Source organism: Mytilus trossulus, chromosome 13, assembly GCF_036588685.1.
Source record: "Mytilus trossulus isolate FHL-02 chromosome 13, PNRI_Mtr1.1.1.hap1, whole genome shotgun sequence".
NCBI classification, from domain to species: domain Eukaryota; kingdom Metazoa; phylum Mollusca; class Bivalvia; order Mytilida; family Mytilidae; genus Mytilus; species Mytilus trossulus.
In genome coordinates this window covers 43,583,476-43,655,564 of record NC_086385.1, presented here as the reverse complement: position 1 = coordinate 43,655,564, position 72,089 = coordinate 43,583,476, and the positions used below count along the sequence as shown (strand labels likewise).

The 72,089-nt window shown below is 31.1% G+C and overlaps 2 protein-coding genes across 2 annotated transcripts; one reads left to right on the top strand and one right to left on the bottom strand.

Annotated features, from left to right (window-relative positions):
- Positions 1–20,779: 20,779 nt before the first annotated feature.
- Positions 20,780–64,198, bottom strand: LOC134694395 (mesotocin receptor-like). Its single transcript, XM_063555403.1, has 7 exons — positions 64,131–64,198; positions 52,047–52,150; positions 50,571–50,712; positions 49,554–49,894; positions 42,124–42,259; positions 21,295–21,363; positions 20,780–21,033 (listed from the first exon to the last, which is right to left on the bottom strand). Exons 2-7 carry the CDS (start codon positions 52,131–52,133, stop codon positions 20,780–20,782), a joined length of 1,029 nt encoding a protein of 342 aa, XP_063411473.1. The 5' UTR covers positions 52,134–52,150; positions 64,131–64,198.
- On the top strand, positions 36,057–39,857 carry LOC134694715 (uncharacterized). The gene is made up of 4 exons (XM_063555757.1): positions 36,057–36,243; positions 37,373–37,464; positions 37,778–37,887; positions 39,001–39,857. The coding sequence occupies exons 1-4, from the start codon at positions 36,188–36,190 to the stop codon at positions 39,166–39,168; spliced, it is 426 nt and encodes a 141-aa protein (XP_063411827.1). The 5' UTR covers positions 36,057–36,187; the 3' UTR covers positions 39,169–39,857.
- Positions 64,199–72,089: the final 7,891 nt, after the last annotated feature.

The window sequence follows — 72,089 nt, the reverse complement described above, 5'->3', positions numbered from 1 at the left end:
AAGGAAGAATAAGAGCAACACCAGAGGTCAATTCTGATTACCTAAAGACGGCCGAGGATAAATCTTTTGAACTCTTTTGAAAAAAGAAATTCATTAAGGCAACAAAAACAAGACTTACAACAAGCATGCTTAAGTTATTGAATTAGTGCTAAAGGAGAAAACCCAAAAACATGAGAAAAATGTCTGTGATATAAGTGATGGTAGTGTTACAATTCAATTTAAAAGTGATTTGTTTCCTCAAGAAACCGTTTTGATGAAAAAAGTGTTGAATTGGAAGGTGACTTTAAAACAATGTTTTTTTTAATTGTCATTTGTTCTTTGGTTGTATTTAAGTTTGTAAACATGATGAAAACAATCGGAGTAATTAATACTTTTTTTTTTATTTCAGTGATTGAACTATCACCTGTAAGAATCAGCTATGCTACCTTTAGCCGTCCAATATTTTTAGGAAAGAAGAGGGCTATTCTTAAAAATATTGGACAGCTAAAGGTAACATAATGGATTCTTACAGGTAAATGATAGTCCAATCACTGAAATAAATAACAGGTAAAACAATAGAATGACGTCACAACAATGTTTTAACATTGAGGATTCAAAATTCTAAATATTGTGATTAATACGCCTAAGGTATTCCCTGGGATAAGAAAATCCCTTGTTATTCGTAAAAGTCACCGGCATAACAAAATGTGAAACAATTGAAACGAGAAACACATCTAATTGATTTATTAGGAATACAACAGACAAAATAAAATATGTGGATCCATATGGACAACCCATGTTTTACATTGATCTATTTATCATTAATTATATGTATGTAATATTTTGCATCTAATGTTATTTTGAAAGTTAGTGCTGATCCTTTTGTATTGCAATCTATTAAAGAATTACACTAGTTCGCAACAGTTTTATTTTTGCCATTTCAACATAAACATTACATCATGTTTTCTTGAGCTATAAACTTACAAAGTGTTAAGAACGGATTGGAATTAACATATATTAATACATACAGCATGTACATTTTCCACATTTCAAATATTTGTACAAAATCAGACAGTTTTCAACTTAATGTAAGAATATGCCATTGATATATTAAAGCGTTTGAAATAGCACTTAGGAATTTTCCGCTTTTAATTTTCCTCCGAATTTAGTATTTTTGGTTATTTTACTTTAAATTTTCATTCAATATTCTACATGCATATGGTATTTCTTATTGGATTATTTAGAATCGCACACACAGAAAATATTGCGGTCACCATCCTGAACACTTATATATATTATTTCTCATAGCAACATACTATATGATATAACTACGTTTTATTTTCTTTCATTAACATTTCAGTATTTGATTTTGTTTATTCCTGACAGAAATGAAAAACACACTTTGGATTGTATGCTGTTTCAAGTAATTAAATAAACTCAAGGTCACTGATTGTCTATTTCACAAATTGGGTTGAACTGAAACAATTCATTCTGAATAACTTCCTATTATTGATTTTCAGGATTTACCAATTCCAGTAGTTTTGTATCAATAACACGCGTACGGTTGTAATGCTTTTAGTGTGTGTTGATTCCTATACTTAATTCAAATAAAACTCCCTTGCGATTCGTTACTTTTATACCAGACTTTTTTTTTTATTAATGTCAACAGTACAATGGATGATAGCTTTTAAGATGATCCAATTTGGAATTAATTGTTCACTTAAAAGTTAAAGTAGTGCTGAATTAATTTTTTAAGATTGATGTTAACTTTAATTTCATATACAAAATGTGTTTTTTTTCTAATCAACTGATTTACAATTTAATCAAAACTTGTATTATTTTAAAAACGAAGACATACATAATTTGTTAAAGCAACATATATTTTAAAACTACTCATACTATTCTGTTTAAAACAATTTCAGTAATTTTAATTGATAAAGTTTAATTAGATATAGGATAAATGGTGGTATGAGTGCCAATACGACAACTCTCCACCAAATGACAATTTATAAATGTAAACCATTATAGGTCAAGGTACTACATTCAACACGGAGCCTTGGCTAACACGAACAGCAAGCTATACAGGTCCCCAAAAATTAGTAATGTAAAACCATTTCAACGGGAAAACCAACTGTCTAATCTATATAAAAACGAGAAACGAGAAACACGTAACTACATAAACAAACGACAACTACTGTACCTCAGATTGCCCACTTTGGATTTCTCATTATAGCGTAATGTTGTTATATGTTAAGTATCAAATGAATGCAAGTAACGTAACTTTTTTTTTATAATGCAGAACTGGAAGAAAGTAGTCCTGAATTACTTCCTAAATTTAGTTTGAGGATTTCAGAATTTTAATAACACTTTTACAATAATCTTTGTGTGTGTTGGTCTTATATGAAATTCAAATACAGCGCCCCTGTGAGTCCTTGATTTATATCAAACAGTTTTAAAAAAGATTACTATTAAATGTCAACAGTGCAATGAATGTAAGCTATAATTACACCTTATGTAAGAATCTTGGATTTTGATTGGTTGATTGCCAGTGAATTTGTCACCAATTTACTGTTATTTAATGAATATCGTTATTTTTTTACGCCGGCGGGGTATTTGCCAAAAGGATATGACTTTTTCCCCCTCTCTGCCGTGATATTTGCCAAATAGATACTCTATCCGACTGGACGCTTGTAACCTTACGATCAGCAACGTGTTTTTGAACATTAAATTCGGTGTAATTAAACAGATATAGCATGTTCTTAAGGGGTACTATTAAAAAATACCAGTCTCGAGAATGAATTTCCCTCGACTTATGGCTCCCGAAATTTAACATTCTTTTGACTGATATTTTTCACAAATACCCCTCCTTAACATGATATATCCGTTTAAAAGTGTGCTGAAGGTATTCATCACGACTTTTTCCGTTTATTTCTAAGCTAGTTATATGTATTCAAGTTGCAACGAATTCCTAATTCAAGTTAATGTGGAATTATTGAATTTAACCTTTTTTTGTGTTACTTAAGAATTATTTGACGATCCTGTTGAAACTCCCATGGAATGGTTTTGTTGCACAGAATAGTTTTATTAGTTGCTATAGAATAGTTGGCACACCATTAACAGTTGAAATGCTTCAGATGCGCATATCGACAATTACAGTCTATTCGGTAATGGTCGAGTCGTGAATATTTTGAAAGGAATCAGATCTTTGCAGAAAGGAAATTTATCTACCATTTTTGATGATTTCGAACTTTTATATAACTAGCTTAGAAATAAACGGGATCGACAAATAAAAGACAAATCCACAAAATGATAAACTCCAAGAAAATTTAAACGGGGGAGTCCGACATCAAATAAATTAGATAACAATATCCAAATTTCGAAAGACAGGTAATTCATTGGCACATGCCTTGTAACATATCCATTTAGTTAGTTTGAGTTTGATGTTATATCACTATAGATAAAACATTTTTTTTATGTATTACACCATTTGGTTAAATTATGTAATTATGTTCTATCCATGGATATTGCAGACATTTTGAAAATTTAAAAAACAATATTGTATCTTAAATACAATTTCTACTATGTTTGACAAATTTGGAAACATCTTTTTTTAATTATTGCCGTTTCCATGGAAATAATTGCTACCCACCAGATTCCAACTCTGGTCCTCAGTTTCTCATAGTGTTCAATATTATTATTTAGTTCTACCAATATTGTACATTCGAATCCAAACAACTATTGTTGCCAAAAAATATTGAAGAATCAATATAATACTCAACATAAAAAAGAAACGTATAATGACAATATGTCACCCAATCGTGGAAGATATTAGCAACCACAATCGCGGAAATTGTTCAAATGATGAAACAAGCATGAAAATTAGCACAAAGTCTCTTGGATTTTTAATTATATTATGAATTGGTTTGATAACATTTTCAAGGTTATGATGCACATGCGTTAATCAATTTTGTGCATGCGCAAATTATTTATAGACATTAAGCACGATTTACCTGCACTAACAGGGCACACTTGTATGAATCGTTGCTCATCTGATTACTCTAAAATAGGGACTCTTCTAGAGCTGTACACGTAAGTGTAACTTCTATGACGCCACTTTTTGAAAACACGCCCATACAGTTGCAATGATCAGGGATTCGACAGGCTTAGGCAATAAATGTGGTTTATCCTGGAAATGGCTAATGCATGATAGTGAATCAGGTGCCCTCACTCTAGCTGATATTGCGACACATAGAATAGTAGATTTTTTTTTATGTATGTTCAAATATGACTAAGACTAGACATGTGCATCAAATAACTGCATGTGTTTTGCGTGAATTGTTATTGTTCGCTTATGAAATCTAAACGTAGAAAATATATTCATTTCTCTAAAATAAAAAGAATTACTTTAAAAAGCTCCAAAGCCTTTGTAAAATTGATGAACTAGTTGAGAGTTTCATAATTAAGAATATGGAAATTTGGGGTGGAGTAAATGTTTGCTTAGGTTTATCATATAACAATTTAATTTTGGATGTAACACGTCTTCTGAATGGCTGACGTTATTTTGTAATGAGCCCCTAGCCATAATTTAGTCATGTGACCGTAACGTCATCAACGTTTTTGCATAGTTTTCTACAAAACAAAACTGACTTTAGAATTAAATTATAAGAAATGACTATTATATTTTCTGTCTATTCGAAAAAACAATGTGAAGCACACTATTAAATAACCCGATACGCGCGTTTTTCAGTGTGCACCAAATTTTTTATGTCATTTCTTCATAGAGAGAAAAAAATATTACAGTCATTCCTTAATCAGAAAGGTAACCTCCCGGTGATTGTTTTTCCATCAAATAAATGATTTTCTTTCAAATATAAGATCATTATAAAACTATGTATGTATTACTAATAAACAATTTTGTTGTGCATTATTTCAAATTTAACATTCATTCTTGGATACGAACATTTTCTGTTTTCCTATTTGCTAGATGTTATGTTGCATTATCTAACAAACAAGAGATATATTTTAGTCGTTTAACAATAACGGTAATAGTATTCAATAAACGAAAGAGATAATGTAAATGGCATAACAAGATTTATCATGTTTTGCATTACAATAAAGATAGATTTGTTTTTTTGTTGATTGTTTACTATAAAGGTGACAATTAGTAAACTACGCCTTTAAAACACGACAATGAATTAGCTGCCATTTTTCCAATCATAAAAAACCGAGACATTTTTTGTGACGAATTTATAATATGGATACGTAAAAAAAATATAAAATCGTACACAAAAGACTAAGTTTATGATAGATGCATGCATTGGTTCAAGAATTGGATAAACATGATTGTTTACTCGTTTCATATAACGTTCATAAGTTTTGTACATTTCTTATGAATAATATAGATCTTTAGTATTTTAAATGATATTTACATTATACAGTGGAATCTTATCAGATATACCTAAAGTTGTACTCACCGTTTGATTATTTAAAGTTCCTGTTATCCACGAAATAGCTTCAAATTAATATCTTTATATTTCTCAAATGAATTCCTTTCACATTATGTCTCAATTCCACAAGAAAGCAATACTAGTCATTTTTCAATGCAATTATTTCGTGACATCTTTAAGAAGTGATTAAACTTTCCTTTAATTAGAAAACAACACTTTATAAAAACAAACACTTTCTTCGATAAGATTAAATCCGCATCTCCTGACAAGAGGTTATTATGCCAGATATAAATCAATATTTTCGTTCTGCTTCTGGCATATTAAGTCATAATCCTGGTACCTTTGATAACTATTGACATATATTTGAGGGTAGCATCATGTGCAAATAAAATATATGGACAGTTGATAGTATGGTTCATTCTTACTAAGTTCATGTCAGAAATCATCAGCTGCAAACAAGTGCACATCTGTCAAGAGATGGATAATATAGTTAGTTAATCTTGAACCATACTATCTTATATTATGTTTTTAAAAGCAGTTAATTATCAACGTGTGAACGAAAAACACGGAGGTACCAGGGTTAAATTGTTTGTGTGTAGTTGTGTTCGTTTGTTATTTTCATTCATAATCCTTGTTTCACAAGAGCCGTGGTTTTTCTATTTGAATGACTTTGATCCTTATCTTTTTCTGGTCCTGATAGATTTCTGTTTATTGTGAACATAGAGTCTGTGTTTAAAATCGTATAGACTTTGACCTATTAATGTTGTTTTTTTAACTTGATTTTTATATTGAGTTTTATCATCGGGGATCTTTTTTTATTTATATTGGCAATTTGAAAAAAACAAAACAAATTTGATTTATTAATTTGAGACTTAAAGTGTATTTTTTCTATCAAAGTCGTTTCCCTGCGAACTATAGAAACCAAATACAAATTAATACCGACCTGTTATTATTCGTTTGATACCAATTTTCTTGGGTCTCGAAAGTAAAGGTGAATCACGAATTCAAAAGAGGGACGAAATATACCAAAGGGACAGTCAAACTCATAAATATAAAACAAACTGACAACGCAATGGCTAAAATGAAAAAGACAAACAGAAAAACAATAGTACACATGACACAACATAGAAAACTCAAGAATAAACAACATGAACCCCACCAAAACCAAGGGGTAATGTCAGGTGCTCTGGAATGGTAAGCAGATCCTGCTCCACATGTGGCACCCGTCGTGTTGGTTATGTGATAACAAATCCGGTAAATAGTCTAATTCGGTAGGTCACATTCTTTAAAGGGAAGGGGATTGTAGTTACGACGTAAGGAACATATCCGATATCATTTGTGAAACGGTTATTTAAATTTACGTAGGGATGATTTCAACTTCACCATTTGGAGCTCAATGTTCAACTTACAACAATCTAAACATTGTATACAGAGATATACAAAACTACGAAATCAAAACTCCACGAATATGCAAGGAAATAAGCTTAATAAGTGAGCTGTTGGATCATTAGTGTGCAACAACTTATAAGGGAAGATCGACTAAACATCCTGCACATTGAAATAATTGACCATCAATATGTTCAATGAAATGAAATGAATATTATTGTTCATATTTTAGATAGCGGTTCCTTTGTGGTCTCCTCTGTCGTCAATGGTGTTACATATTTACTTTTGCTTTTGCATTCACATTATAGTAATGCTCATACATTATTTATCCACCATTTATTTCGTTAGAAAGTGTAAAGTTACCATTACATTTAAATAATGTTGACTCCCTACAAAGTACATGACATTATTAACAATAACAATGATTTAATTTTGTTTATGTATTCTGGTAATAATCTTTGCAAGCTATGATGAAGCTTTAAAATTAAGGAATAACAGTACTGTAGTTGAAGAGTTGCCACCGTCAATTGTAGATTTGACGGTCGCAAATGCAGTTTTACTGGCGACGCGTAGCGGAGACAGTAAAACGGAGATTTGCGACCGTCATATCAAAATTGACGGTGGCAACTCTTCAACTACAGTACTGTTATTCCGATTCTAATGCATTACAAAAAGAAAAAATACGATAAAACTTGAAAACATGTCTAAATATGTCAAATAAAAAAAAATCCGCGAAATTTCATGAATGATTTTGGCACAAAGACGTCATGGCTAAACGTGACGTCATACAAATAAAAACTTACAAACTGGACGTTATTACGTTACCTGTACGCTTCAAATTCGGATAAAATTACATTAAAACGGCGAATTCAAAGTAGGTGTTGTTTTATTTTTGATTATATAGTAGTAATCGAACATTTGTTGATTCATGAATTCAAAATGGCTGGTCCCTCCTTAGTTACGCCTGGTCAACTGTGGATTTGACGGCAACTTTAAGCCAATGCAAAAAGTTTTCACATCCAAATTGCATTAGAATTTGGCTTTGATTATTAAATTCTGGATTGTATTTTGTACAAAATATGTTAAATGATAAATGGTTCCCGTTCATCAAATTATGAAGATAAAAATCAACACGACGTTGATACAAGCAGTAGTAGGCTAATTGTACTACCTTCAACAGTGACTTAGACAAAAATGTATGACAAAAAAATGATATATATACATTCATGACCTTGCAATAGATGAGAAAGATCAAAACCCAACTCTTCCGAGAAATGTTGAGTTTATGTCTCCAATCTATTGATTCAAGATGACGGTTTCCTTACCTTGTAGTCAGTATTTCGGTAGATATAAAACAGAAGATGTGGTATGATTGTCAATAAGACAAATCTCCACAAGAGACCAACATGACACAGAAATTAACAACGATATGTTACCATACGGCCTTCAACTATGAGCAAAGCCCATACCGCATAGGCAGCTATAATAGGCACCGACATGACAATATTAAACAAAATGTCAATTTCAAAAGACGAGGACATCAATTTAACGTTAAATTAGGTTATCCTTCCACATACTACTGGTCATGGCGCTTGTGTACATTAAAGATCGGGTCTGAGGTAAAATAACATTTAGTTTTATTCTTTTAATTAATTATTTTTGCGGTGAAGGGGTTTGCTTTATTCTGTCCTTCGTGTGTTTTATTTTACATGGCATTATATGTCAATTCACCTGAGAGAAAGGAATGTACTCTCGGGTTCATTTGATAAAAAAAATTTCTCGTATAACTTTATAATTATAATTTATAACTTGAGATACCATGTTTAGTAAAACGTTGTTGGGATAACAATATAAAATGAATTGAATTAATTTATAACCCGTCGAACATAGTATATGTTTATCTAAGCTTTTATAATCCCGCGAAACAAGGTAGATGACATGCATTTAGTTTCGAATATCGCGCTCTTTCTGTTAAGCCGACAAATTTCAAATGAAATTTTATGAACAAATTCCAGGCTATTTTTTATTGAAAGCGGAATAAGGGAATTGGAGTAAACCATCAAATAAGAAAACAAATGTCTGGAAAAAAAATGCATTGTTCTTTACCGAAAGTTGTGCTTTATTTTTGAGTTATCATTGTTAATGCTGTTTGCTTCAGAATTGATTTACTTATCACAAGAGGAAATGTTTTCAGGTTGATACTGTGATTCTTGCAATAAATATGATGAATTGATTTTATATAAATGTCAGTAATTGCAGAAATTCGACTTCCGTTATCATACTTTTCAGTTTTAAAGATCAATATTAAAAGACTGTATATGTGGAGATTATTTTACAGGATTGTATAGACTGTTCTCTGTCTTTCTTAGCTGAAAACCTGTTTTTGAAGAACAGTGACATCAACCGCGCCTTAGATCAATGTTGATGCTATTATTACTCTTCATTTTATCTGCAGCAGGTAAAAAAAAGAACGAGACAGCAATGGTTATTCATACTGTAATTTGCATTGATTTTATTTTACAGAACTTCAGTATTCAATACTAACTTACTGTTAATGAATAGTCTGTGGAACGTTAGTATCCATGCTTGTCAATGTTGAGTAATCCGAACACAAGAAATCATTTTACTTGGGGTTAATAGTTGTAAATAGCACAGTATTCCTGAAGAATATATATCATTCAAACTTAAGTATGATCCTTGGGCATATATATGTAGACTTCACCAACTTAACCACAACTTAACATTTAAGTAGAAAAAAAAAACAAATATCGTCAAAACGTTACGCAACAAACGTAGGATATTATCACACTATCATTTTCTGAATGATAACACTATCATGATGAAATAGCAATGAAAACATAAATATAAACTGAATTGCACATTCATGATCATGGTTAACATGATTAAGTCGCATCATGTGTCTTGTTTATTATAGTAAAATTTCTCTTTCAATTAATTACGTGTGTTTGTATATGTCAGATTGCATTAGGAACGTAGAAACATCTATGCATTCAACCGTAGGTCAAAAATATAAATATTGCGTTCAAATTAGAAAGTATAGCTGTAAATAAACTCATCATATTAACCTGGATTGAAATTTAGTATTTGCATTAGACTCGTGTTTCGCCCAAAAAAGACTTACCTTGGACGATCGATTAAAAAAAGTTAAAAAATACGAAGATAAAGAGCATTGATAAACAAATAGTCGTAAACCTTTTGCCAAATACAGCTACGGTAATATATTTCTAAGGAAGACAAGCCCTAATATTCAAAAAATTAAAAGTTTTGTTAATAGTTTATTAATGACTATGTCCATATCAATGATACTTTATGTAAACACAAAAAAACAAATATATATTTTTTTTTATCCTATTCAGTCGAATCTTACCACCTTAATTCCACATAAAAAGTAGGCATAGCAAATAAAAACACAACGAATGCATCACCAGGTTTTGAAAATGCTGGTATCATAAACCCATGCATGACATTTATATTTATCAAATTTGCCATAAATAATAATATGGATGTTTATTATATAAAAATGCAGTTCAAGACGTCATCCTCGTGACACTATTATTTTAGAATAGAACATTGATGTTAATTTGATAGATATTCTATCTTTCAAACTTGGTATAACACGTGACTGGATGTAACAGTTGTGGTAATACAGCAACACATATCCCTAATATAAAACCATGCAATTGGTTGGGATTTGTTTGGAGTTAATATGCAGTTGTTATGTATTCTTTTCAAGTGTTTTTGTAATTTGAAATGTTTGGAAACTTTTCGCTTTGAATTTTCGTCGGTGTTTGCCAATTTTGGTCGTTAACTTTTTACCAAAAAAAGGATGCTTATCAGGCAAGATTTTAAAAACTATGGTTTTATTTACCTTTAATCTTTCAAGACATATGTCTCCTATTTCACAATAGAGTAAGAAATCTTTAAGATAACAGATGCAAACATGGACATCTATTTATGCACTGAAAAATACTAGCTTCCAGATACATAAATTGGCATACAATAGTCTCTAATAACTTCTCGAAATATCCAGATTTACTGTTAAAAGTGCCAGTTGAAGAGAGGTTTTAATTATGCATTTTAAGTTACTTTGAACCCATTAAAATTGTAAATTCTAATGCAACAACGTTTGTAACGTTCATTTTGATTGGATAACGTCACTTATTTACATGGCATCAATTGACAACTGATGCTATGAAATGTACGCGCAAGTGTAGACAGCATAAGACAGATTTTAAAATACATGTTTCAACGCTATTTTCTGGCAGTTTCATTAGAATGGAGATAACAATATTGTATTTTATGCTTCGACGGCATCAATTTTGGATTTGATGGTCGCAAATACCTGTTTACTGTCTCCGCTAACGGGTCGCAAGTAAACTTAATTTTCGACCATTAAATCCCCAATTGATGCCGTCGGAGCTTAACATACAATACAATTATCTCCTAATTGTAGTCTCTTGAACAAATTACCCATTTGCATTCTCAGTTTTATAAGTAGCCGGTTCCTTTGTCGAAGGTTGTTCTATTATTTTATGTCTCTTTATTGAAAACAACTCGACAATGAAGAAAAAAAAAATGACCAGACAATACACGAAGAACTTGCTGATAAACGATTGAAACACACAATTTTAAACACTAATCAGTTGTTATTATTGTTATTTGTTTCAGTATAAGCAATTGGTGCACACGTACGATCTTTAAATTGAAGAATTTATCACTTCGACAGACCACAAGTCCAAAGCCACACGCTTATATAGTTTTAAAGTAATTCGATATCACTCCGTTTAAAATGTACAGACCCCCGTTTATATCGGAGCAGGCCGATGTTACTCAGTATAAATTCTAATATACAATTTATGCCTGTGTAAAACTGTCTATCTATAAAAGAGGGACGAAAGATACCAAAGGGACAGTCAAACTCGTAAATCTAAAACAAACTGACAACGCCATGGCTAAAAATGAAAAAGACAAACAGAAAAACAATAGTACACATGACACAACATAGAAAACTAAAGAATAAACAACACGAACCCCACCAAAAACTAGGGGTGATCTCAGGTGCTCCGGAAGGGTAAGCAGATCCTGCTCCACATGCGGCACCCGTCGTGTTGCTTATGTGATTACAAATCCGGTAAATAGTCTAATTCGGTAGGTCAAATTCATGAAAGGGAAGGGGATTGTAGTTACGACGTAAGGAACATATCCGATATCATTTGTGAAACGGTTATTCCATAACGGTCAACCAACTCGTGATGGCGTCCGTAAAATTTACGAAGGGATGATTTCAACTTCACCATTTGACTCTTGGTTTAATAGCTTCCTTGTGAGCAGTAACCCTCTATCAAGAAAATCATGATAGGAAATGCAAGCACGGGAATATCGTATCAATTGGGAGATATATACCCCGTATGCAGGTGCTGCTGGAATGTTGCTACTTAGAAATGGAAAGTTCACAATTGGAAAGCTGAAATCATCTCTTTTGTCGTAAAGTTTTGTCTTCAACCGACCCTCATTGTCAATTTCTAGATGTAAGTCAAGATATGAAGCCGACTTAACTGTATCTGTAGTATCCTTTATCTCCAATTTGATGGGATAGATGCGATCCACATAGTCACCAAATTTTGAATTGTTTAGTGAAAGAACGTCATCTATATAGCGGAAAGTAGAGTTAAAGGATATTGCTAACTTCTCACAGTCTGTTGAAAAACACGTCCTCCGAACGTAACAAATATGTTGTCAATCAAGAAATCAAGCATCTTGATAATATCGGTTTCAGAGAATTTTTTGTTTGAATCAGAATGATTCTTTACAAAGTATGATTTATCCCTCCCCAAGACAAGATATAAATGTTTCAAACTAGATTTTGGTATGGAGAATAATTTACAATATGATTTTAATACCAATACATTTACAAAACGACGTAGTGGAAGCTTGATATTATATTTAGAAGCAGGTCGCTATGACTACATTGCTAGAGACAATCGATTTTTTAAATGTTGTAAAATGAATAATATTGAAGATGAATATCATTTTGTGTTGATTTGTCCTGCATATAGAACACTTAGATATATTTTTTGGCCAAAGTATTATTGTTCATGGCCAAATACCCGAAAGCTAAATTTTCTGTTACAACCTGGGTCAAAAAGCTTAACAAAAAATCTATGTTATTATCTTAAAGCTGCATGGAAACTAAGATTGCAAATTATCAGTTAATATATTATTCATATTATTATGAATTATCTCTGCATTATTTAATTTATTTAATTGTTCTCTGTATTCTATCATATTTGTCATATTTGTATATACCTTGTTTTATGCTAAAGCAATGTTGTTGCTAATGCAATAAAGATTCATTCATGCATGCTAGTACTGCAGCCTTAACATAAAAAAAATCAGTTCAAAACATACTTTTTGATTATCTGACTCATACCTTGCATGAGTTGAAGCATTTCGATTGAAATACATGTGCTTAAGAAATTTTACATTAACATAAAATAAATGAGATGGCGAATGGAATCTACAAAAGTAATTATCTTTTTCTTTACTTTATGTTGGAGAAATGTTAAAAAAACGTTAGCAGAAGTTGAGGTAATTCATACAGTTCAAGCAAGTGCTTAGGTAACTGTTATCTCTAACAGTTCTTGTTCATTAATTTTAGAAACGCGTTTTTTATGTGATTTTGCCATGTAATTATGGACTTCCCGCATTGACTTTTCTCCAAGTTCAGTATTTTTTTTATTTTACTTTCTACTATTGTGTTATTATATCAATTAAGAATAAACAGTTTTATGCAAACAGAAAGAATAATAATATTGCACTTAGAACAAGACCTGTTAAAAATATTCGTTACTACTAACAGCTGTTAAGATGGTATGGCGACAAATAAGTTCCTTGATAGATTTATACGACAAATAAATTCCTTGATAGATTTATACGACAAATAAATTCCTTGATAGATTTATACGACTAATAAATTCCTTGATAGATTTTTACGACAAAAAAATTCCTGGATAGATTTATACGACATATAAATTCCTTGATAGATTTATACGACAAATAAATTCCTGGATAGATTTATACGACAAATAAATTCCTTGACATATTTTCCGACGAATAGATTCCTGGATAGATCTTAACGACAAATATATTCCTGGATAGATTGATAGGACAAATAAATTCCTTGACAGATTTGTACGACAAATATCATTCACCACTACTTTGTTGAATCTTTAAAGACGTCATCATTTATTTTGAAGTTTACCATTGTAAGGGGGGTCTCATTGGAGGGTTCCGATCCAAGATCCCGCTTACTGTTTTGACAGATTTCCGTATCCCACTTACTGTTTTGACAGATTCCCGTATTCCGCTTACAATATGTACGTAAGCAATTCCCCGAGTCCTGCAAGACCTCATTTCCCGTTTTCACGCCAAAATAATTTGACTTTCATGTGTCACGCTTACAAAAAATCGGCAATCCCGTGTCACGCTTAGGCCCCAATGAGAACCATTGTAAGTTGTTCGTATCTTTAATATATATTTTATTAGAAGATTTTGCCCATCAAACAGGAAATGACAAGTTTACAAATATTATTCTCATCATTATGTGGGTGGCGTAGCACTTGGTAATTATTATCTCTTCAACTCTTGTATATGTGTAACCAATGTCTTAATTAATGTAATTATCCATGTATGACAGAGAGCACTGTCAATTATAATAATACTAGTTTTCTGTTCAAATAGTATATATAGCTTGAATTGACATTGACGATACATTACAGAGTATAGTATTAGAGAGAAGACAAATCAAATAAATAGAGAAAAAACGAGGAATCAATTATATTTTTTGCTAAAAACTTATAATTTTCAAAGTCAAAACATAATAATCATGATAATGATTCCAATTAAAACATATAACAATATAGCACAAAAAATAGCTACAATAACATACAATAGAAATACAATAATACATAAGAACGTATGTGCTCCGGAAGGACAACAGTTATTGTTCCAATGTAAGTACGGTTCGTACTTGTTTGGCTTTATAAATATTTTGATATAAGGGTCACTGATGCTCTCTTATGTAAACGAAACGCGCGTCTGGCGTACTGAATCATAATCATGGTACCTTTGATAACTATTTACACCACTAGGTCGATGCCACTGCTGGTGGACGTTTCGTCCCCGAGGGTATCACCAGCCCAGCAATCAGCACTTTGGTGTTGACATTAATATCAATTATGTGGTAGTTTTTATAAATTTCTTTAATATAAAACTTTGAATTTTCGAAAAACTAAGGATTTTCTTATCCCAGGAATAGAACAGCTTAGCTGTATTTGGCAAATTTTTTTGGAATTTTGGACCCTCAATGCTCTTCAACTTCGTACTTGTTTGGCTTCATAAACATGATAAGTACTTTGATATAAGCGTCACTAATGAGTCTTATGTAGATGAAACTCTCGTCTTGCGTACTAAATTATAATCCTGGTACATCTGATAACTATTAATGTAAGGGGTAATCAAATTGGTTAGAAAACAAAACAACTATTTAAGACAATGTCTTGTTAAAATGATTTAGCTATTAACAAATGATGATTAATTTTGTCTTCAATGAACAAAACTGTTTAAGTTTTGCAACAAATCAAACTTTTGACTTCTTACCGAACGAGTATTAAAAATTCAAAATTCTTGAAATGTAAACAGTTTATACAAAATTGTATAAAATGCATATCATTCTGATGTATAAAGTGGGGCATGTTCTGTCTGAAATTGATTTAAAAGGACAGTCAATGTGATGAACGAAAATATTATAAACACAAAAGGCAAAATTGATTTACCTAATATCGTTGTCAATTGGCGCGAACACAGATATACATGAGTTGCATGCGTAAAAGACAATCAATTCTTATTAATTTGATAGCGTGTGAAGTTATAATGCTTTTTTTGTTATGTGCTGGAAGAAACAGGTGATTGTATTTTTATAATGGAATAAATCTTGTTAAAAAGTGTAAATTGCTGTCTCTAAATTCTTCAATTAACCTATTTATACCGTACCTCAAATTCCATTTCGAATATCAAAAGGATGCCGAAAGAAGGCATTTGATCATTAGTGTATGCTAAAAAACTAGATGGTAGAAGGAGAATTAACAATATTTATTTTGTAACATGAAAAAGTTTTATATGTAAGCAATTTGTGGAAAAAACTACATTTCGTAATCACATTTCTCATTTCTCATTAACGCCATCATATCAGACTTTGAAATAGTAACAACATAAGAACGTATTATTTACTTTTTAAATGTTTACTTATGTTTATGTATACACTATCTATCAATTCTTAATTCGTTTTCTGACGTTCTTTCCTTTAAAGTTGAACGTCCGACTTTAATCGTAAATAATGCTTCCTTTCTAAAGTTTACGTCTTCAAATGTGTTTTGTTAACTTCTGCCATTTCGATAATTTTAGAACAAAATTATTTAGACAAATTATAAAAGTAATAAAAGTGATAATAATAGACGAGAATGCACTTCGAAACACACTTTAGTCAGTCGGCAAACATGATATCATATGTAAAAGAAAATAGATCTGCAATGTATTCTAAAATCCGTATTAAAAAAAAAGCATTTATCTAGCAATCGCACAAGTTATAAATACAAAATAGCTTTATTTTTCATGCGAAGCGAATGAGGTAGGAATATAACTGTTTTTTATACTGATACCTTCTGTCTGTTTAACTAGTTATTAAAGGTACTAAGATTATAATTTAGTACGCTAGACGCGCGTTTCGTCTACAAAAGACTTATCAGTGAGGCTCATATCAAAATATTTATAAAGTCAAACAAGTACAAAGTTGAAGCGCATTAACAACAGACTTACATAAGAAAAATAACTAATCTCATTCACTGCTTGATGCATTGGAATTGAAAAACTAATCATATAATTACTTTATAAATTTGTATATTTTTAACCTGGCAGTTACGAATGTCTAAAATTCAACAAGGCGAATGACTTAAGAAATTAAAAGCATTATCAAGTTTTGCAATGTACATTGTACTCCATATTGCACAGATTTCATACGGTGAATTTATAGAAAAAAAATCTGTTTTTTTATAATCAAAGAAATATATCAATACCATCTCAGTTCTTTGGTCATGGTAATGAATGTAAGGAATAAAATTATTGCATATAACGACATGAATGTTCATAATGTGTGTCATAATAAATCTAACGATGTACAAAAGGTGTCAATAATTGTTGTCGAGCCTGCAACTATTGTTGCAGAAAGCTCGACATAGGGGTAGTGATCCGGCGGCGGCGGCGGTGGCGTTAGCTAACTTCTTAAAAGGTTTATATTTTAGAAGGTGAAAGACCTGGAGGCTTCATACTTTGTATATAGATGCCTCATGTTACGATGTCCACGGTCCTTGACCTCATTTCCATGGTTCAGTGACCACTTAAAAAAAAATCAGAATTTTTGTTATATTGAATTCTCTCTTATTATAAGTAATAAGATAACTATATTTGGAATGTGCGTACCTTGCAAGATACTCATGCCCGTGAGACAGTTTTCACTTGACATCGACCTCATTTTATGGATCAGTGAACAAGGATATGTTTTGGTGGTCAAGTCCTTATCTCAGATACTATAAGCAATAGGGCTTGTATATTTGATGCATGGAAGGACTGTTAGGTGTTTATTCAACTGGCAGGTGTTATCTGACCTTGACCTCATTTTTATCGTTCAGTGGTTATAGATAAGTTTTTGTGTTTTGGTCTATTTTTCTCATACTTTATGCAAAAGGTTTACTTTTTTTTTGTATGGAATGATTGTAAGGTGAACATGTCTAGAAGGCAGATGACATCTGACCTTGAACCTATTTTCATGGTTCAGTGGTCAAAGTTAAGTTTTTTTAAGTTTTGGTCTTTTTATCTATATCATATGCCAAAGGTCAACTATATGTGGTGTATAAAAATAGATTATGATTTATATGTCAGTCCCGCAGGTTTCATTTGACCATGACCTCAAGTTCACGATTCATTGCACAGTGTTGAGTTTTTGTGTTTTTGTCTATTTTTCTTAAACTATAAGTAATAGGTCAACTATATTTGTTGTATGGAAGCATTGTTAGCTGCACATGTCTGTCTGGTATGTTTCATCTGTCCTTGACCTGATTTTCATGGTTTCTTGGTCTTTGCTTAGCTATCTTGGTTAATGTAAAGTTTATGTGACAGTTGTAATAAAGCTTTATATTTAGGACTATTAACATAATATCAATGATTAGTAAATAAGGCGAGCCATGAATTTCAATGTGAGCAACCTTGTTGTTAGATTTAGATTCCTCTTTTTCATGTGTTTTGCTAACTTTTTTGTAAAGGAATTATACGTTACTGTTATACAAGTGAGATATTTACCTAGCTATAACACCAGGTTAAATCCACAATTTTACACATACGAAAATGCCTGTACAAAGTCAAGAATATGACAGTTGTTTTCCGTTCGATTAATGTGTATGAGCTATTGATTTAGTCATTTGTAAAAGAACTTTCAGTTTTTTCATTGAGTCCGAAACTTTTATAATTTGATTATTTAAAAAGAGTTTTTTAAGAACAAAAACATCATTACTCTATGTGAAATTGCATATGTTCATATTTTTTTTACTAAAGGCTAAAAAAATGCCAAACAATCACATTGTGACATTTTATGACATTTGACTCCTTTCAGGGAGGCATACTTGGACATGCAAGTAAAGGCATACTTGGACATGCAAATAAAATACAAGATACGGTTCAATTATTTCGCATACTTTTAAAGCTTTGTTTAAACAAAACAAAACATAAACACTCATGGTCTTATTAAAAATTCATTTCCTTTATCTTGTTTATTTGCAAGAGCTAGCTAAATTTTGATAACTTCTCTTGTTTACCCTTATGCATTGTTTATTGAAACGCGGAGTTAATAAAAAAAAGATTTATTATTATATCACCAATCATCATAATACTTTTAATCATTCATGTATACAGAGACAAATCAGAAAATGGATGACTGTTAGTTTCAACTGTGGTGTTTTGTTCTAACTGACAATTCAGCCCTTATAAGTCAGACAGGAAACTGTAGCTAACCTGATCAATTATATATTATCAAAGAGTATGAATTCGAAATCATCGTTATTTTTAATCACATTAAACCGATCAACTTTCTAAACCTAAACGCAGAAATCGATTAATTTGAAGTCATTGCTCAAGAAACAACTGTGCTAGTTAGTAGTATAATTGATATATTTCCGTAATATAACTCTGACGTAAAATTAACTTTATGTAAAAAAAGAGAATGGGATTTTATTTAAGAAACGAATTATCGCTACATTAAGCGTTATGTGAAACACATTGTATCTCGCTGTTCTTTAAATGAATTCAGTAGCTGTTTCATACTGTTCCATTCTCAATTTAATGTTACAATAATCAATTATATAGATCATAAAAGTTATGCAAGAAACACGTAACATAAAAGTTATTGATTATGTCTTTGTAAGAAGTAGGAGAATTTACAACACTCAGTCCCTTAATTTTGTGATACTAAATGATAAAAAAGGTATCTAATCAAACTTGGGGAAAAAAATCATTTAGAAATATCATATGGAATAATGCTTGACATTTCCTCTCCTAACATAAATATTAACAGCATGTTCTATAAGTGTGTGTGTACATAGGAGAGACATGGTAAAATAACAGAAATACCGAACTCTAACGAATATTGAAAAAAGAAAATTCCTAATCAAATGGTAATTATAGCTCAAACATATCAAACGAACAATAACAACTGTCATATTGAAAGCATCAATTAACACCAGCAAACATGTTGAAACCGTCACATTAACTGAGTTATGATTTTTTTTTAAACTTTTGTTTTGTATATACTTCAAACCGTTTGTTTTCTCGTTTGAATTGTTTGAATGTTTTATTTCATTATAGTGTTTTAGTAGATCAATTATTGACCAGTATACGTTTTTCAATTTGGTTTCTAGTTGTCTCGTGGAATTTCAAAACAAGAGGGACGAAAGATACCAAAGGGACAGTCAAATTAGAGGTTTTGCTTTTGCTCGATTAATTTCTGCTACTACTTATCGATCTCTTAAGAAGTCTTGTTCCTTTAGAATGTAGATGAAATTAAATGAATGCCTGCGTTTGAAGTCTTTATTATGTGTGCAACTTATAACTATTTAGTTTTCCATATCTTTGGTAGCAGCTTAGACATGGTTGTGATTTTTTTTAATAGTAGATAATAACTTAATAAAATAAATGAAATACTTAAATTTCCATAACCTATTGACTTTATAATGTTTAGTTGGTATATTTGTTCTCATATGTATAACGTGCCATTGACGGGATTTATTTAAGAATTTCCCGCCACAGAGTTAATGTTCAAAGTGTTGCTTGAATTTCGACCATTTGAAGGTAAAGTAAATGTTGTCGTCGGTGATAAAGTATTGTAAATAACGGATTTCAAAGCATTCTTCTACGTTTTGAAAAGTGGTCAAACCTCAAATTCACTAAACCAATATAAACAAATGTATTTGAGCTGTATATGGTAGTGTAAAAGTCAAAGTCGATTAGCAGACACAAAATCCCTATCAGGTTGGACCATAATAAGTACCATGGAAAAAAGTAAAATCACAAAAATACTGAACTCAGGGAAAATCAAATCCGAAATTTCCGAATCACATGGCAAAATCAAATGACAAAACACATAAAAAACCAAAGGGACAACAACTGTCATATTCCTGACTTGATACAAGAATTTTCAGATGTAGAAATCTTGGATTAAACCTGGTTTTATAGCGCTAAACCTCCCACTTTGTACGACAGTGTCATCAAATTCCGTTATATTTACAATGATGGTGATGGACTACTAAGGTGAACGATTTTAAAGTTAAAACTGTTCAAATTTGTATTCACAGTTTCGTAGCATTATCTATTTTAACATTAGTAGATGAACTGTTTGTTTTCAAAACAATGGTATTTTTGTTAGAAGATTTACGACCTTTGCAGAACATGTTATGATTAAATAAGAGAAAAACAACTGGATTTGTCAAACTGTTCAATGGTGCTAGTCCAACAAGTACTCTGAACGTTATTCCAAATCTTAACACTTTGTAGTACTCTAGCAGAGATGCAGAGAATAATGGAGTCCAGCATATCACGTACACTGAAATAAAAATATGTACATCATAACTCTATCAGAAACAAAAAAATGTATTGTGTCACACAAGTATTAATTGTTGTTTATTACTTAGTTAATATTAATGCTGCTTGAAAATTACAATCAGCTAATGTTCTTTGGATCCATTTGTTTTCTTTTTTTGTGGTTGATCCTTTGCTGTTGAAATCCTCGAAAATTGGTATCCAACTAAACACATGGAATTCAAAATATTGCTGATGATTCAAATTTAAAATTTTTAAGTCATACCTACTGAAACCACAAACAATTGTTTTACAGTCCTCATCTTGGCGTTGAAATTGACACGTTCATGCATACCTGCAAAAAGAACACTATATATTTGAAATATGTCTAAAACAGTAAATTATGGTTTTTACCTCATAAAATGTACGTTAATTCATTTCTGTTATCGTTTCGTGTAAACTATTTGCTCCTAAGAAAAGAATAAACAACTGATTTCGAAACCGATTAGTGTTAAAAAAAAAAGCTAAACTACTCGCTTAATTGAAATAATAACATATCCATGACCCTATAAAAAAAAAATATGATACAGCAAAGATATTCAACCCAAAATAACACCTTGCAGAGCATATATTGATTTTGCTTCAACATAAGATATTACAACCTATGGCGCAAATAACTTACTACTCATAATGGAATGCACGAGATAACAAGTAAATTCGTGACGTTTCACCGTTAGTTGCAAAGGACACACTTTTTTTTATGGAGTATTTTAATTACACAAGGTAATATTTAGAGGGAAAATAAGATTAACAACTACAGAACATTATGTATCGCTCGATAGAAAAACGATATATTATATCAAGGTAGACAATGGTAGATAAACTTTTGTTATTTACTTTCAAGATACACTATAAACTTGCAAACAGTTAATTTATCAACATATTGAAATTGAATAATGAAAACCAACTTATTTTGGTTCATTATTGATCTCGATTTTTACCCTTTGTAGCACTGCATGAACGCATGCGTTTACTAACATTTAATTTTTCAATAAATTTCTTTCTACTTAAGTTTAGAAATATACTTGAAATTTAAGGCAAATTATACTACAAGTTTGTCAGAAATTACTGAATTGCTTCGATTTGAAAATTAATTCACATTGAAGTAAATTTACAATACAATATATTTCAAGTTTATCAGAATTTATAAAAAGTTTTTTAGTTGGAATTGAATAACGAATAATGAGAATTTAAAATATTTTCTACTTCTAATTTATGAGAATTTAATCTGTTATGTTTTTTTTGCAATTTAAAGTCTAGTTAAATTACATTTGACCCCATCTTTAATGAGAGTTATTTTTATAGTATACATATAGTTAGGAGTGGTTTAAAGCAAATTAGCACAATATAGCATTTATTTTATATTCAAGTTATTCTATTCTTTTTTCTTCTTTGCATTTGTTCACTGAATTATCGGATAACGAGGAAAGTTACTATACATTACTTTTGTGCAGACATTTGAGACAACAGTTATTTAATCTTATAGGTTGGATATATCGGCTAATAAATCATTTATTAAAAAAGACTATGTTTTGGGGTCAAAGTTGCTACTAATTCTTTACTCCCCTTTCGATTATTATATAACTTCTTCAAGTTACATTGCAAATTCTAATTTTCCTCGTACATAATTTAACAATTTTGGGGTTATTAAGAAATATGGCTTTTAGTTTTCTCAATTTAATTGTTTCATAGTTTTTATGTCGGGGCTTATTGTAGCCGACTATACGGTATAGGGTTTTTCTCATCGTTGAAGGACGTTCTGTACGGTTGCCTATAACTTAAATCCACTTCATCTGAATTTTGGTGGATATACATATATATATTGAGCATTTTGAAATTTAATTTAATTTATTTTCTACTAGTGTGGACACAGAATTCAATTTTAAGTAAACTTAGTTGTCTCATCGGCAAATATGCCACATCTCCTTATTTTTATAAACATCAAATATGGTGTATTATGCTATTAAACGGTTTAATCATTCGTATATTATTCGGCATTATTTATATTCCTTTGCATTATCATTATAGTCAGTGTTTTTAAATTTTGCAATAAATAAGCATATGTTGTAATTGTTCAGCATACATCTAGTTTTGCTTAGTATGAATCCAAAATTGTATCCTTATGTTCGTAGAGTTTACCTCCCTTTGATTGCAAAAGATGCATCCAGGGGAACTAACTGCGCTGCATTTACAACAACGTTTTATTTGGTTATTCTTAAATATTAGATACATGCTGATTGGTTAATTTACCGTTTATATCTTTCTATTTACTACCACAACAACGCCAGCACATAAACGAATTTGTAATATACAATCAAGGTTAAAAAAAAATAGAAAAAGGACATGGCTATTTTCCTAAACAGATCATATATCTAGTATCTGTTTATGTAAACAAAACAATTGAAAGAGTCTGGCCAATCTTTGAATTAAGAAGCCGAAGAAAAAGAAAAATATGAAGCAAGTGCAAGACATAATAGTGTCCTGTGAAAATGTGTCCACCTGGACAGTTTTTCATTGAATTTTGGTATTTAATAATGTCCATTAATTGCCATGAAATATTGTCGCTTAAGTGGACATATTTTTACTGCAAAAACCATGAAATAGCGTTAACCACAGGACAACTTTCATAGAATCTGCTATTAAATTGTGTCCTCCAAGGGAAGTAATACAAAGGTCATTAAAAAGTTTTAATATACTTGAATTTTAATAAAATCTGAACAATTGAAAAGAAACTCGCATGACTGATTAATATACAAATGTTAACAAACATATTATGGTTGGAAACGAATATAGAGACATTAATTTCTTTGAAATACCCAGTTAATGCTAATGACAATGAAAGAAGAAAGTTTGTAAAGTATAAAAATCAAATTTGAGCAACTTTACTATACTTATAATGAGAAGAAGACAAAATAAAATATAGAATTTTGGTATAAATAATGTCCATTGTAATAAAATGTTGTTCTGTAAGTGGACAGCAGTTAACAATAATAGTTACAGGTATGAAATATGGTCCAACTACAGGACAATATTTATAAGTAGTTAGTGTTATTAAAATATGTCTAGTATGTCCTTGGAAAATAATACTGAAAAGCATTTTGAACTTAAATCATTATACATGTACTTATCAAAAAATATAAAGAAGAAGATAAGGATGGTATACATGTGTACTAATGAAACAACTCTTTTTCAAAGTAACAATGTATTCAAGTTCGCAATTATACATGTAGGTTACAATACGTATAGTTTACAAGGCGATAAATATCATTTAATACTTTATCATATAAAAAATTGTCTGTGTGGACACATCATCCTGAGATAAAATATCCCCCTGGACAGAATTATAGAATTAGATAATGTCCACGTCCATGGACACTTTTTCATACCTGAGGGCATATTTTGCATAGGAAATCGTGTCCATGGACAGTTTTTACTATGAAATAATGTTCAGTGGACACTATTTCATGAGGGACACTATAAAAATCCTACACAACCACTACGAAATGTAGAAATGTAGAAAATCGGTCTTTTTTTCCAAATTCCGTTTTTTTTTTATTTTTGATATCTTATACTATTTATTTCGTATCTGATTATTCATTTACTGTAGTTGCAAACAGATTCCCTTATACGTGTGACACTCTGTCCATGATATTAAAACAAGTATGACAATGATTATAGGAAAAGCATAGTGCAATGGTTATGTTGACATGATGACTATGTTAAAGGGGCACTAGCTGTCAAATTCATGTTCACCGATTTAATTCAAAATCTCATATTTTATTTATAACAATGTAAAACATTTATCCAAACTAAATAGATAATTTACATTATATAGTCTTCTATAAATTTTTATTTTCTCACAATTTGTATAAGTATTAGGATTATACATAAATCCACCAGAGACCAACAGATATGGGTTCATCGCATGACCGTCACCAATGAGCTAATATCATACACTGTATTGAAATTAAGCCATCAATTACAAGTAATTAAATATAAAACAATAACAACTAAGCGAAATTGAAAAAGCACGGTCAGAATATACGTAAATAATAAACTAAACGAAAACAAGAAAACCCAAGGACTTGATATTGACTTTGGACAGGAACGTCCAAGAACCGGTTTAAACATATCAACAATCCGCTTATATATCTTGGACAGTGTTGGAACAATCGCTGATGTCGGATTTAGGACAATGACTGCTCAAAACGTATCTGACATAAAACATACGTCAAGTGCTTGTTTCTAATTGTTCTTACTATAAATATTATCTGAATCAATGTTTGTGATTAAAACGCTTGTAATCATACTTGTAACATAAAATGTGTTTACGTTATAATATTTGGAGTGTTCATAAAAAGAAGATATGTTGGATAAAAGTTTCTGCTTTAAAAAGCCTCAATCTGAAAAGTCACATACTTTTGATAAAACGGTTCTAAAGCGTGAAAATGCGCTATGTTCAATCTATTTAGAAGTAGAATCAGAATAATTTCACTGATCGGACTTCTGACTTCACCATGCGTGATTGCGTATTTAGTACTATTTACACATTCCCGAGCATTGCCTAGATTTGCGTTATACTCTAATAAAATTGAGAATGGAAATGGGGAATGTGTCCAAGAGACAACAACCCGACCATAGAAGAAAAAGAAAACAACAGAGATCACCAACAGGTCTTCAATGAAGTGAAAAATTCCCGCACCCGGAGCCGTCCTTCAGCTGGCCCCTAAATATTATCTAAACACGAAAGCAGTGCTAGGTTCATCCTAGTAATATAACCTAGCCTTATAGTACTGAAATGTTAACTGCTTCGACAGTTAACCGTACCTTTTTGGGGTTTTTAAATATTTAGAACTAAATCTCGAAGCCTATATCTACTCTATTGGACTGAAATCTTAGGCTAGTATGCTCTCTGCAAATGTGAAAAATCGTATATATATTCGATTCCCGACTGTATCAAACCAAACTCTTGAAAATAGTGTTGCAGAATCACAAAGCAGTTTACTATATTGTGTACTGATCAGAATATGACTTTATTTTACATCGTAATTGAAAAATGTGTAGATCCTGTCTGAACGTATAAAACGCGTTGATTTATAAACAAATATATGCATATATATCTCAGTAGCATGGGTTCGAATCCCGGCGAGGGAAGAACAACAAGCTTGCGAAAGCAAATTTACAGATCTTACATTGTTGGGTTGATGTTTAGACGAGTTGTATATACAGAATGTACACAGCCATGTATCACCATCACTGCTGATGGATGATCCGATGGATAAATCTGTTGTAGAGTTGTCACTGGTTCAGACGGACTTATAATATATATATATATATGAAAAATAAAGCGAAGAAGAAAAAAAACTATCTCGAAATGTGTTTCAGGAATAATGATGAACTTTAGCATGCGGAGCACCCCCTTTTTTTTTAATCATATGAGAAAGTTGAGCTGTGAATGTTTTGTTTCATAAATGAAAACTAGGCAATCTTGCAGAACTATTTGAAAGTTTTAATAGTCAGTTTATAACAACTGATGACGAAAACACAATTTCCATCCCATTATTACATTTTGACGTTATGCATTTCTCCGTATATTCTCTACACCCAGATTTGTCATATATCACAGAATTTCATAATCTGGCTAAAATTAGTTCAAATTGTTATTGTATGAAAACTATCTTATTTTAATACTGAAATCTCTCTTTGTTTTTTATTTAATGTCACACGAACATAAAGTTCGAAACCGAGAACTTTTTCTAGAGAACCAATATCATGCATAAGTACAAAGTCATGTACGATTGACAAAAAAATACACTGACTCATTTAACATCAAATCAAAAAGGTCGAATCAAAGGACTATATTCGGAAAGGTAACATTAATACGAATAATCCGACATTGATATTTTGACATTGAGACCGAACTTAAAGGTAATATTCATTTTGTACAAGTCATGGTGACAAGCTCAAAATCATCGTATGTCGTAGGTCTTCTTCAAAAGAAAGTTTTTTTTACAAGAACTTCCACACAGGTAAAATGGCAAACACAATATGCTTGAATTATCCTATACAACAGTTGCATGTTGCTTTTGAATTAAGTTCTATTTAACTCTAGAATTTTTTCTTGTATTACAATTGTACCACATCGGTAGTTTCACGGTAAAGAGTTTGTAATTGTCCTATGTACAGGCTTAGATGTTGTGGGTTTGACCAAAGAGCAAAGACAAAGTCTTGTAATAATATCAAGCAAATTGTGTTCTTTTTCGCACTATAAATGAAGTCATTATTTTAAAATGCCAACTCAGTGTATCGGTCTACATACATTGTAAATCTTCTAAAACCGTTCGCAACTGTTTGTTGATGTTACGCAGCTATCTAAAAATCTTAATCAATTTTCTCTATAAATATGTATTAAAATAATAAAGATTTTCTTTGTTTATATGAAAACGAACATTTGATATTCTTTGAGGGAGATTATAACACCTGAGTATTCTGGTCTTGTTATACATGTCTCTGGAAAAAGACCATTTTAGATAAATAAAAGAAAAAGCCGGCTTCGCAAAAGGGGAAAATTGATATTCTCCACCCGAAATCGTCTACTGCCCCTCTGCAACAATAACATGGTCATCCCCTTTAACAGTACACAGGAAGAGAAGTTGAAAGAGAACACTTTCGCAATTCCTATGAACGGTTAATAGATCATTTCATCGTGCAGTGGCAAGTATTACAGATATATTTTGAACGAACCAATTCAACAAACCATATCCATTTCAATGAATATGACATAGAATATTCATTTGTCATAAGAAAACTGGACCTGTCGATATGTGAAGGGAACTTTATCACCGAGGTGTCAACGTATACAAAAAGAAGATGTGGTTATGATTGTTAATGAGACAACTCTCCACAAGAGTCCAAAATGACACAGAAATTAACAACTATAGATCACCGTTCGGCCTTCAACAATGAGCAAAGCCCATACAGCATAGTCAGCTATAAAAGGCCCCGAAACGACAATCTAGTACCTGTAATGGCCACAAGCGTGTCAAAACTGAGGCTGTGACTGTGGTTCTTTCTTCGGCAAAGTGTGTTCAGCTTAGATCTTTAAAAATAGACACACGTTACTTGTTTTCTTGTCGAAGGCCAGTGGTTTTCTCTGGCTTTCTCTACAAATTAATCTTGATTGTCATGGAAAACCAAGCGTAATGAAAGTGTCACTAAAACCAGCAAGCAACTAATTGTTCATACGATTCTTTTCGTTTACGGGTAAAATGATTTTATTTTAGTTTGAACCATGTATTTGCAAGACATAAGTGCGCAAACATTTTATATCACTTTTTTATACTGATTTTCGGAGAACCCTAATTGTGCGCCTATTCCTAAGAACAGATATTCTGTATTTTTTTGCCAAAAATATTGAATAAATCATTTTAATTTCGGAGATCTTGAATAATATAGTTAATACAAGTATGTATGCCATTGTATCATTCGGGTTTGTTTTTAATGTTCACCGGCAGACGACTTTGTCAACACCGACTCCAATGAAGCGAAATTTCGATTACAACTGTGAGATGATGAGGAAGTGGGGAGGGGCAGGGGAACGGTCCCCTTATGGAATATCATATTTGTAAAGTGCTTAACTTTTTTAAAAGTAACAGTCAAAATATTTGCTGACTAGTCCCTTTTTTTAAGTGGTTTATCATTTTCAAACAAAATGGGTGACGGATCTATGAAATGTCGTAATATATGGGCAATCGCACCGCAATCCAATCTGTAAAAACCGAGAAATCGTTATTATGTGTCTTTGTATGTACATGTATATTTCATCTTTTAGTATCATAGAAAGAAAGATGCAAATGTGGTTCAATGGAATCTTTTGTGTAACTATTACAGCTATGTTTGTTTACCAATCACAGTTTCTATGATATAGACAGATGTGGCATATACAATTTGGTATACATTGGCCTTGTGTATTAAAGCAGAGTTCAAGATTTAGATAAAGCAAAACTTAAGTATATGGAATTTTATAGAGGTACGGTTAATTTCCCTGTATTTTTTATACTTCATGTAACGTGTCGAAATTTCGTACTTGCAAAAATCCAAATTATCCATTGGATAAAGCACATATGATTTACATAACAATGCACAATACAAGTATACAACATATAAAACATCAGTGAAAATTAACCACGAGTCTATTTTATTGGAAGGAAAAATATACATGGTCCATAATCTCATGCTTTGTTCTTTTAATGTTAGCCTAACGAATGGATATCAAGAATACTTTTCAGATTCAAACTCTGAACCTTTCCAAATTTAAACTCTGAACCTTTCCAAATTCAAACTCTGAACCTTTCCAAATGCGCTGTCTAGGCATGTAAGTAACATTTATACTTCCATGGTTTAGGTATCTATTAAAATCTGAGATCAAAATTTCCATAAGTTTTTTTTTAAATATAAAGGTCTGTATACAAAGGTCGTAACTTGAGTTTATCAATTATAATCCAATATGGAGTTTAAAACTCCCCTGCGATTTAAATTGCTTATGGGTGTCCAACAGATCGTTTAATAATAAATACTAAAAACTTGCAAATACATGTACATGTATCTGTAAAATTGAAGTCGTGTGCCATGCATCTGAACAAATTTTTATAATACAGTAATAAGATAATCACGTGTCCGAAAATATGTAAAACAAATATATGTGTAAATCTAAAAGTACACATTTGACACTACATGTATGGTCTTAGTAGAAAAAAAATTAAAGGAAATTAGCTGCTTTCCATGTTTAAACTATTTTTACAATTTTTGCCTTTTTAAAGTTACAGATAGTGAATTTCACTCCTTCTTTTATTGCGAAATAAATAAACATGTAAGAAATGATAACTTCTCTGCAAATGATTTTCAAAATACTGACTTTATGTGTTGCACTAACAGACAAAAACATACTCATCATGATCAATAAATAAAAAAAATCAGCATATTTTAGGCTCGTTTGTACTTGATTTACCGATGCATGGTTTAAAGTTTTGTGGTTTATTAATATGCTGTAATTTGTATTTAGGTTTTTCACTATATTACATGTATATACTTGCAACAATAGATACATGTATATATATACATATATATATTATATGTATGTGTATATGTTACGGTTTTTTTTCTGTTTGTCACAAACACGTTTGATTTGTTGAAATACATATGACAATAAAGATTATTATTATTTATTTTATCAACGCCTGACTTTTAATTATTCAGGTTTTTTTAACCCTAACCATGGAAGTGAAATAACCAAAGAGGTTATATGACCTCATTGCCCTAACTCTAATGTAAATAAAATCTGGCAGATATTTTCACATCCGCAAGAACAAATGTTTCGTAGTAGGGTGCATTTTCTGATAAAGGATCAAAGGACGCCAATAGTACTTTATTATAAAACTTTCATCACAATAAGATCGTGGCGTTCCTGATCAATTAACTTAATGGGACGTGTTAAACTATTATATGATAATTTGAACTCTGACTTGATATATAGTCGTTTATCTACAAATTTAGAAAATCGACATATAATCTATATATAGCTAAACAATGTAAAGTTCTTTTTATATATTTACAAATGTAGACGGGTGTTTAAATAGTAATTAATATAAATGTATATTCCATACAGTTTTTCTCTTTCTTTTATTTATTTTTGCACCATGCATTGCATGAATAGACTAAAAGAAAATATGTCTACTTAGCTAAAAAGCTGCTACGAAAGGCGATGTAAAACATATAAATTGTATTCTAAAATACATTTTATAATACCATAACGTATTCTATAGTAAACATGTTTAGACAAGGGATCTACATTTTTTGTATTGATCCTTTTTAATATTATTAAAAAAAAAATGCATAATGGATATTTTACTATTTTTCGAAAGATATTTATCAGAGATATTTACTAGAATAATTAAATCCTGAATAAATCCCTACTGAACCATTTTGTATATGCGGATATAAACATTCGTTTGATAACATGTAAGAGATGTATAACGAATCAGATGTGGATACAAAATATTCCATAGACTTTTTTCTTCTGTCTTGTAATCCTATAAAGATTTTATACTTATATTTAAAATTTTAAATCAAAATTATTTGTCCAATTTTGCTTTATAAAAAAAAAGCAAAGTTTAACGTAGATACTGATATCTGGTTTCATGGAGGAATAAATTATACTTGGTGATAGACCCCAAGGGTTAACTGGGATTTAGATATATTGTCCTCTTTGGTACTAATGGTTCCAGTAGTAAAATCCTTGCGCTGTTGCGGCTTCCATTTTGGTTGTTTGGGATACATAAATATAGGTAGTCGTGCCTCTTCGGAATTAGGACAGGAACTTGATGTTCAGTGGTTATCATTTGTTGGTGTGGTTATTTTTAAAATATTAGACCGTTAGTTTTCCCGTTTAAACGGTTTTCCACTACTTATTTTTGGGGCCCTTGTTGAAGACCGTACTTTGACCTATTATGGTTTACTTTTATAAATGGTGACTTGGATGGAGAGTTGTCTCATTGGCAGTCATACTTCATCTTCTTATATCTATGTAATCCGGTGCTTTGTGTAAACGAGTGTTGCTGCTTGCACGTTAAAGAAGGAGTCCGTACGTAACATGCCCTTATTTTCCCATGACAGTCCAACATTTTCCGTCCGCCTTCCTTGCAGACCAGAACCTTGCACATCCTAACGTTACTCATGGTCATCGTCCTAAACACACATGACTTTGTCACAGAACATTTAGTAATGAACAATTTATCAACATAATGTAAAAAAAAAATCTCTTTATATTCATACAGAAATTCTCTGAAGCTGCTTTTTTCAAGATGATTGGTAATTTTTATTGACTACATATCTGTAAGTTTGGGTGACAACTTTTCGACAAGGAATCGGCATTATATGGAAATTAACTGGGTTTATGCTCGTAGACTATTTCATTATTCATACGAGTAACATTTCCTTCGGAACATTCGAATCATATTAACAGTCCGATATGTAGATGATGTCCTCTCGCTAAATAGTTCAATGATGGTGACTCCGTCGAATGTATCGAACTTGAAAGGGTACCACTGTATAGTTAAGTTTGTCTCTCAACTTGACTTATACATCTAGAAATTGACCATGATGGCCGATTTCAAACAAACACTTGACATAAAAGAGATGATGGCGTCTACCTAACTTTTCATGTCTTTGAAAAATATCTTAGCAGCTCTTGTGTATAGCTTGTATAGCTCCATTTGATACAATATTCCGGAGCTTTTATGTCCTCACACAATTTCTGTGATACTATTGATGTTTGACTAAGGTCTAGGACAAATGTGTCATGCATTATCAGGATGAGACCAATTAAAAGTAAATCTATACAATAGTTAGGTCCTGGAATAGGGGTTATACCGGGATGGTGCCTGGAAAGTTGGAATGCAAATTGAAAATGTTGGTATATGGAAAAGGAACAGAATTTAGGCCTTGTAACTGACCAACGCCTTTCCTCTCACAGAATTGTTACAAGGGTTCATACTATAATAAAGGCATCTTGTCACGTAACGTTGTCTTTCTGACCGGACGAATTTATACATCACACACAGTCCAGCGTGTCTTCTGTCGTGGTAAGATGACCAAACAATTATCATGTTTCTAGACCCCTGACGACAAATAGGATCTACTTGATAATAAGAAGCAAGCTATAAACCCATGGGTTCCACGTGATGTAGTTATAGTTATCCTTTCGAAAAGAGGGACAAAAGATGCCAAAGGGACCGTCAAACTAATAGATCGAAAATAATATGACAATCTGAGCTGCTACGAACCAATCTCGTGTTGGTTACAATTCAGTAATATTTATTTCACAGATAACCAGCAATATGTTCCTTAGAGTATTGCATGTTTTGATCGTCCTGTTTGCCTTGAACGTTACATTTAGGAATAAAACTTCTTATCAAATTTGTTCATAAATGATCAACATGACGGTTGCCATTTATGAAGCATGATCTGCATATCATTTAGGAGCAGGCACAATTTTAGTTCATTTCTTGGAAGCACAACACTTATTGTTATATACGTATTGTTATTTGAAGTTAATGTGAATTAATCGTTTCTTTCAATAAATATTGTGAACTGTTGATAGACAATGGTAATGTTAGCTTGTCGGGCACAGGCACTTGTCTCAGAAAAAAATGTTCCTATGTATACCTGTTATATTAACGTATATAGGATTTTTTTTTCTGAGACAAGTGCCTGTGTTGTCGGGACCTTTTATTGCCGACTATTTATACGGTATTGTTTTTTTGTCATTGTTAAAGGCCATGCAATTGCTTGTAATTGCTTAAATCCTCTTCATATAAACTTTGGTGGATAGCTGTCTCATTGATAGGAATACCACATATCCTTATTTTTATATTGTGTTCTTCGTTGAGTAAATACACCTTCTTCGAGAATAAGTTTTTAATGGCAATTCTTGGTGGTGTTCCCGAAGCTATCTTAGGATAATTACGTGTTCTAAGACTATCTTATGACATGTCTTTGTCTAACTTGATCTATCGCATTGATCGTCCTAACCGTAGGACACCTATTTATATGCATTAAAATGCATTAGTATTTAGGTAAAAACCCATATTATACTAGATTCTTTATCTACATATTATTTTAGAACTTACATAGTTCTCATTAATCTTTTATTTTATATCATTGGTTGAAAATTATTGATGTTTTTGCCCTTCAAATTAGAAAGATAATATCATTGGACGTTTCAAGTTGACTGGACTTCAACTTCATCAAAAACTACCCTAACCAAAAACTTTAACTTAAACTTCGCACTATCATTTCTATGTTTAGTGGACCGTTATTGGGGTCAAAACTTTAATTTGGCATAAAGATTAGAACGATCATATTACAGGGAACATGAGTACTAAGTGTCAAGTTCATTGAACTTCAACTTCATCAAAAACTACATTGACCAAAAAAATTAACCTTGACCGGTACAGACGGACGGACGAACGGACGGACGTACAGACCAGAAAATATAATGTCTCTCTTTTATCGTAGGTGGGGCATACAAACGTAGGAAAAAAATATTTCAATATACGGCAAGGGGTCATGCTTACATTGCTTGTGTATTTTCCTGAATAAGTTAAATAATACTTATTTCTTCATATTTCAGTCTTAACAATTCAAAATTATAAGATTGTGTTTCTTGTTTGCCTATGACATTGAATTTGATATACATGGTTATATATATATTATTTTCTGAATTTGTTTTGGCTCACATCGAACAGCAAGCTATAAAAAATAACTAGTGTAAAACCATTCAAATGGCAAACCAAAGGTTTAATTTATTTGAAAAACGAGAAACGAGAAACACTTATGAACTGTATATCAACAGAACATCAGATTCCGGACTTTGGTCATGTGCAAACAAAAGCAAGGGGTTTAAACGTTTTAATTGGTACAGACCCCTTACTTTATCTGAAACAATAGTGTAATATCACAACACAGAAAGACAGGGTCTCAAGAAAGATTAGCTTTATAGCTAACTGTGTAACCCTCTTTAAATAAAGAATTATTATTATTATTATTAGACACGTGACAGACATAGACAGACATATATAGCTTGCCTTACGTTTTGTGAGATTCTATCGTCATTGTTATCTTTAGATATTTATCTTTGGTCGCATGTTTTTTTTGCTTACTCTTTCGTCCAATGCTTCTTTCATTTATACATTTGAGTTTCCTGCGAAAAGTTATGATGTTCGGAGGGGTAGATTTTTACCCTCCCGGAGCACCTGAGATCACCCTATTTTTATGTGGGGTTCGTGTTGCTTATTCTTTAGATTTCTATGTTGTGTCATGTGAACTATTGTTTTTCTGTTTGTTTGTTTTTTTTCATTTTTTGCCATGGCCTCTTGTCTTATGAATCTAGAATCCTTGCATACTAAACTCAAAGGGACACTTGAGATGGAATTAGAGAAGGAAGATTTTTAAAAATATATATTAATATCATATGTAAAACCCATCAAAGTACACATCCTTTTATTCAGTAAAAATAATGTGTTTAAGAGATTGGTAAACAATTGATAAATAAAAATTCGCTTCATGCATAAAACTAATTCAAAAAGAGTTAACAAAGATATTCACTTGAAAAATCATTCCAGAGGTCTAGATGAACAAAATTTAATAAAGATTTGAATTTAAACAATACACCACAACCCTGTGCAGAACACAATCGTAACTATTTATAAGAAGCATTTCAAAATCTGTAAGAGTGTCTAAAGACATTTTTTTACCAGACGCTTTGTTGAAACGACCCCTGTCAAACTTCATATAGGAAACACATAAACCTCGTTTTTGGAAAAGCGGAAAATTAGATATTTTTAACAGAAATTATTTATCTAATATACCAAAAATTATATGAATGATAAATTATCTGACTGTAAATAAAATCAACGTGCAGACATCTTAAAATATCAGGGTTGAACTGCTCGAGTTTTGTTCCGAACAAACGGATTTTTCTACACGTCCTACGATAAAAGTGCAAGAAAATCAAAGTAATGTTAAAAAGAAAGTGGATATTTTGATTCAAATGCTACACTCAAAAACAGATGTACAAATTGCAGTAAGTAATTATTCATTGTGCATGTGGGAAGGGATAGCTTATATACAATCTTTATTTTTATGTAGTTCAACATAACTGTTACAATGCACTATGTTTGCGAAATGAAAATTCAATACTTTTAGCAAATTGTCATTTATTTTTATTTTTCAACGGATTACAAAGCTAAGCATGATTGTTGTCGGCAAAAGATTCGCATGAATATTGCACGCTTACAATTTGTGTATTAATTGTACAAAAACTGGGACATTTTACTAACTTTGAAAACATGTTGTTGTGTTTATTATAACGTAATATTAATGAAGTCGTGAAATTCTATGAATATATATTTTACTTTTTGTATAATTTGAAACTTTCTACACATATACATTTGTTCAGTTCTCAGTTTTTTTATTGTATGCATGCAATTAAATGCATTCAAATGCAAAAGAGCGTATCTTTTCCCTTTCAGCAATAAATACGGTTTGGTTTCCAGCAAGGTATGACTGAAAGGGATTTCATATGGAAAACAAAGAACGAAGCTGGCAATATCCTTAAGTATGTTTATAATTAAATGATTTTAAAATTCCGTTGGAAATTAAAAAAAACCGCATGGTTTATCTACATGCAATTAATCAGTTATGTATGTGTCAACATTTATCAGTAAACAATTCGGTTTTCGGAAATGATTATGGTCAATTATCTGTGATTAACGACATTGAAACAGTTTGTTTTTTTTTTTGAATAAAAAACTAGACCAAAACATGATCATAAAGTTAATTACTTTCAATCTTTTATCATAACTCTAATTCGAGTATAAATCTGAACTTTTAAGTCATTCTAAACAGTCAGGGGCATTACTTAAACAAGTAACTTTAGTTACTTATATAGGTAGTTTTTGATTTAAAAAAAATATAAAATTACTCAATAGAGTTATTTTTAATTTCAATAGAAGCAGGGACTAAATGTCGTTTTCATGATTTTTTTACATCTTTCATTTTATATCATAAATTTAAGAATTTGTAAGATTTGAGAGGAGAATAGACATTAAGTTATTTTGTACATCTTTGAAAGAATTAGTAATAACACTTATTTAAGGAACATATGTAATTGTTTTGGGTTACAAATTATATTACTTCAAGTCTTAATTAATTCATAAGTTTCTATCTATTTATATCTGTCTACTTTTAAGATTTTGAAGGGAAACGATATTTTAATAGTCCCAAGAGACCAACCTTTGACAAAGAAGCGTCGATATCAAAGATAAGTGCGTCAGAAAAGCAATTAGTGTTTCAGAAAGATTATATTTTATATTTTATGGGAAAAATAACCAGATGACTGTAAAAATTTGTTAAAACTAGTAAAATTTGTATAATTGGTCACCTATAAAAATAATATTTAGAAAAATTACTTATATAAGTAATTTGTAAAATAGCCTCGTTTTCAACATTACTTATATAGGTAATTTGAAAAGTTATTTGTTTAAGTAATGCCCCTGACTGTTAAATGAAAAGTTTGCAAGATATATTAATTTTATTTAATTATCATACTTCAATTCAGATTCAAACAACTTTTCAGCACACATTGATTATTTTACCGACATTTATTACACGCTTGCTTAAGAAATGATCTCCTTTGTTCAGCTGTAATGTTCAGTAAGATTAATTTTCAAATGATTTTTTTTCAGATATAATTCTGCAGAGAATAAGGAGATGTCCGATTTCATCATTGAATTCGTAAAAGGTCAATATCCTGACGAAGTGGAGGGGGTTGTAAGAGGTTTGTAGTACAAAAAAATAAATAATTAAAATATTGGCGAAATTGCAGTTCTACGGTACTGATAACTTTCAATAATATTTCGAAACGCTATATAGTTTCCATACCATAAATAAGTTTTAGTGTTATCGAATCACTTACTAGCAAATGCATAATATCATGTAACTTTAGTAGATTTATTTTCATTTCGATCATATCACATCAAAACAATCTACAATGGACTACCAATTGACACGGTTTAGGCTCAATTCGAGAAAAGCAATCGTTTGTTTAATTATTATTTTGAATTGCATTAAGTAGATGTTTTGTTTTGTAGAAGGAATAAAGACAAATTTTGAATCGTTCAAAGCAAAGAAACGAAGAGAAGAGACTGGTAAACAAGAAGAACATAACAAGAAAATGGCTGTGTACAGCAGATTGAAAAGAGTAAGAACTGTTTTTTTAATATGGTAAACAATTTGGAAAAAACCCTGATTCTTGGATTACTTTAATCTGTATTAGTTCCAAAAAAAAGCAGTGGTTTATAGATTTCTGATACATCAATTTTAATTTTCAGCAAACTGCATATACAGTCTATTATAACAGTCAACGGATTTAGAGTGGAGCTTCATTTGTTATTATATACTTATATCACTCTAAGTTAACAATGATTAGGGACCCCTTTTAACTTAATTCATTTTCTATTATAAGTCATATGGTTCGCTACTGATCCCCTACGGATCCGTAGAGGGTTAGTAAAATACATAGGGGGTGATGCCGTAACGCTACAATAAAATGTCGACTATTTCTTATGGCGTCAGATATAGGATCGCATACTAGAAGTTGCATCATTTTGCAGGTGCTTTTGGACAGATATATCATGTTATGGAGGGGTATTTGCAGAAAATACCAGTCAAGGGACTGTGAAATTTCCCGAGTCGCTAGGCGAAAAAAATCTGTCCCAAGACTGGTATTTTTCACAAATACCCCTTCATAACATGATATATCTGTTTAATTACACCGTATAGTTTGGAATGAAACTCTTTGATTTTTTTGAACTTGAAAGCTACAATTCATTAACATTTTTATGCACAATTTTGAGGCTAAGAGGAAATTATCATAAAACTGTGGTAATTATACATGTACTAATACGCGTTAGCTCGCTTTTTTATGTAACGTCATATCTAAGTTTTATTGAGGGAGGATGCTCGAGAGGGTGAAAAAGGAATATCCAAAATGACAAATACCATGGTATTTCAGGCAAATTCACCGGCAGTGATGAAAAACAGGCAAATTCGTTTGAAATGAGGAAAAATATTAGAATATGCGAAAAATACACTGGCTACCAACCAATAAAAATCTGGCTTTCTTATATTAGGTGTTATTACATACAAAAAAAATAGATTGCTTTTTGCTGGTCGTTTTTGTTTATAGAAATAACGAAAATAATAATGTCTTTATTGAAGGAGAGTTATTGAGGCATATATAGAATCTATTCCAGTTGTATGTATTCAAAATGAAATTAAAGGAATTTTGATTAGAGCTTAATTCGTTTTTTAGAAATTAAACAACAGAAAAAAGGCATTAAAAGAAATATCCAGCATGCCAAAAGAACAAAAAGAAACAGTTATGCAAAGTATGGAGATACAGTATATGTCTTCTGAACAAACCGATTCAGAACTGAGACGAAGGGTCGTTTATCGTCACACTTCTGCCTTGGAGGTCTGACGACTTTGACAAATTAGTCAAAAAACCTAGACCAGAAACACGAAAATAAACTGAGCAAGAGAAGCAGACGGCAGAATAATATTCGAAAGGTTGGGGCAGTTTCTTTAAGGAAAAAACCAGAAGTCGTGCCAGGACATGAAAGGGTGTTTAGATAGTAAAAATCATTGATTAAACTGTATATTGTTTAGGTATGCAGTAATTGCTACATGTAATTGTTATTAATTTTTACATAATTAAATGTCCAAAGCTACAAAAACAAAGAAAATCGCTGGTAATTTTCAATTATTATGTTAACATATTTCAGTCTTCACGAAATCAAATGGATGCGAACAATTATACAAAAAATACACCCTCATGTCAGCATACCGTCTTCAACAACAACAAGCGGGTCGTAGGATGATGTTTTGATACAAATAGTTAATTAAAAGTGCTTCTTGAAACAACAATACTGTAGTAATAGGCAAAATTATAAATAACATGTCATTGGCAAAACAAAATTATAACCTTTTTGATTTGAAACCTAACATCACGGAAAATATATGTAAACAATGATTATTTTATTGAATTTTCTCCGTTGTTTTTGTTCAATATATGATGTGCTCCTGCGTAAACAAGTAGTTTATTTTATTTGCACACACACAGTAGTAAATTGTTTAAGACAAAATGGAAATTCTTCGAAATAGTGAGAAACTTCGGATAAATCAAATTTCAATATGTTTTAATGTTTCTTTTGTGTGTGATTATACAATATATGAAATAGCCATGTAGTAGTAATAAAAGTGAATCTGCTATCCTGATGTAAGCAATTATACAATGCATGTAGACAACAGCTGGTTTTACATTTACAATCCTTGTCTTTGTGAAACTCTTCATTGTGTATTTTGCTCATTGGTGTCCAAGCAAGCATAATCAAATATAATATTTTAAACACATACACACGTACGTAACTAGGGACTTAAAATATTATGGGATTCGTGATACCAATTGAACAATGAAAGGGAAACAACTCTTGTTAGAATAAGAACATTTTTCGTATCTTTAAAAAAAATGAAGATTTTTTTAAAGTTTAATACGAAGGAAAATGAAGGTATGTTTAAAGTGCAGACATAGATAAACAGAATTTTGCTTTAATTGTAAACTTATTTAAACGTTACAAACTCATATTTAAACGAATGATTTACACTTATTAGTTTACAAGTTATGTCAGTTGAAAAGTGATAAGATGGATATTTTGAATATATATATGTAAAGATTAAGAGTGAAATAATTAGCAATTACAAAAAATCAAAATAAATCAAAAGAAGAGAATAAACAACATTCACTTTTGGATATCGGGTGTTGTAATGAAATTAAATATAAAAACGGTAAAGCAGCGGGATATTTAGAAAGTTTTGTTTTAACTTAAAGTTTTATAAATACGTTCATAATTATTAAGATTCTTATAAAAAAATTCAGTATGATAATTTTCGTATAATTATTATTTTTATAAGAACGGGGTAACCGGTTGCATATAATTGGGTGCTTTTTAAACCCTCCAAATTACGTTGGATTTCATTATTCAGCTCAAACTTTTGTATTCAAAGGGAACTAACTCTTTCTATTAAAACAATTGTTAGTTTAGAATTAGGATCAATTAGGTCATAAAATGGAATCCATCACAACAGGAAAATATATATGTTACATATACTGTTCCCAGACCACAACAATAGGATTCTTCAAATATCGTAATATTTATTATATTTAAAGGTTATGTTTTGTGTATGTTTTATTGTTCCTTAAAACAGCTCAGTATAACAAAAAAAATCAAAAATGCTCAAAATTAGAGTTGTATAATTCAATATGTATGCAGATATTGTTCTTGTTTTCAAATTATTATAGAAAGGAATGTTAGTTCTTTCATATGTCATGTATTTGTAAATTGAAAATAAAGAATAAAGTTAGTTAATACGTTATACAATTGTTTTTTTTTTATTCAGGTTTTCGCTTTAGTCAGGCAAATTCTCCATTACAGACAGCTTGTTTCTCTCATTGTAATTATCTCATATTTTGAGGCAGTCATGAGTCTTTGATTCGAATTATTGATTGAGGCAACTTAGGGTGCACAATTATGGCTTCATTTGTAATACTGGCGAATTTTTGCATAAACAAATATGTCATGCATTATGATAGAGTTTGTAAGAACTGTTATTGGTGATATATTGATGAAAACTGTTTTCTGTAGTGCATTTGCAGATCAATTGGCATATATTTAGTGCAACAAACACGAATAATACACATATTTGTTTATAGCATATGGAGTCAAAATGAGTTTCAATTTGAAGTAAATCTAGTTATATCTCACATTAAATCTTTAAACTTGAAATTGAATCTGATTTCAATTTGCATTAAATGAAAGTTTATTGTCGTATTAAATTTACAACTCGATGTTTAATCAGAATTAAAACCACAGTAAACAGCTTTCTGTTTGGAATATCTTTGACTTTAATGTGTAGTAAATCATGTTATACAGGTATCCTCTACATTAAATTTGAAGTTGTATGTCTATTAAACTTCAATAAATTTGAAAAATACTGGACAGTAAATCAGGTGTCGATTCGAGAACTTACTGCATCCAGTAAACTATTTGTAAACTATTATTAAATATTGCGTTTACTTGACCAATAAACTACCAGGAAAATAATAAACTCGGAACTTACAACTAGTTTTCAAGTGGTTTAATGATTCCTTAAACTAATCATTTCATGCAGTGTAGTCCACATCGAAGTATTCAATTTCGCGGTTTTTCTAATTTACTTAATGTAGTTGATTCAAGAAAGATTTAGGTATAAAGTATTAACGATAATTGATATAAGCATCATACAATTCTAGACTAAAAAAGATGGTTTACAGTTCTCCAGTTGACGCGATTGCTTATACAATTATCATTTATGAAACATATTAATAATGCATTCTTACCGTCGCTATTTGAGTTTGTTGTCATAAATTTGAACGTATGTCTTCTGTGGATCGCCATATAAATCATTATATAACAAGTTACAATGAATATTACTGGTATTATAATGAGGACACACACATCAAAATATCGAATTTCCTGCAAAAATAAATTATTGGTGTTATTGACAAGACAGAACGAGTGAAAGACTAAAGATACTTCCGAATTCCAAAATAAATACTTAAATCACAATATTATATTTAAATAGGCTTTGGTGAACATTTTGAAATATCTCAATAAGGATTTCCATTTTAAGACATAATGAGCTGCATTCATTTGAATTGGTTCTCTTATTAATTTTTTGAAATTATCCAAAAGAAATATACAAGGTAGACATGCATTAGAAGTCTATAAACCATGTTTAAACCTAGTGACTTTTATATAAAGCACAACTGAAATTGAAAAAAAATTGAAGTATTTGATATACGTGTATTGAATGTTGTTGCCTTCAGCAACAATTTACATATTAATTTGACTGTATAAATATGTGGCTATAAAAACTTATATTTGGTATCTTACATGGGCAGGTCAGTGTTAAAATAGTCTATTTCATTTTCATTCCACGTTTAACTATACTCCTAGATGGCATTAAATACATTTTGACGAAAAACAATGTATAAAGTAGCCTTGATCAGCACATTGACTCTGAACTAAATGGTACTAGAAACAAAGCTACAGATGGGTGCACTCCTAACCTGTACAGCAAGTTAACTTGATAACCAGTCATTTGGACTGGTCAAAGTTAACCTGTGACCAAATATAGGACTGCTCTGACCAGTCCTAGGACCAAAATCTAGTTAACTTGAAAAGCGGACTTGGTCCTAGGACTGTTTTTATGTCTGCCAAAAAGTTAACTTGGAAACAGGTCCGCTATTGATATAAGTTAACTTCGAACCAGTCCTGTCATAAGTTAACATAAGTTAACTTCGGAACCAGTCCTGTCATAAAGTTAACATAAGTTAACTTGGAAACCGGTCCTGCCACAAAGTTAACTTCTGCTTGGACAAATCCGATCAAAACCAGACCTGTTCCCAAGTTAACTTTTGACTGGTCTGCTCTACACTAAGTTAACTTGTAACCAGGACCGCTCTTCGTTGATTTAAAAAAAAATAATATCTTTTTTTCGTAGTATAAACATCGAAAATAAAGTAATTTGAAAATTAATACTTCCGTTTTATGAACAGGATTAAATACAAATATTTGAAAATAAGTACGCACAGAACGTAAAACAAATTTATCTGTGATCTGACAATCTATCTATTATAAAAACGAGATCAAAATCAATCATATTATGTATATTTTTTAAAAGAAGTATATTTGATGTTAGGTGTATACGTCCTTTTTAGTTATACATCCTTGAACTATGCAGCCACAATCAGCAATAGTTTAATTCATTTAAATAATGACTACAAATTTTTGCTCGCCTAAATTAAGGGTGCCAGCATGTCCTCTTTTTATTCAAAATACTGATACTAACAAAATTTCAGTAGTTTTGATGCCTCCAGTTGACCTGTACAACAAAATTATTTGACCGCATCCACCAAAACTGACCATATATGCACTTTAATTTGTAAATCTATATACCCGCATAGTAAATTAGCCATATTTTTTATGTCAGGATTCAATGTATAATACAATCATGACAATGGACAGCAAAATTGCAATATAATAACAAAAAAGTTTTGTTCGCATAAATTTAGGATACCAGCATGTCCTCATTTTATTCAAAATATTGATACGTAACAAAATTTCAGTAGTTTTGATACCTTCAGCTGACGTGTACAACAAAATTATTTGACCGCATTACCAAAACTGACCATATGTGAACTTTAAATTGTAAATCTATATACCAGCATAGTAAATCAGTCTTATTTTTAATGTCAGGATTCAATGTATAATACAATCATGACAATGGACAGCAATTTGCAATATAATAACAAAAAATTTTTGTTCACATCAATTTAGGATACCAGCATGTCCTCATTTTATTCAAAATATTGATGCGTAACAAAATTTCAGTAGTTTTGATACCTCCAGTTGACTTGTACAACAGCATTATTTGACCGCATTACCAAAACTGACCATATGTGCACTTTAATTTGTAAATCTATATACCAGCATAGTAAATCAGTCATTTTTTTATGTCAGGATTTAATGTATAATACAATCATGACAATGGACAGCAATATTGCAATATAATAACAACAAATTTTTGTTCGCATAAATTTAGGATACCAGCATGTCCTCATTTTAATCAAAACATTGATACGTAACAAAATTTCAGTAGTTTTGATACCTCCAGTTGACTTGTACAACAAATTTATTTGACCGCATCCACCAAAACTGACCATATGTGCACTTTAATTTGTAAATCTATATACCAGCATAGTAAATCAGCCATATTTTTTATGTCAGGATTCAATGTATAATACAATCATGACAATGGACAGCAATATTGCAATATAATAACAACAAATTTTTTCGCATAAATTTAGGATACCAGCATGTCCTCATTTTATTCAAAATATTAATACGTAACAAAATTTCAGTAGTTTGGTGCCTCCAGTTGACTTGTACAGCAAAATTATTTGACCGCATCCACCAAAACTGACCATATATGCACTTTAATTTGTAAATCTATATACCCGCATAGTAAATCAGCCATATGTTTTATGTCAGGATTCAATGTATAATACAATCATGACAATGGACAGCAATATTGCAATATAATAACAACAAATTTTTGTTCGCATAAATTTAGGATACCAGCATGTCCTCATTTTATTCAAAATATTGATACGTAACACAATTTCAGTAGTTTTGATACCTCCAGTTGACTTGTACAACAAAATTATTTGACCGCATCCACCAAAACTGACCATATGTGCACTTTAATTTGTAAATCTATATACCCGCATAGTTAATCAGCCTTATTTTTCATGTCAGGATTCAATGTATAATACAATCATGACAATGAACAGCAATATTGCAATAAAATAACAATAAAGTTTTGTTCACATAAATTTAGGATACCAGCATGTCCTCTTTTTACATAAAATACTGATACGTAACAAAATTTCAGTAGTTTTAATACCTTCAGCTGACGTGTACAACAAAATTATTTGACCGCATTACCAAAACTGACCATATTTGAACTTTAAATTGTAAATCTATATACCAGCATAGTAAATCAGTCTTATTTTTAATGTCAGGATTCAATGTATAATACAATCATGACAATGGACAGCAATTTGCAATATAATAACAAAAAAATTTTGTTCACATCAATTTAGGATACCAGCATGTCCTCATTTTATTCAAAATATTGATACGTAACAAAATTTCAGTAGTTTTGATACCTCCAGTTGACTTGTACAACAGCATTATTTGACCGCATTACCAAAACTGACCATATGTGCACTTTAATTTGTAAATCTATTTACCAGCATAGTAAATCAGTCATTTTTTTATGTCAGGATTTAATGTATAATACAATCATGACAATGGACAGCAATATTGCAATATAATAACAACAAATTTTTGTTCGCATAAATTTAGGATACCAGCATGTCCTCATTTTAATCAAAACATTGATACGTAACAAAATTTCAGTAGTTTTGATACCTCCAGTTGACTTGTACAACAAATTTATTTGACCGCATCCACCAAAACTGACCATATGTGCACTTTAATTTGTAAATCTATATACCAGCATAGTAAATCAGCCATATTTTTTATGTCAGGATTCAATGTATAATACAATCATGACAATGGACAGCAATATTGCAATATAATAACAACAAATTTTTTCGCATAAATTTAGGATACCAGCATGTCCTCATTTTATTCAAAATATTAATACGTAACAAAATTTCAGTAGTTTGGTGCCTCCAGTTGACTTGTACAGCAAAATTATTTGACCGCATCCACCAAAACTGACCATATATGCACTTTAATTTGTAAATCTATATACCCGCATAGTAAATCAGCCATATGTTTTATGTCAGGATTCAATGTATAATACAATCATGACAATGGACAGCAATATTGCAATATAATAACAACAAATTTTTGTTCGCATAAATTTAGGATACCAGCATGTCCTCATTTTATTCAAAATATTGATACGTAACACAATTTCAGTAGTTTTGATACCTCCAGTTGACTTGTACAACAAAATTATTTGACCGCATCCACCAAAACTGACCATATGTGCACTTTAATTTGTAAATCTATATACCAGCATAGTAAATCAGCCATATTTTTTATGTCAGGATTCAATGTATAATACAATCATGACAATGGACAGCAATATTGCAATATAATAACAACAAATTTTTTCGCATAAATTTAGGATACCAGCATGTCCTCATTTTATTCAAAATATTAATACGTAACAAAATTTCAGTAGTTTGGTGCCTCCAGTTGACTTGTACAGCAAAATTATTTGACCGCATCCACCAAAACTGACCATATATGCACTTTAATTTGTAAATCTATATACCCGCATAGTAAATCAGCCATATGTTTTATGTCAGGATTCAATGTATAATACAATCATGACAATGGACAGCAATATTGCAATATAATAACAACAAATTTTTGTTCGCATAAATTTAGGATACCAGCATGTCCTCATTTTATTCAAAATATTGATACGTAACACAATTTCAGTAGTTTTGATACCTCCAGTTGACTTGTACAACAAAATTATTTGACCGCATCCACCAAAACTGACCATATGTGCACTTTAATTTGTAAATCTATATACCCGCATAGTTAATCAGCCATATTTTTTTATGCCAGAATCAATGTATAATACAATCATGACAATGAACAGCAATATTGCAATATAATAACAACAAATTTTTGTTCACATCAATTTAGGATACCAGCATGTCCTCATTTTATTCAAAATATTGATACGTAACAAAATTTCAGTAGTTTTGATACCTCCAGTTGACTTGTACAACAACATTATTTGACCGCATTACCAAAACTGACCATATGTGCACTTTAATTTGAAAATCTATATACCAAGACAGTAAATCGCTCATTTTTTTATGTCAGGATTTAATGTATAATACAATCATGACAATGGACAGCAATATTGCAATATAATAACAACAAATTTTTGTTCGCCTAAATTAAGGGTGCCAGCATGTCCTCTTTTTACTTTAAATACTGATACGTAACAAAATTTCAGTAGTTTTGATGCCTCCAGTTGACTTGTACAACAAAATTATTTGACCGCATCCACCAAAACTGACCATATATGCACTTTAATTTGTAAATCTATATACCAGCATAGTAAATCAGCCATATTTTTTATGTCAGGATTCAATGTATAATACAATCATGACAATGGACAGCAATATTGCAATATAATAACAACAAATTTTTGTTCGCATAAATTTAGGATACCAGCATGTCCTCATTTTATTCAAAATATTGATACGTAACAAAATTTCAGTAGTTTTGATACCTCCAGTTGACTTTTACAACAAAAATTATTTGACGGCATTACCAAAACTGACCATTTGTGCAATTAATTTGTAAATCTATATACACCATGACGTACCCGCATAGTATTAATCAGCCATATTTTTTATGTCAGGAATCAATGTATAATATAATCATGACAATGGACAGCAATATTGCAATTTGATAACAACAAATTTTTGTTCGCATAAATTTAGGATACCAGCGTGTCCTCCTTGTATTCAAAATATTAATATGTAACAAAATTTCAGTAGTTTTAATACCTCATGCTGACTTGGAAAACAAAACTATTTGACCAAAACTGATCATATGTGCACTTTTATTTGCAAATCTATATACCTGCATAGTATTGTATCGAGCGCCTTAATGTCTTCTCCTGGTGCTCCTGTTCACATTTTAGTAGGACCGTAAATGTACACGTAATCAATAATATTGGAAAACTATTAATGCAAAAAATATTCTGAATAAATTGAGAATGTCAGAATTTCATCTCTTTATTCATAATAACAGTCACATCATATATAGGAGTTCATGATGGTGTACGTGTAAAACAAAACTATTATGCCACATCATCAAAGTACCAACGAATCCGTACCAACACTGACATGTCTGAATTCATTTGTACTATTTACGCTGAACGGGTCGTTGTCGACCTGGGTATTCCATCAACGTAGTAAAAAGTATACGAGGTTCTCTTCTTGGAATCTATTATGTCGGTTGATTGATTTTGTTTATAGTTAAACGACAAGTGGAAACTATTTCATTAAAATGCGCATTGAGTATAATTTTAGGACGTCCCATATAAATATCGGCAATGACAAATCTGAAGAATTTGACGAGATTGTTGATAGTTTTACCACACCGTATGCTTACGGACACTGTACAATTTCTGTTAGAATATTCTGCGGGAAATAGAATAGTAAATCCAATGCAAACAAGTTGAATATCAATGAAATATCCATGCAAGTATAAATTTATGCATAAAGTAAAATTTAGGAAGGGACAGGTAAACAACGGGGAACGAAGTAACGTAGACAATGTTGCCGATATCCCGTGATATAAGAATATTGTTCCGATGCGTTGGATAACCTTTCTATCCGCCTTCTAATAAAAAAAACTCTGTGTGATCGTATAGCCATTTTTTATTTATATAAGAATACATGTATATCAAATAAAAGAGAGCATTTGTATAATATCTAGTAGAGTCTAGCGAGTAAATAATAAATGATATCTGTGGATAAACCATGCGAATGTTGTTTACATTTTAATGAAAGCTCAAGTCTGATAAGAAAATTCTTATAACGATAATCTGCCATAAGCAGACCTGTCCTCAGGTCTGGTCAATAGCAGACTTGTCCACAGGTCTGGTCAAAAGCAGACCTGTCCTCGGGTCTGGTCAGGAGCAGACCTGTCCACAGGTCTGGTCTGAGGCAGACCTGTCCTCAGGACTGGTCAAAAGCAGACTTGTCCACAGGTCTGGTCTGGGGCAGACCTGTCCTCAGGACTGGTCAAAAGCAGACTTGTCCACAGGTCTGGTCTGGAGCAGACTTGCCGATAGGTCTGCAGCAGTCCTAAAAAAGCAGACCGTAGGTCTGGTCCACCGACGACGAAGTTAACTTGCTTGACTGCTTAAAAATTCTCAAGTTAACTTAGAAAGCAGTCAACAAGTTAACTCTAAGTTAACTTTTGTCAAGGTTAGGACCGCACCCATCTGTATTGTTGAAAGCTGTTCAAAATCTTATAAATTGGTATTTTCTGAATTAAGGATTAGATTTTAAATTAGAGTTACAGACCAAAAAGTCATAAAAATAATTTACCGGGGTAAATACATAAGTGGAGGAGGCGAGTTTACTGAACAAGTAAATGAGACTCATAAAGATATCTTGCTTACTGGGTCGTAGGGAACTTCGTGACGGCATACATCCTCGCCAAAGTTTTGTGGCGGGTAGTATTTCGTATGCACAGAATATTGAATTGCAAGCAGCGATCCAAGTATCCAAATAGATAGTGCTAATCCATATTTATATATCTTTAATCTAGTGATGGGTGATAATGGTTTCACTACCACGTTCATTCGGTCTATAGAGAGTACAACTATAGCATATGTTGACACATAAAATGAAAACGTTGCGAGGTATCCATAAAATATATGACAGGTGAACTCATTCCAATCAACCTCGAACCAAACATGAATCGTTTCCGGCAAAACATGAAAAAGTCCGACACACAAATCTGAAAAAAATATCTAATATATTTAGTTGTTTAACCATGAAGTCAAAAATAAACATGCGTGTAACGAATATTTGAAAACGTTGAAATATGATATAGTATAGTCACGCTAGCAAAGTATATTTGTAGTAATCAACTATCCTAGATTTGTATGATTACTAGTACTTGTAAACACTATGTCTTATTTCTGTTTTAAAGATCTTCTGGGATCCAATGAGTTTTTCCGAATAAAAACACCTTCGAAAATATGCAATCAAAATTTGTATTGGTTGATTTAATAAACAGATGGTAGAATAAAGTTTTGTAAGATCATTGTAAGCATAACGTGTACACATGGTATGTATTTTGATTAGTTTGGACATCTTTGTGTTAAATAGCAATCATGGTAAAGTATAATTAACTAACTAACTGCTGATAACATATCTTGTATCTGTATATTTGTTTTGAAATTAAAGATGAATATATTCTTGTATATTGAATAATTACTTTACCAAATTCGTAACTATTGTAATAATTATTGACATTGCTAATTATATTGACTCTAAACCTGTTTCGTATAAATGTGAAGGTTTTGTATAAAAATACAGTTACGATAATAATAAATAAATCCATAAAAGGTCTTCGCAAAAAGCTATACAGAAATATTTTGTCTCTATTTCTTAAATATATAGCTACTTACCCGCATATGCTAAATTAGCGACAAAGAACCCCATTCTTGATTTTTTCTTTCGTTTAATCAATAATCCAATAACAGTTATATTCAATATAAAAATTCCACCGAATATACTTAAGGAAATCCACTTAAATATTCCTTCAAAAGTCTAAGGTAAAATTATTAAATATAGCGTATGAAATACACATGATAGGACAGACAGTACATACTTTTCTTGTGAATATACTAAAGAAGATCCACTTTAATTAGTATTCCTTTAGAAATTCAGTTATAAAATATGAGGTATAGAATTTATTTCAGCTGACAGGTATTCTGATTTTCGGTGTATTTTTTTTACCATATATGTAAAAATACAGTTAAAGCTTCTGAATCGTGCTTATTTTCATATTAACATTTTTCAATTTTGTCTGCTTAAGTTGACCTCCAAATGTTATCGTTTCATGAATGTGACCTACCGAATTAGACTATTTACCGGATTTGATATCACATAAGCAACACGACGGGTGCCACATGTGGAGCAGGATATGCTTACCCGTCCGGAGCACCTGAGATCACACCTAGCTTTTGGTGGGGTTCGTGTTGTTTATTCTTTGGTTTTCTATGTCGTGTCATGTGTACTATTGTTTGTCTGTTTGTCTTTTTCATTTGTAGCCATGGTGTTGTCAGTTTGTTTTAGATTTATGAGTTTGACTGTTCCTTTGGTATCTTTCGTTCCTCTTTTATCAATATAACGGAACTTTACCTGATTGTCATACTGATCAACCTTCTGTGTAACCTAGTACAACCTACCATATTTTTTATTTGGACAAAGCAATTTAGTAGTTAAACAGCTGTATTTCGTTTAGTCTTTTGATTGATGTCGTTTTGTTTCTTGAATTTTTAATGGATTTTTTTAATTTTTATTTGAGTTCAGTATTTTTATTGTACTTGTTTGTATACTGTTCTTTACTATAACAACCATATTGACTTGTATTTTATAGAACTTTTTTTTATTCATAAGACAATCGAGAAATATTTGTCTCTAACATTGTACACACTGCTAACATTGCTTTCCAATTATATTTTTGTCCAACTTTGATTGGCGAAACATAGCGTACGATATTTCTTTTCATGTCACATGTGGAGCAGGATCTGCGTACACTTCCAGATCGCCTGAGATCACCCCAGTGGTTTGGGGGATTCGTGTTGCTTAGTGTTTAGTTTTTTATGTTGTGTCTTGTGTACTATTATTTGTCTGTTTTATTTCAACTGTATAGCCATGGCGTTGTCCGTTTTTTTTTCTCTATCTGTTTGACTGTCCCTCTGGTATCTTTCGGCCATCTTGTGTAATATTTGAACCGATATCAATTATATAGAAAGACATATTAACTAATATGCATTAAGGTTAGTTGAAACATAGCACAGCCTTATGTGAAATATGTAGGACGCTGATTGTTGTGTTCTAGTACGTGAGGAAAAACTAATTTAGTTAATTTGGCTTACTTTCATCTTTCTGGTGAATTCATTCGCTGCATTATTGGCGAAGATGGTTTTGTTGGTATGAATCTGTGTAATATTGTCTTCATTCATGGTTGTTAAACACGTAGCTGAAAAACATAAGAAAATAATTTAATTTTGGATGTAACGCGTTTTCTGATTGGCTGACATCGTTATGTTAATCAGTCTATAGGCATAATTTTGTCATGTGACCGTGACGTCCCAGGATGAGGAACAACTGTTCTAAAAGAAAAGCAAACCCGGAAGGCTTTCGATACGTCAAAGTATGACATTAATTTTCGAAATAAAATGAAGAACATGTGAAACAATCACCAATGAAAGAAATATTAACCACAATTGATAGTGTAAAATACGTCTATCGGATTTTGCACAAATATCAACAATACGATGAACAAATATCGTTTAGGATGCTTAATTTAATTAGTTATCATTGGTTCCAGGATTATAATTTTGTACGCAAGACGCGCGTTTCGTCTTCTTAAGTGACACTTAAATCAAAATATGTTTTAAGCCAAACAAGTCAAAAGTTGAAGAGGTAAGGGACATAAGCCGATAACAGTCCATTCTGTAAAATATTGGACAGGTCTGAGGCTGCAGGCCGAAGACCTTTTTAATATTTTACAGATTGGACAGTTAGAGGCTTATGTTTTACTTAAAACATTGTTTAACACGTCGAAAAAGGTAAATTATTGAAAAAGCAAGAAATGATTTATGTTCATCTAGTTTGAAAATTGTTTGGTGAATAAACTTTCTTAACATTCGAATATATCCTAAATGTTGTCTCCTTAAAACAGTAGCTCAACTTAAAAAAAAATAGACAAAAAGAATGTACAGCTAAAGGTAAACAACATGTATCGCTACATGAAGAATAAGACACAGTGTATGAGTATCATGAATTTTGCGTGCGCAAGGACTGCTCATAGTTTCCGCTCATAGTTTCTGGAATACCTTTACATACGAGTGTGTTAAATTGTTATACGATGATGACTGATGTTCCCATATTTTGACTATTTTATTGATTGTGACTGTTTATTTAACGCATCATGTAAATGTAACGGAATTTGATGAGACTGTTATTAAAGTGAGAGGGTTAGCGCTATAGAACCAGGTTTAATCCACCATTTTCTACATTTTAAAATGCCTGTACCAAGTCAGGAATATGACAGTTCTTGTCCATTCGTTTTTGATGCGTTTTGTTTTTTTATTTTGCCATGTGATTATGGACTTTCCAAATTGATTTTCCTCTGAGTTCAGTATTTTTGTGATTTTACTTTTTCATAATGGATGAAGTGATGAAAGTATATTCTTAATGCAAAACGATGAAAGAGAGGTCGTTGTTAGTGATTGTGTTCACTGTTGTTTCAAACTTTGCAATTGGATGAAAATCAAACGTGTATTCAGAATCTATTCAGACATTATTTCAGTGTGGATTACAAAGAGGATATAGTCAAAGCAGCTAATAATGGCAAGTTATATAAATATATACTATTTCAAAATATAGTCCTCTCCTACTAGTTTCTTGGGTTTTTTCTTTCTGCAAGGTCATGTCGCTCTTTTTTCGTTTATTTGTGTGTTTTTTAAAATGTTACCGAAACGTAATCTTGTCTAGATTTTATTTTGAAAAAAACTTTTATAAAACGATCACTGTGAACAAAGCGCGAATCGTATACACGATTAGTTTGTTTGACAGATAAAATGCGGTAATGTCTTCCTTTATACTGCTTCCCATATTCATTGTCGTTCATAAGCGAAGTGTTGCATTATATTCATATTTAAGCAATAACTTAAAAAAACAACAACTTGTGAATCAACGCCGAAACCTGAAAATCATTATAATCCCCTAGTTCATAAAGGAAGTTCTAGATTCGAACTTTGTACACATGATAAGGTTTAGGGTGTTCATGACCCTTGTATTGCGGCATGATCTATCAAATTTTAGAAGTATTATTTTATTGCTTTTTTTATTTTGATTGTAGTTGAAATGATGTAAGGAAGAATAAGAGCAACACCAGAGGTCAATTCTGATTACCTAAAGACGGCCGAGGATAAATCTTTTGAACTCTTTTGAAAAAAGAAATTCATTAAGGCAACAAAAACAAGACATACAACAAGCATGCTTAAGTTATTGAATTAGTGCTAAAGGAGAAAACCCAAAAACATGAGAAAAATGTCTGTGATATAAGTGATGGTAGTGTTACAATTCAATTTAAAAGTGATTTGTTTCCTCAAGAAACCGTTTTGATGACAAAAGTGTTGAATTGGAAGGTGACTTTAATAAAATGTTTTTTTTAATTGTCATTTGTTCTTTGGTTGTATTTAAGTTTGTTAACATGATGAAAACAATCGTAGTAATTAATACTTTTTTTTTATTTCAGTGATTGAACTATCACCTGTAAGAATCAGCTATGCTACCTTTAGCCGTCCAATATTTTTAAGAAAGAAGAGGTCTATTCTTAAAAATATTGGACAGCTAAAGGTAACATAATGGATTCTTACAGGTAAATGATAGTCCAATCACTGAAATAAAGAACAGGTAAAACAATAGAATGACGTCACAACAATGTTTTAACATTGAGGATTCAAAATTTTAAATATTGTGATTAATACGGCTAAGGTATTCCCTGGGATAAGAAAATCCCTTGTTATTCGTAAAAGTCACCGGCATAACAAAATGTGAAACAATTGTAACGAGAAACACATCTAATTGATTTATTAGGAATTCAACAGACAAAATAAAATATGTGGATCCATATGGACAACCCATGTTTTACATTGATCTATTTATCATTAATTATATGTATGTATTATTTTGCTTCTAATGTTATTTTGAAAGTTAGTGCTGATCCTTTTGTATTGCAATCTATTAAAGAATTACACTAGTTCGCAACAGTTTTATTTTTGCCATTTCAACATAAACATTACATCATTTTTTTCTTGAGCTATAAACTTATAAAGTGTTAAGAACTATACATATTTTAATACATACAGCATGTACATCTTCCACATTTCAAATCTATGTACAAAATCAGACAGTTTTCAACTTAATGTATATATTATGCCATTGATATATTAAAGCGTTTGAAATAGCACTTAGGAATTTTCCTCCGAATTTAGTATTTTTGGTTATTTTACTTTAAATTTTCATTCAATATTCTAAATGTATATGGTATTTCTTATTGAATTATTTAGAATCGCACACACAGAAAATATTGCGGTCACCATCCTGAACACTTATATATATTATTTATCATAGCAACATACTATATGATATAACTACGTTTTATTTTCTTTCATTAACATTTCAGTATTTGATTTTGTTTATTCCTGACAGAAATGAAAAACACACTTTGGATTGTATGCTGTTTCAAGTAATTAAATAAACTCAAGGTCACTGATTGTCCATTTCACAAATTGGGTTGAACTGAAACAATTCATTCTGAATAACTTCCTATTATTGATTTTCAGGATTTACCAATTCCAGTAGTTTTGTATCAATAACACGGTTGTAATGCTTTTAGTGTGTGTTGATTCCTATACTTAATTCAAATAAAACTCCCTTGTGATTCGTTACTTTTATACCAGACTGTTTTATTAATGTCAACAGTACAATGGATGATAGTTTTTAAGATTATCCAATTTGGAATTAATTGTACACTTAAAAGTTAAAGTAGTGCTGAATTATTTTTTTAAGATTGATGTTAACTTTAATTTCATATACAAAATGATTTTTTTTCTCTAATCAACTGATTTACAATTTAATCAAAACTTGTATCATTTTAAAAACGAAGACATACATAATTTGTTAAAGCAACATATATTTTAAAACTACTCATACTTTTCTGTTTAAAACGATTTCAGTAATTTTAATTGATAAAGTTTAATTAGATATAGGATAAATGGTGGTATGAGTGCCAATACGACAACTCTCCACCAAATGACAATTTATAAAATTAATGTAAACCATTATAGGTCAAGGTACGACCTTCAACACAGAGCCTTGGCTAACACGAACAGCAAGCTATACAGGTCCCCAAAAATTAGTAATGTAAAACCATCTCAACGGGAAAACCATCTGTCTAATCTATATAAAGACGAGAAACGAGAAACACGTAATTACATAAACAAACGACAACTACCGTACATCAGATTGCTCACTTTGGATTTCTCATTATAGCGTAATGTTGTTATATGTTAAGTATCAAATGAATGCAAGAAACGTAACTGTTTTTTTATAATGCAGAACTGGAAGAAATTAGTCCTGAATTACTTCCTAAATTTAGTTTGAGGATTTCAGAATTTTAATAACACTTTTACAATAATCTTTGTGTGTGTTGATTCTTATATGAAATTCAAATACAGCGCCCCTGTGAGTCCTTGATTTATATCAAACAGTTTTAAAAAAGATTACTATTAAATGTCAACAGTGCAATGAATGTAAGCTATAATTACGCCTTATGTAAGAATCTTGGATTTTGATAGGTTGATTGCCAGTGAATTTGTCACCAATTTACTGTTATCAAAAGAATATCGTTATTTTTTTACGCCGGCGGGGTATTTGCCAAAAGGATATGACTTTTTCCCCTCTCTGCCGTGATATTTGCCTTATAGATGCTCAACGTGTTTTTGAACATTAACTTTCGGTGTAATTAAACAGATATAGCATGTTCTTAAGGGGTACTATTAAAAAATACCAGTCTCGAGAATGAATTTCCCTCGACTTATGGCTCCCGAAATATAACATTCTTTTGACTGATATTTTTCACAAATACCGGGTACCTCTCCTTAACATGATATATCCGTTTAAAAGTTTATTCAAGTTACAACGAATTCCTAATTCAAGTTAATGTGAAATTATTTAATTTAACCTTTTTTTGTGTTACTTAAGAATTATTTGACGATCCTGTTGAAACTCCCAAGCGAATGGTTTTGTTGCACAGAATAGTTTTATTAGTTGCTATAGAATAGTTGGCACACCATTAACAGTTGTAATGCTTCAGATGCGCATATCGACAATCAAAGTCTATTCGGTAATGGTCGAGTCGTGAATATTTTGAAAGGAATCAGATCTTTGCAGAAATGAAATTTATCTACCATTTTCGATGATTTCAAACTTTTATATAACTAGCTTAGAAATGAACGGAAAAAGTCGTACACGTGATCGAGGTAGAGAATGTTATTGGATCGACAAATAAAAGACAAATCCACAAAATGATAAACTCCAAGAAAATTTAAACGGGGGAGTCCGACATCAAATAAATTAGATAACAATATCCAAATTTCGAAAGACAGGTAATTCATTGGCACATGCCTTGTAACATATCCATTTAGTTAGTTTGAGTTTGATGTTATATCATTATAGATAAAACAGTTTTTTCAATGTATTATACCATTTGGTTGAATTATGTAATTATGTTCTTTCCATGGCTATGGCAGACATTTTGAAAATTTTAAAAAAGTATTGTATCTCAAATACAATTTCTACTATGTTTGACAAATTTGGAAACATTCTTTTTTAATTATTGCCGTTTCCATGGTAATAATTGCTACCCACCACATTCCAAACTCTGGTCCGCAGTTTCTCATAGTGTTCAATATTATTATTTAGTTCTACCTATATTGTACATTCGAATCCAAACAACTATTGTTGCCAAAAAGTATTGAAGAATCAACATAATACTCAACATAAAAAAAAACGTATAATAACAATATGTCACCCAATCGTGGAAGATATTAGCAAGCACAATCGCGGAAATTGTTCAAATGATGAAACTAGTATGAAAATTAGCACAAAGTCTCAATATTATATAATTTTCATTAAACAACTGCTGGCCATTAAAAAAAATACTGATTTTTCTTGAAACCTTTTTTTTTGTTGGCCTTCTTATAGTAAAAAAAAAAAGATATTAGGTTTGGTAGCTACCTTCCTTACAGGTGACTTATCTAGAATTTGCGCATCCGCGAAAATGTAATAAAAATGCATTCCAAAACATTTGAACTATTTACTATATATTTGCTGTTTTTGGATTTTTAATGATATTATGAATTGGTTTGATAACATTTTGAAGGTTATGATACACAAGCGTTAATCAATTTTGCACATGCGCAAATTATTTATAGACATTAAGCACTATTTGCATGCACTACTAGGGCACACTTGTATGAATCGTAGCTCATCTGATTACTCTAAAATAGGGCCTCTTCTAGAGATGCACAAGTAAGTGTAACTTCTATGACGCCACGTTTTGAAAACACGCCCATACAGTTGCAATGATCAGGGATTCGACGGGTAAGGCAACAAATGTGGTTTATCCTGAAAATGGCTAAGCACATTAAGTGGGATTCTACTGTTCTACGTGATATATTGCGTGATAATGAATCAGGTGCCCTCACTCTAGCTAATATTGCGACACATAGGATGGTAGATTCTTTTTATGTATGTTCAAATATGACTAAACTATACATGCGCATCAAATAACTGAATGTGTTTTGCTTGAATTGTTAATGTTCGCTTATGAAATCTAAACGAAGAAAATATATTCATTTCCACAAAACACAAAAGGATTACTTTAAAAAGCTCCAAAGTCTTTGAAAAATGATGAACTAGTTTCATAATTAAGGATAAGTAAATTTGGATTGGAGCAAATGTTTGCCTAGGTTTATCATATAACAATTTAATTTTGGATGTAACACGTCTTCTGATTGGCTGACTTTATTTTGTAATGAGCCCCTAGCAACAATTTAGTCATGTGACCGTAACGTCATCAACGTTTTTTCATGGTTTTCTACGATTTAAAATGGACTTTAGCATTAAATTATAAGAAATGACTGTCATGACTGTTATATTTTTCTGTCTATTCGAAATAACATAAAAAATGTGGAGCACACTCTCAAATAACCCGATACGCGCGTAATTCAGTGTGCACCAAGTTTTTTTTTTATGTTATTTCTTCATAGACAGAAAAAAATAGTTCAGTCATTCCTTAATTAGAAAGGTTACCTACCGGTGATTGTTTTTCCATCAAATAAATGATTTTCTTTCAAATATAAGATCATTATAAAACTATGTATGTATTACTAATAAACAATTTTGTTGTGCATTATTTCAAATTTAACATTCATTCTTTTATACGAACATTTTCTGTTTTCCTATTTGCTAGATGTTATGTTGCATTATCTAACAAACAAGAGAGATATTTTAGTCGTTTAACAATAACGATAATGGTATTCAATAAACGAAAGAGATAATGTAAATGGCATAACAAGATTTATCATGTTTTGCATTACAATAAAGATAGATTTGTTGGATAAACCAGTGAGTCTTTTATTGGGTTAAAAATAGAGCTACTGCTTTATATTAGCTTTAGCGTTTTTACATTTTACTTCGTTAATAACAATTTCTGAATCATGTCTCACATTTGTTCTAAATATAACTTGCATGTTGCTTAACTGTAGATTTAGAACAAATATATTGATTTCAAATGTGTTTGACTTATTTCCCCTTATCATAGAATATAGCAGGTTGAGAAAACTCAATTGAAACTGGAAAAAGTATTGTAGTTAGATACATAAGAAAACTATTCAGGAAATCCTGTGTACATCTGAATGTTAGTTAATGTGTTTCGCATGTGTTTTGCATTTATAAAAAAAGCAAACCGGATTCATGTTATTAATCGTTTAATATGTGTAAATTTGATTTGATTTTATTTCATGTAAATTTCATTAGTGTGATGTCTTCCATCACCCATTTTGCCTTCACATGAGTATGTGTGCCTTAGATTTCTTATCTTAAAGTCATATGAAACTTCAATTTAAAAAAAAATATACATACGTTTGTTTTAACTAAACAGCTAGTTTTTAATAGAAACCAATGTACATAAACTTCTTTCTCAAGAAAATTCTACAATATGTCAATAATTAGAAGAAATGTACTAAAAGTCTTACTGATATGATTTCCTTTTACACTAAATTCAGCGTGACCTTTCTTGTTCAAATCCGGTGATCGCAATACGCATGAATCTGACATCAATAAACTAGTATCTTATAGTATACCTTATATGTGTGCTCATTATCCCTACTTTTTTGTTGATTGTTTACTATAAAGGTAACAATTAGTAAACTACGGCTTTAAAACACGACAATGAATTAGCTGCCATTTTTCCAAACATAAAAAAACGAGACATTTTTTGTGACGAATTTATGATATGGATGCGTAAAAAAATATAAAATCGTACACAAAAGACTAAGTTTATGATATATGCATGCATTGGTTCAAGAATTGGATAAATATGATTGTTTACTCGTTTCATATAACTTTCATAAGTTTTGTACATTTCTTATGAATAATATAGATCTTAAGTATTTTAAATGATATTTACATCATACAGTGGAATCTTATCAGATATACCTAAAGTTGTACTCACCGTTTGATTATTTAAAGTTCCTGTTATCCACGAAATAGCTTCAAATTAATATCTTTATATTTCTCAAATGAATTCCTTTCACATTATATCTCAATTCCACAAGAAAGCAATACTAGTCATATATCAATGCAATAATTTCGTGACATTTTTAAGAAGTGATTAAACTTTCTTTTAATTAGAAAACATCACTTTATAAAAACAAACACTTTCCTCGATAAGATTAAATCTGCATCTCCTGACAAGAGGTTATTATACCAGATATTAATCAATATTTGTGTTTTGCTTCGAATTCTGGCATATTTAATCATAATCCTGGAACATTTGATAACTATTGACATATATTTGAGCGAAGTATCATGTGCAAAAAAAAATTATATGGACAGTTGATAATATGGTTATTTCTTACTAAGTTCATGTCAGAAATCATCAGTTGCAAAAAAGAACATATCTGTCTAGAGATGGACAATATAGTTAGTTAATCTTGAATCATGCTATATTATATTATGTTTTAAAGCTGTTATTCATTAGCGTGTGAACGAAAAACACGAAAAGAAAAAAATAATGGAATTTGTTATTTCGACAGTATAAATTGGACAAGCCATGATATTTGTAGGCGTATGAAAGTACCAGGGTTAAATGTTTTGTGTGCAGTTATAGTAGTCTGTTGTTGTCATTCATAAATGTTTCTCGTTAATCCTTGTTTCATTAGAGCCGTGGTTTTTCTATTTGAATGACTTTGATTGTGAACAAAGACTCTGTGTTAAAGGTCATATAGATTTTGACCTATAAATATTTTTTTTAAAGTGTGATTTTTATATTGAGTTTTATCATCGTTTTTCTTTTAATTTATATTGGCAATTTGAAAAAAACAAACAAATTTGATTGATAAATTTGAGACTTAAAGTTTATTTTTTTTCTATCAAAGTCTTTTCTCTGCGAACTATAGAAACCAAATTCAAATTACTATCGATCTAGTATTATTCGTTTGATACCAATTTTCTTAGGTCTCGGAAGTATAGGTGAACCACGAATTCAAATGTCCAATTAACAATATATTTTCTATCTAAATATTGTATACAGAGATAGGCAAAACCACGAAATCAAAAGTCCACGAATTTGTAAGGAAATAGTTTCAGCACCATTAAGCTTAATAAGTGAGCTGTTAGATCATTAATGTGCGACAACTCATATTGGAAGATCTATTAAACATCCTGCACATTAAAATAATTGACCATCAATATGTTCAATGAAATGAAATGAATATAATTGTTCATATCGTAGATATCGGTTCCCTTGTGTCCTCCTCTGTCGTTAATGGTGTGACATATTTACTTTTGCTTTTGCATTCACATTATAGTAATGCTCATACATTGTTTATCCGCAATTAATTTCGTTAGAAAGTGTAAAGGTTGCCATTACATTTACATATAGGTAAGGATCAACACAACGTTGATACAAACAGTAGTAGGCTAAGTGTACTGCCTTCAACAGTGAGTTAGACAAAAATGTATGACAAAAAAAAACCAATATCAATACATTCATGACCTTGCAATAGATAAGAAAGACAAAACCCAACTCTTCCTACAAATGTTGAGTTTATGTTTCCAATCTATTGATTCAAGATAACGGTTTCCTACACTTGTTGTCAGTATTTCGGTAAATATGATAAAGATTACCTAACGGCCTTCAGCAACGACCAAAGCCCATACCGCATAGGCAGCGAAATGATTATATATAACAAAAGTTTATTTTTAAAAGACGGGGACTTCAATTTAACTCTACATTAGGCTATCCTTCTACATACTACTGAACATGGCGTTTGTGTACAGTAATGATCGGGTCTGAGGTAAAATAACATTTATTTTTATTCATTTAAGGTAGATCACCAGTATATATTTTTTGAGACAGAATTTTTTTATAATTTGCCAAAATGAAGACTTTACTATGCTCTTTTCAAAAATCTAATAAAAAGTATGGGTCACCGTGCTATTTTTCAAGCAATGAGTCGTTGAAAATTGCCAAAACTTGGTTAGTTTGTTCATGAAAAAACACGTTAATGTGCATAAAAAAATTCTATGAGATAGAATTTTGAAATAAATTGTAAGAAGAAAGGTTTCATAATATGTTTTAAGAAAATAAAAAGAAAACATGGTGTCACCGAACTTTTTTTCTTGCTACAAGTGAAAATAAAAAATTTCCCTATTAGACCAGTATACATTTTGTACTAAAAGAGTTATCTCCCCTTAAATAGCTCATTTGAAAAAAATGACTTTAAAACCAAATAAAATTATATTTTTTAAAATATTTTGTATAATACGATTATTTTACAGGTTTTCTTCAAATAGAAAAAGCAGTCTAACTATTGAATTGCAAATTTGTTTCTAAATTTGCAGATTAAGGCAAATAACTAGACCGATTTTATACTGCGATTGTACAATCCAAGATGGCGGTATACCATCAATCTACCTTAATTATTTATTTATGCAGGGATGTGGTTTGATTTATTCTGTCTTTCATGTGTTTTATTTTACATGGCATTATATGTCCATTCACCTGAGAGATAGAAATGTACTTTCGGGTTCATCTGATACAAAATGTTTCTCGTATAACTTTATTATTATTTCTTCTGCACCTTTTTTTATTATTAGACTATTTCAAAACTTCAAAACTTTGGATTTTTATGACTTGTGATACATTTGTACCATGTCAGACAAGACATTGTTGGCATAACAATATAAAATGAATTAAATTAATTTATAACATATGATATGGTCATCTCAGCTTTTATAATCCCGCGAAACACAGTACATGGCATGCATTTAATTTCGAATCTTTCTGTTAAGGTGGTAGACCTAGGTTAAGGGAAATAACTCTTAAAATCATCAGTACGTTTTTGTCAGCCATTTTCATAAATACGTTCTATTAGCTTCTAGGATACATAGATTATTTTCAATCTGTTTCAGGTAAATGCTTCAAATACATTAATAAAACTTGACTATTGCAAACGCATCACTGAATGAAAGAGTTATCTCCCTGGAATATGGTCTACCCCCTTAAGCCGACGAATATCAAATGAAATTTTATGAATAAATTGCATGTAATTTTTTTTTATTAAAGGCAAAATTAGTGAATTGGTAGTAAACATTTAAATTTGAAAAGAAAATCTCTGGAGAAATATGCATTGTTCTTTACTGAAAGTTATGCTTATTTTAATGATGTTTGGTATACTTATCACAAGGGTAAAGATACTATGTTTTCAGATTGGTACTGTGATTTACAGAGCGATGACATATTTACTCATTTTGCGGGTTAAATATAAAATAGTTTTAATTTCACACTTAATATGATGAACTGATTTGATTAAAATTTCAGTAATTACAGAAGTTCGACTTCTGTAATCATACTTTTCAGTTTTAAAGATTTATGTTAAATCACTTTGGAGATTATTTTACAGAATTGTATAGACTGTTATCTGTCTTTCTTGGCTAAGAAAATGTTTTTGAAGAACAGTGACATCAACCGCGACTATTGATGCAATTATTACAAATCATTTTATTTGCAGCAGGTAAAAAAACAAGTCAGCAAATGGTTATTCATGCTGCAATTTGCATTCATTTCATTTTACAGAACTTCAGTATTCAATACTTACTGTTAATGAATAGTCTGCAGAACGTTAGTATCCGTTCTTGTCAATGTTGAATAATCCGAACAAAAAAAAAAATCCTTTTACTTGGGGTTAATAGTTGTAAATTGCACAGTATTCCTTTCGAAAACATATTTATACATATTTATACCACATCTTCCTATATCTATTCAAACTCAATTATGATCCTGGGGCATATATATGAAGACATCATCAAATTACCAATTTAACAACAACTTAGCATTTAAGTAGAAAAAAATATATCGTCAAACCGCCACGCAACAAACGGATGATATTATCACACCATCATGTTCTGAATGATAACACTGATAGCATAGCAATGAAAACGTAAATATAAACTTAATTGCACATTAATGATCATGGTTAAGTCGCATCATGTGTCTTTTTAATTCTAATACAGTTTCTCTTTTAATTTATTACGTGTGTTTGTACGTGTCAGATTGCATTAGGAACGTAGAAACAATTATGCATTCAACAGTAGGTACAAACACACATGTTGCGTTCAAATTAGAAAGTATAGCTGTAAATAAACTCATAATAGTTACAAGGATTGAAATTTAGTATTTGCATTTGACTCGTGTTTCGTCCAAAAAAGTTTCACCTTAAAAAAAAGTTAAAAAGGCCAAATAAATAACGAAGATAAAGATCATTGAGGATCAAATATTCGTAAACCTTTTGCCAAATACAGCTACGCTAAGATATTTATAAGGAAGATAATCATTAATATTCAGAAATTTAAAGTTTTGTTAATAGTTTATTTATGACTATGTCCATTTCAATGATAATTTATGTAAACACCAAAAATGAATAAGGTTGCACATGCAATATACATTTTGTTATCCTATTTAGTCGAATCTTACCACCTTAATTCGACATAAAAAGTAGGCATAGCAAATAAAATCACAAAGAATGCATCACCAGGTTTTGAAAATTTTGGTATCATAAAGACATGCATGAAATTTATATATATCACATTTGCCATAAATAATAATATGGATGTGCATTATATAAAAATGCAGTTCAAGATGTCATTGTCGTGACACTATTATTTTAGAATAGAACATTGATGTTAATTTGATAGACATTCTATATTTCAAACTTGGTATAATACGTGACTGGATATTGTGGTAATACAGCAACACATATCCCTCATATAAAACCAATTAATTTGGATTTGTTTGGAGTTAATATGCAGTTGTTATGTAATCTTTTCAAGTGTTTTTGTAATTTGAAATGTTTGGAAACTTTTCGTTTTGAATTTTTCGTCGGTGTTTTGCAATTTTGGTAGTTTACTTTTTACCAAAAAAAAAAATAAAGGTCAGGAAATGTTTTAACAATTATGGTTTTATTTACCTTTTATCGATCAAGGACAGATGTCTCCTATTTCACAATAAAGTATGAAATCTTTCAGAAAACAGCTACTGATGCAAACATGGGAATCGATTTATTCACTGACAACTACGAGCTTCTAAATACACTAGTTTGCATACAATAGTCTCTCATAACTTCTCGAAATATTTAGATTAACTGTTACTATTGAATGTGCCAGTTGTAGAGATGTATTAAGTATGTATCATAAGTTACTTTGAACGCACTACAATAGTGGATTGTAGTCTTTTTCACAAATTACCCGTTTGCATTCTCAGTTTTATTAGTTGTCGGTTTCTTTTGTCCAAGTTTTGTTTTGGTATAGGCTCAGTCACACCTTACCGGATAGCTCGAACGGACGCCTAACGGATACCTTTTTTTCAATCCGTTCATGTCCGTTAGACGTCCGTTGTTATCCGTTAAACGTCCGTCCATATCCGTTGAATGTCCGTTAAGCGTACGTTTTATCCGTCGACGTCCGTTCTGTCCGGTGGAAAATTTTGAGCATGTTTAAAACTTTGAACGGACGAACAACGGATAAAAAGTCCGTTGAACGTCCAGTTAGGCGTCCGTTTTGTACGGTACTCGTCCGTTTCGTTTCCGTTTTGTATCCGTTACGTGTCAGTTATACATCCGTTGGAGGTCTGGAAGATAAATTCACCAACGGACTTCTACCGGACGTTTAACGGATAAAACGGATGTTGAACAAATGAGAAACGGACTTCTACCGGACGTATTACGGATAAAACTGATGATGAACGGATCTAAAACGGATAAATGCCCATCGAAAATTGTCGCGTCAGAAATGCAAATTATTGGTATGTCAGATTTCTTAAGGTTCATGCATACTTATTATTCATAATCGACCTATGAGTAAGTGCGTTTCTTCACAATCAAGCAGATCTTATTCAGGTCAGACACTGACCTTTTGCGGTATTTTGAAGAATAAGCCAAAACCAGATACACCTAAACATTTTGAATATTTATGCGATGTCCATGTATTATTATTGTCGCCTTTAATGTTTCCGTATATATTGTTCATCCGTTTTATCCGGTACGCTTCTGGAAGGTGTCCGTTTTATGCGGTACTCGTCCGTTGGATGTAGTTTCGACATCACTTCTGTCCGGTACGTTTCCGTTTTTCGTACGTTGCATGTCCGATGTGTGTCCGTTAGGCATCCGTTACACGTCCGTTTTATTCGGTCAGTACATCAAAGGACTCCCAACGGACAACAATTTTGTCAACGGACAACTTTTATTTATATCCGTCAGGCGTCCGTTCGTGCTATCGGTAAGGTGTGACCGCGGCCTATTTTACGTCTCTCTATAAAAAAACAACGTGAACATATAAAAAAAAAAATACACAAAGAACTTGATGATAAACGATTGAAACACACACTTTTAAACACTTGTTATTATTGTTAATTGTTTCAGTATAGAGCAATGGACGTACACGGAGGATCTTTATATTGAAGAATTAATCACTTTGATAGAGCACAAGTCTAAATGCCACATGATTATATAGTTTGTAAAATAATTCGATATCACTCCGTTTAAAATTTAAAGTCTCCCGTACATATCGTATGAGGCCAATTTTACACAGTAAAAATTCTAATATACAATGTATGCACTGGTACTGCAGCATAAACATCAAAAAGATCAGTTAAAAAAAATGTTTTTTTATAATCTGATCCATATCTTGCATAAGTTGAGGCATTTCATTTAAAATACATGTGCCTAAGAAATTCTACCGTAAAAAAAAGAAATGAGATGGCGAATAGAATCTACAAAGGAAATTTTCTTTTTCTTTACTTTATGTTCGAGAAATGTTAAAACGTTATCCGAAGTTGAGGTTATTCATACAGTTCAAGCAAGTGCCTAGGTAACTGTTATCTCTGTCAGTGATTACTTAAATAAGATAACGCATCAAATTATTTTTGTGCAGCTGGCTATTGAATTCAGTTCCAACAGAGACAACTGCATTTGTACTATTGTGGTATTACATCAATTAAGAATAAACAGTTTCATGCAAACAGAAAGATGTAATAATCTTGCACTTAGACTAAATCATGTTAAAAATATCCGTTACTAACAGCTGTCTAGATAGTATCGCGAAAAATAAATTCCTTGATATAATTATACGACAAATATAATTCACTACTACTTTTTTGAATCTTTAAAGACGCCATCATATATTTTGAAGTTTACCATTGCAAGTTGCTTGTATCTACAATATATATATTTTTTTAGTGATTTTGCTCATCAAACAGGAAATGACAAGTTTACAAATATTATTCTCATCATTATGTGGGTGGCGTAGCACTTGGTAATTATTATCTCTTCAACTCTTGTATATGTGTAACTAATGTCTTAAGGTGGCTCGGCCCTTTAACAATGCCCATATTTTAACGCATGTTTCCTACGACGAGTGCTTTGGAAATCCCGTGTCACGCTTAGGCCCCAATGAGACACATTTTAAGTTGTTCGTATCTACAATATTTATTTTTTTTAGGTGATTTTGCTCATCAAACAGGAAATGAAAAGTTTACAAATATTATTCTCATCATTATGTGGGTGGCGTAGCACTTGGTAATTATTATCTCTTCAACCCTTGTATATGTGTAACCAATGTCTTAATTAATGAAATTATCCATGTCTGACAGCGAGGTACCAAAAAATAAGTACTGTAAATTATAATAATACTAGTTTTCTGTTCATATAGTATATATAGCTTGGATTGACATTGACGATACATCACATACTATACCATTAGAGAGAAGACAAATTAAATAAATAAGTAAAAACATAAGTTATAAATCAACACTATTCAATAGCCCTGTCATAATTAGCCATCATATATTTCTAAATATTATTCCGATACAAGAGATTAACACACCGACCATGCAAGACTTTTCTATTTACTAAAACAAATCAATTGTTTCAGACAAGTATGGTTTGCTGTCCAATTATAATGTGAGGTTAAACATTCAGGTAGACAACGCACGTGTAAATAGCGCCTGTAATTATTCTGCTGTCAAGGAGCTACTGTTTTAGATTGTGTCTACTTCATCTTCCCACATCAGCGTTGATCCTGGTTCTTGTTTTAATAGGATGTATATAATTATTTTAGAAATCAAATGAAGGCGACAAATTATCTCAATATAGTTACATTGCTTGATTCATTAAAAACAGTTTTTTTTTGTTTTGTTAAACTGTTTTTTGCGACATTTTGAAACTCATTACCCATATATATTAAAGACCGAGGATTTTTTTATTTGAGGTTTTTGGATTAGGATATTGAAGTTGAAGTCAATGTCATAGGTTTATTTGACGTTCTAGATTTTGACCTTTGCTTCAAATTCATATTTATACACTATAAAGCAGTAGAAATGTATACATTATGTGAAATTTCTAAATGGCACAAAACCATTATGAGTCGAATAAAATTACATATTTTCATAAGAGTAAGTAGTCATAATCAACATACAAACATAGCAGGGCATGATGTGTCGAGATTTTTGCCCAAAGTGTTTTGCATCATCTTAGCACTCGCCTCTATTCCTTACTCATAATGTACTATTGTCGTCGTGAATATAATTTTCCTCTGTGGCTTTTAGCAGCTTTATATCATCAATTCAGTAAAGCTACAACTTCCCAACACGGCTTTTTGCTTTAAGATATTGTAAAATTGTTAGGGTTCTGCCGACAATTAATTTCATAGAGAAGTCAATCATAAGATTTATCATGAGATTCAGGGCATGGAAGTAAGGTTATTTTAGGAGAACATTACAATTTACAACATTTGAGAAATAATTCAGAATTAACACGATTATAAGGAATATATCGCCGCCGTCATAGAGAGCTTTGATTCATTATCCCAGATTCACTGTAAATTCTGTCATTTTTGGTTTTTAGTGCTTTATGTTTATTATAAGGTTTTAATTTTCACTTGTTTTCAGCATCATTGCTGAAATGTGCATTTGCTGCAGTTAGATTTGTACTGTTTATTCCATTACTGGTTGTTTCTGAATAAAATGAGCCATAAATATAAATGTGGATCAAGATCTGGTCGGAAAAACAAATCATAAATCAAATTATATCATGTATATCAGCTTTTTCCATACTGTAATTCGTTAAGAGTGATTTTAATTTCCACATGGGAAACATATCCTATATCATCTATGAACGGATCTTCAATCACGGTCAACCAATTGTGATGGCGAGTTATATGCACATGATACATGACACATTTTAAATGAATTTTCCACAATTCCGCATGCATTCCTAACATTTGAAAGTTTGTAAAGCTACATATTGCAGATGAATGCAATTTGAAATAAAAATTACGGAGTTTCATATTCTTTAAAATTTAGATTCAAACTTAAATGTTATCATTAATATGACAATATTTGTCTCTGAATAATTTATGTCTAGATATTTTTCGAACATTTGTTTTGATTAGGATATATTACGATTGAGATTATCAGCGTGATAGTATAAAATAAACTTTTCTGAACAATCTGTTACCATTATCACAAAATGTATTATGTTGGTAAAATATCAGAGTACTTAGTTGAAGCTTAAAGCTTCTTGGCATTTGTCCTTGTGTGAAAAGTAAAATACAAACATTCCCAAACTCCGGGGAACATTCTAAACGGAAAGACCCAAGGCAAATGAAATGCATATGCTAAAAGCTCTTCCTCCCAAAAACGAAGGGATAACAACTGTCATGGTTCAGACATTTTCTTATATAGAAAAAGTAAGATTAAACGTGGTTGTTTAGCTAGTAAAACGTCTTAGTAGTTTGTCCTTTTATTTTTAGCCACGGCATTGTCAGTTTATTTTCTATCTATGAGTTTTGACTCTCTCTCTGGTATCGTTCGTCCCTCCTCTAGTATGACAGTCGTACACAATTTCATCATATTGACAACGATGTGTGAACACAACAGAAAGACATAATAAGTAACATAAAAGAATATATGTTTGTTCCTAACAAGTAGCATAAAGTAAGAATATCCAATCATTTTGAAATGGAAACAAGGATGGTGTTAAAAGTATGCAGTGTATTTAATGAAACTAGCAAATAAGCCCATTTTTTTGTATCCAGTGAACAAAACAGTTGGAATTTCACATCACAACAAACTTACTGATTTTTTTTATAAAGCAGATGTTCCTGGTTAGATTGAGGGCAGAGACATATATACACAGATATTCGCAACTCCGTAAAATCCCGTTGAAGATCGAGGCCGGGATGAGATTCTCGTCGATAAACTTTAGAACGTGTAATCAAGTCAGGGATGAATAACCTCGATAGATAATCAAGAAAAGCAATGGGAAAATTATATCAGATCATATTATAATTTCTTTTTCTAAAAAAAATAGTTGAATGTTATATTCATCTTTAAGCATTTATTGAGAAAAATATTTTTTTCTGCATTTCATAATTAAAAATTCAAATCTGCTAATGCTCAATTGTTATTACAAGATTTTTTTTTGTTCGGCATATCTTTGCAATAGTTTGCTCAATTACACAGTGAAATTATGTGTGTCCGATTTTCCGGTAATTATTTCCTTAATATAGTTGTGACTGTTGATTCACAGGTATGCGATTACTCAATTTATTGCCCTCCGATCACCTGAATATTGCCGGATGTGAAGTTCTAAATGGATTATTAATTGGTAATTGTTTTTAAAAACTAAACAAATTTTGACATATTATTTTAACCATGACCAGAACTTTATTTTAAAAGAAGCACTCGTTATAGTATCTATTCAATCAGGAAAACAAAAATAGTCTTAACATGTCAAAAAAGAAAGGAAGCAACTTTTTCATATATAAAAAAAATGTAGTTAGTGAAATTTTGTGGCCGAATTTTGTCTCTTGATAAACTGAATTCATATCTGTTTTAATTTAATTATAATGTTTAATTGTCGATTTACCTAAAATAAAATTATTTATGGAACCTTTGCATAAATTTCTTAAATGAACGTACGTTATAGTGTTGTCGAAATCACGATTTTTGCTGCCATGAAATATTGAATATGACTCCGTCATTATTTGTATTTTTTAAAGACTTAATATCACAGACTTTGATTAAAAACAATAAAATGCTCTGCTGAACTGTAGAATTTCAATGTTTTGTTTCATAGACCACTGGAGTACTACAACATTCTTATCTTTACTCTTTTCTATCGGGTAGTGAAACTTGAGTTTGAAATTAGAAAGATTTAAAATTGTGCACAAGTTTTATCTGATCTTTTGTGGGTGTATGTTGTTCAAAGTAATTTTCTGTGCAGTTATTTTCTTTTCATTTGTTATTTTTTCCCTCTGTGTTACACGACCTTGTACTTTTTGATTTGCCCCTTGACATCCCCTGCTTCTGTTTAAACCTTTATCAAAAATATCTCATCTGTTTTAAATAAAATAGTCTCATTCCCGGAATTTGTTATACAGGAATTCATTTTAATATCAGATTTTTTATAAGAATATAAACTGCTTGGTCTCTTCACATCACTTTTATTTAGGACGGAATGCATCAATAGGTACATACATGTACCAGGTCATGGATATATAAG

Coding starts and splice junctions, on each gene's coding strand:
- LOC134694715 (XM_063555757.1), top strand. CDS start 36,188: ATGACTGAAAGGGATTTCATATGGAAAACAAAGAACGAAGCTGGCAAT. Junction 36,244..37,372: donor GAAGCTGGCAATATCCTTAA/GTATGTTTATAA, acceptor ATTTTTTTTCAG/ATATAATTCTGCAGAGAATA. Junction 37,888..39,000: donor TGTACAGCAGATTGAAAAGA/GTAAGAACTGTT, acceptor TTCGTTTTTTAG/AAATTAAACAACAGAAAAAA.
- LOC134694395 (XM_063555403.1), bottom strand. CDS start 52,133: ATGAATGAAGACAATATTACACAGATTCATACCAACAAAACCATCTTC. Junction 49,895..50,570: donor CGCTAATTTAGCATATGCGG/GTAAGTAGCTAT, acceptor TATTTTTTTCAG/ATTTGTGTGTCGGACTTTTT. Junction 42,260..49,553: donor ACGAAGTTCCCTACGACCCA/GTAAGCAAGATA, acceptor TTATTTTTGCAG/GAAATTCGATATTTTGATGT.